General features: G+C 37.4%; 4 protein-coding genes, 1 long non-coding RNA gene and 1 other non-coding gene across 11 annotated transcripts; 1 reads left to right on the forward strand and 5 right to left on the reverse strand.

The window, feature by feature from the left end:
- The first annotated feature begins 9082 nt into the window (after nt 1–9082).
- LOC110872673 (sister chromatid cohesion 1 protein 1) lies at nt 9083–14050 on the forward strand. 2 transcript variants are annotated; one of them, XM_022121525.2, is made up of 20 exons: nt 9083–9285; nt 9613–9681; nt 9757–9815; nt 9925–9969; nt 10066–10085; nt 10167–10243; nt 10547–10667; nt 10770–10845; nt 10949–11027; nt 11271–11401; nt 11457–11518; nt 11603–11764; nt 11839–12004; nt 12072–12154; nt 12242–12434; nt 12542–12617; nt 13144–13280; nt 13372–13459; nt 13541–13653; nt 13735–14050. In XM_022121525.2, exons 1-20 carry the CDS (start codon nt 9233–9235, stop codon nt 13815–13817), a joined length of 1893 nt encoding a protein of 630 aa, XP_021977217.1. In that variant the 5' UTR covers nt 9083–9232; the 3' UTR covers nt 13818–14050. The 2 variants fall into 2 exon arrangements, with proteins under 2 accessions (XP_021977217.1, XP_021977218.1); XM_022121526.2 differs by having other exon boundaries at nt 12075–12154.
- A 1198-nt stretch (nt 14051–15248) lies between these two features.
- On the reverse strand, nt 15249–16657 carry LOC110872674 (nudC domain-containing protein 2). Its single transcript, XM_022121528.1, has 5 exons — nt 16517–16657; nt 16288–16436; nt 16148–16196; nt 15929–16071; nt 15249–15487 (listed from the first exon to the last, which is right to left on the reverse strand). The coding sequence occupies exons 1-5, from the start codon at nt 16563–16565 to the stop codon at nt 15401–15403; spliced, it is 477 nt and encodes a 158-aa protein (XP_021977220.1). The 5' UTR covers nt 16566–16657; the 3' UTR covers nt 15249–15400.
- Nucleotides 16658–19001: 2344 nt separating this feature from the next.
- On the reverse strand, nt 19002–21935 carry LOC110872675. 2 transcript variants are annotated; one of them, XM_022121529.2, is made up of 4 exons: nt 20789–21935; nt 20464–20691; nt 19652–19733; nt 19002–19184 (listed from the first exon to the last, which is right to left on the reverse strand). In XM_022121529.2, exons 1-4 carry the CDS (start codon nt 20855–20857, stop codon nt 19180–19182), a joined length of 384 nt encoding a protein of 127 aa, XP_021977221.1. In that variant the 5' UTR covers nt 20858–21935; the 3' UTR covers nt 19002–19179. The 2 variants fall into 2 exon arrangements, with proteins under 2 accessions (XP_021977221.1, XP_021977222.1); XM_022121530.2 differs by lacking the exon at nt 19652–19733.
- Nucleotides 21936–25153: 3218 nt separating this feature from the next.
- Nucleotides 25154–27529, reverse strand: LOC110872676. Of its 2 annotated transcripts, XM_022121531.2 has the most exons (4): nt 26942–27529; nt 26617–26844; nt 25804–25885; nt 25154–25336 (listed from the first exon to the last, which is right to left on the reverse strand). In XM_022121531.2, exons 1-4 carry the CDS (start codon nt 27008–27010, stop codon nt 25332–25334), a joined length of 384 nt encoding a protein of 127 aa, XP_021977223.1. In that variant the 5' UTR covers nt 27011–27529; the 3' UTR covers nt 25154–25331. The 2 variants fall into 2 exon arrangements, with proteins under 2 accessions (XP_021977223.1, XP_021977224.1); XM_022121532.2 differs by lacking the exon at nt 25804–25885.
- A 5564-nt stretch (nt 27530–33093) lies between these two features.
- Nucleotides 33094–35182, reverse strand: LOC110872678. 3 transcript variants are annotated; one of them, XR_002554617.2, is made up of 3 exons: nt 34505–35182; nt 33726–33930; nt 33094–33463 (listed from the first exon to the last, which is right to left on the reverse strand). It is a non-coding gene; the product is annotated as an uncharacterized LOC110872678 (long non-coding RNA). The 3 variants fall into 3 exon arrangements; XR_004864323.1 differs by having other exon boundaries at nt 33726–33855; nt 34505–35181; XR_004864324.1 differs by lacking the exon at nt 33094–33463 and having other exon boundaries at nt 33631–33855; nt 34505–35179.
- A 23554-nt stretch (nt 35183–58736) lies between these two features.
- On the reverse strand, nt 58737–58843 carry LOC118481518. Its single transcript, XR_004865726.1, has one exon. It is a non-coding gene; the product is annotated as a small nucleolar RNA R71 (small nucleolar RNA).
- Between the last annotated feature and the right edge of the window lie 12994 nt (nt 58844–71837).

Here is a 71837-nt window from a genome sequence, read left to right on the forward strand (position 1 = left end):
TGTGATAAAAAGTCCACCCCATATAATTCACATGTATCCATCTGCCAATATTCCCACATGTGAATGATGATGATGATTTGATATTAGTGATGATCAAGATTTGATGGCATCAATCCCTGCCTTTTAGAAGGCCTGCCGCCAATCTCATGTGCATGTGATGTTTCTCTTCTATTTCATATGGTGGCTACCCCTTGGATCCTTATTCACGTGACATAGGCTGCCAAAGTCCAAGACCCCTCAAAATTTGCGCAACAATTAATTGAGATGATGTTGTGTGTTGAGGATTTAAAATCAAAAGAAAATCATCCCCTAATTACTTCAATATGTGCGCCACCTATGTGTAGTGTTTTTTTTTTATTTAAAATCCTTTTTAAATCCTCAACACACAACATCACGCATGTACTTCCAACTAAAAGCCTCATATTCAACCCGCAACATATCCGCACACATCCCTAGTCACTCTAACTTCACCGAATTACGTGTTTTACCTGAAAAATCACAAACACACCTAGTTAACGTATTCAAGGTGCATTATCACTTAAACGATAATAATTCACACAAAATACGCACGGTATCACTCGGGTTTCACACCCTCCATCAAAAGGTGTAGGAATGCATAAAGATCAAGGAAGTACAAAATTTGAGGTAGAAACTTACAAGAATCGCGAGAAATCGAGAGATAAAGGGGTTGGAACTTCTGGTCGAGCAGCAACAGTGACAACAAGTGTGTTGGAGGTGAATGAGGGGTATTTATAGGCAAGGAGGAAGGAAAGGAGGGCAGGCTGGCCTGTCCTGTCCGATAGGCTGGCCTGTTCGATCGGCTGGCCTATCCTGTCGGCTGGCCTTTCGATCCTCGTTTTTGGTGCGTTGCGATAGTTTGGGCCACATTTCCATATATTTATATTATTATTTATTTATTATAAATAAATCACAAAAAAAAGGTCGTATATACGTATCTATATCTTCAATATTTAGTGCGATGATCGAGTTACGCGTGCCTTCGAGTGCGTTCTTCGATGTGATGTGCCACAGTGATTATCGGGGTACTACTTGCTCGTATTGCCATCATCATCTTGACGGTTGGAGGCATGGTACTCACCCGATAGTCCTTGTTAGCGTTGGTTGTTTACGTTTTGACACCTCACGACTATTGAGGAGGGTAGAATAGGTCCTCACTCAACGTCATCATGAGCGTTATTATTTGCGAAAATAGCTTTGTAATAGTGATAAGATATGCGAAATTATTCGATTACACTTTGATTTAGCGATATAACTGATATAGTCACATTATGATCCGAATCTCTGGTGCTATGCGTAACGAGTGTATCGAGTAGTAACAATGCACGAAAGTGCGGGTTGTTACATGGGTGTTGAGGTGGAATTGGGGGATTTAGGGTTGTTAAAGTCAATTGATTCGTGAGAAGAGTAGAATTGGGGATCTTCGAAGAAGCCCTGTTGTTTGTGAAGTGAATTGAGAAATTGGAGAGGATTGGAAGTGATATTGATGGAATTGATGAATTGGAGAAGATGATGGTTCTGTGCTTCTTTAATTAGGTAAAGGATTAATTAATTTAATTATTTTAATTAATAATTTGTTAAAATAATACTTGTAATGACCAAATTACCCCTAGGGAAAAGGACAAAACATCAGGATTTAATTTAAGGAATTTAAGCTAATTTCACTTTTGGACCAAAATGGCAACAAAACTGAAACCACAAGGACCCAGATGCAAAAGGTTTGCGATTTGGACTAAAGTGGCAAAACTACCCAAACCTCAGGGACCAAAATGGCAGTTTACTCTATCTATTTTTATGTATCAGCCTATTATTTCTTCTGGAATGTTCAACGATACGCTATAATACGATATTAAATTAAAAATGTGATACGATACGCCACGGTTAGAGATAAAGTATTCATGGTTGATAAGTTTATGCTGTCGGATTGGCGATTTGAGATAAAGTTTTGCCTCAGAACAATTATGTGAATTTTAACTTTAACAGTTTGTTACAGTAAAAAAAGTTTTAGTGATTATAATACGATACTAAGTTAAAAATGTGATACGATACGCCACGATACGCTATAATACGATACTTAACGATAAAAAAAATAAAGATTTTAAAACTAATTAAAACAAAAATAACTAATAATAAACACCAATAAGAAACCCAAAACACCAAAAACCAAACACAACACACCAAAAAATAAACTTCCAAAATTCAGTGCCTTAATACGCATCGTATAGGCCTATACGATGCGTATTAGGCCATCCACCATGCAACGCTTGCACCTGCCAGTCTGTCATATCTTTTACTTTATTCAATACGCATCGTATAGGCCTATACGATGCGTATTGAATTGGCAAAGTTTGCGGATAGAAAATCCCTATTTCTTATCAGCTTTGTATGTCAAACTCAAACGTCAACTTTCTAAAAATTTGTTATGATATCTTACCCTTAACCCCTAATATATTAATTAATTTATTTTATTTGATACATGTTTTAAAAGTTTTGCAATTACATCGGATAAACTGTAAATTAGCAACAAAATTTTGCTTTATGTAGTTGTACCCATGTATGGGGAGATTTTCAAAAAAAAAAAAAGAAAAAATCATTTCTAACCTAATGCTTTTGCAATTTAACCCAACCACTTTTTTATTTTCATCTTTGACCCCTCATAAGTTTCATCTTTCACAAATTATTCATTTTACGTTTTATTCTAAATTTTGCAAGTTAAACGCCGAAACATGTGTGTAGGGTTCACTGTTTTTGGGTCTATTTTTTCCCATTTAACAAGTTCGTTGCAACACGCTTATTTTTCCCTGTTCGACTTAGTTATTCTTTTCAACGTTTTACGTTCCGATCTAATTTCTTCGCATTAACACACAGCAACGGGTATGCGTGGTTCAACGATTTTGACGTTTGCTTTTTCGTTCGGTGTTATTTGTTTACTTTTTTATTTATTTTATTTTTATTAACTTTTCCGATGTTGGGATTGCTAGCAATGGTGTGGCATCAGTGCTACTTGACACGGTTTTATGAATCTTTTTAACCTATTAAGTTTTTTACCTATAATTTGTTTCGAGTTTACCCCTATACTTCCTTTACTTAAACAAACTATTTTTTACGTGCATATATTTATTTACGTGTCGGTATAAATATGATTTGCTTTATGTTTCGACGTAAACTTTTTTAGGAAAACGAGTTAGAACAAATATAATACTTTTTCATTCAAAAAACCATTTTTTACGTGCATATTTTTATGTACTATAAATTTGAGTTAGTTAACGTTTCGATTTGGGAGATGAGTCAACACAAATATAATATGTATTCTTGCGTATTTTATGTATGTTTCGTAAATTTTGTTTTGAACTGTGTGGAGTCAAGTTGTAATTTCTTTTCTATGTATGAGTCAGGTCACATATAAATTCGATTTACTTTACGTTTTGATCCAATCGCAATGTTTATAGAGGTTACTTCGGGTTCAATATGATACGTCAAAACGCATGTTTCCATACGGTTAACGTATCATACAACGTTTGGACTAATTCATTCGATGTTTGCGATGTTCTCACGTCGCAACGCGCGCGAGTCTTATTACTGATTTCATGATAGCAAATAAACACCGCATGTATAGCAATTATCAAGGTTACATGACATTAGATAAAAAAGATATTTTTATAATAATAATAATCTAAAACCTTATGTATGATGTGAAGATAAGGGTGAATGGGGTGCTCCTCACATGAGGGTAAACTCTCCACCTAGTCAATCATCTCATGTCATGTCAACTCACATCTCCACTCTTCATTTACACTCAAACACTAGGGGCGCTCCCTACATAGAGAGTAGTAAACAATATTTCTTAAAAAAATAAAAAATAAATGTGTGATTGGTTAGAAGAGAGTGGGGCTCACCGTTAATCCTGTCTCTCTTCTCTTCCTCACATTGGTGACTCTCAGGTTCAAACTTTTGTGACAGCTGGGGGATTAAGATGATAACATCAACACCAGTCCACCCACAAGCTAATGGCCAGGCAGAATCGTCCAACAAGATCATCATCAACAACTTGAAAAAGAAGCTTGGATCCATGAAAGGAAAGTGGGCAGAAGAGTTACCTTATGTATTATGGGCTGATAGGATAACTCCCAAAAATGTTACTGGTCAAACTAAAGGAAACAAAAGAGAGTGTCAATTATTTGACTATCTCTAAATATTTGATTAGCTTTTCACCTTTAACAGCATAGGATCTATTAAAGTGATTAGTAATTAACAGTGACTACTCCTCGAATCCCACTCAAGCACCCACTTAAACAAGGGGTGACGGTGGTGTGCCCGCGCGAGAACTACACACCCCGCCCCCTCTCACCGCTTACACTCCGTCCCCCTAATAGTAATACTGAATTCGTAGACAGGTAAATTTGAAGGGCATTAAGCCATTTAAGGTGGTACCAACGATGTCAAGGGTAATTATGAAGAAGATCACAAAGTTGAAGGGCTTTATTAAAGAAGTTAATTATTTAATTAACTTGTTGGTCAAGTTAGCTTAGTATTTGAATAGGATTTGTTTCCTTGTTTTCCTAGTATGCATTAAATTTCCGACTGTTAAACATATCATACTGGTGTTATTAATAGATACATAAGCTATCTTGAGACAAAATTGAAAGTATATTTATCCATTTTCATTTCACATGCATATATATTAGTGTATGGAAATAATCAAATAGGAAGTTTATTTTGGCTAGGAAGTATAGGAAGCAATAGGATTATGATATGTGGCAACATTTAAAATAAAGAAAAAAAGTATTTTAGTCAATCCAACTCTTTTCTTCTTCCTTTTCAAAACCCAGTAACTTCAAAACCCACAATTTTCAAAACCCACCATCTTCAACCATTTCTTCACTTTCTATCTCAATAATCACTACATTATAGTGCGATTTTCATCACCAATCAATGATTCAAACACCCGATCAACGTGTTCTCCAGCTTTTTTGAAGAAAACCCAGTTTAATTTCATACAAAATCTCGTTTTTTCCGGTGATTTTGAAGATAATCACTTGATCCGTTCGATTCGAGCGCTGATAAGTGTTTCAATCATTCAAAATTCGTCAATTGTTGAAGGAATCACTTTGATCCATGTAAGAAATTCTTTAATTTTATTTTTACGATCTGGGTTTTTGATTTAGTCATTGCGTTTTACGATCTTGGCGGGGGTCCGGGGGCAGCGCCCCTGGTAGCGGGGTCCCAGGGGCGGCAGCCCCTGGCGGGGTCCAAGGGGCAGAGCCCCTGGCTGGGGTTGAAAATGCATCAGAAAAATTAATTTTCTGTAAATTGCCTCTGGAAACTGCATTCGTAAATTGCATTAGTTCAGACAGTTTACAGCACAGACAATTCACAGCACAGGCAAAACTTTTGTCATGGTTCAATGCGTTTTAGAGAAAACACTTTCTTTGATGTTTTTAGGCAATTGCATTTTAGAACTAAAACATTTTTATGTGTTTTCTGGCCATTGCGTTTTAGAAAAACACATTCTTGAAGTGTTTTTGGTGCATTGCGTTTTAGGTAAAACACTCTTTTAAGTGTTTTCAGTCCATTGCGTTTTACAGAGAACACTTTCTTTTGTTTTTTAGGCAATTGCGTTTTAGAATGAGTTATTTTTAAGTGTTTTCTGGCCATTGCGTTTTACAAATAAGACATTTTTTTTGTGTTTTTGGTGCATTGTGTTTTAGGTAAAACACTTTTTTATGTGTCTTCAGTCCATTGCGTTTTAGAAAACAGACATTTTAAGTGTTTTCTGGCCATTGCGTTTTAGAAATAAGACATTTGTATGTGTTTTTGGTGCATTGCGTTTTAGGTAAAACACATTTTTATGTGTTTTTAGTCCATTGCGTTTTAGAAAGTACATTTTCTTTTGAGTTTTTAGGCTAATGCGTTTTAGAAATAAGACATTTCTTTGTGTTTTCTGGCCATTGCGTTTTACAAATAAGACATTTCTTTGTGTTTTTGGTGCATTGCATTTTATGTAAAACACATTTTTATGTGTTTTTAGTCCATTGCGTTTTAGAAAGTAAATTTTCTTTTGAGTTTTTAGGCTATTGCGTTTTAGAAATAAGACATTTCTTTGTGTTTTCTGGCCATTGCGTTTTACAAATAAGACATTTTTTTGTGTTTTTGGTGCATTATGTTTTAGAAAAATGTCATTTTTTAGGTTTTTTTTTCATTGCGTTTTACGTAACTGGGGGTTTTTCTATTGCGTTTTACGCAACTGGGTTTTTAATTTTTTTTTTTTGAAAATATAGCAATAGTATACTCGTTTTAAAGATAAAAAACGCTCGTTTTTTTGGTGCAGTTTTTATAAAAAAATAATGTCGTATGAAAGAGTTATTAACGTTTAAAAAATGGGGGGAATTGGAGGAGAGATAAACTATTGCCTTGCATTGACTATAATACCCCTAAACAAACTCACGCGCCTCTTTTCTTCCCTACAATTTCCATCATTTAATCTTAGCCCTTGATTAACTAAATGGATGATTAAGATCACTTCATAGCCTTCTTAGCCAAATAAACTTCCTATTGTATCTCCACCCATATTAGTGTAATTAGTTGATAATATATACGAATTGTACATCATCCGTAGTATATAATAAAAAAACCAATGAGAGGACACATGTCATTTATTGAAGTCATCTATTTTTATAGATAATTAATATCAATTAAAAGATAATTATAAAATTAAATTTAATATAAATTTAAACAATTCGTATAGAAGATAATATAATATTTTAAAATATTTATCAGATTTCAAAATTATTTATTCTGAAATTAACAAAAGATGTACGCTAAATATAAATTAATATAATGTAAATGATTTATTTATTTTATCAAACTAAAGTAGTTAAGGGTAGAACCTATTTCAAAATTGTTTATAAGGAGTAAACTTATTGGTTCTATACTTTTATTTTCATGTTCAACTCTAACTTAAATACGGTAATCACTATGTTTACGTGACATTTATAAGAACCATCACCGCAATCACCCCATCCATCGTATATTGAGTATATCCGTTAGTTTTTTTAAAGATATATAAATTTTTATTAGATTCATTCAATCCGTGTAATAAACGATGTTTTTTAAAGATATAAAATTTTATATTTTACTATACAAAATTACATTTATGCAACTCGTGTAATACATGTGGTTTTTAAAAGTATAACTTTCTTTATTATGTAGTATATAAAATTACATTTATTCAATCCAAATAATACATAGGTTTTATAAATATATAACTTTTTATTGTTTGGTATATAAAATTACATGTGCTCAACCCGTATAACATAAGAGGTTCTTAAAAATGTAACTTTTTCATTCTTTAATATATAAAATTAAATTTATTTAACCCGTACAATACACGGGGTTCTTAAAGATATAACTTTTTTTATTATTTAATATATAAAATTATATTTATTCAGCCCATATAATAAACAAGATTTTTAAATATATATTGTTTTATTATTTGGTATATAAAATACATTTATTCAACCCGTTTAATAAACGAGATTTTTAAAAATATATATATTTTTTTACTATTTGGTATATAAAATTACATGTATTCAACCCGTGTAATACACGGGGTTCTAACCTAGTAATAAATATTTAAAAGTGGAATTATAAAAATATATTTATTTACTTTTACAATTCTTGGCATCTTACTTTTTATTAAAATTAAACATCAATAGAACATCTAATCTAAATTCTAATAAAAGACTCCAAATAATGTCACGTGACACTCTCTCATTTAATTTAATAATAATGTTATTAATATTAGTATATTAGATTAATTATATCTAACTAATATTATTAATATATAATATTTATCTTTATCTCTATTATTGTGAATATTATTATTTATAGTTGAGTATTTATTTATTTATATTATTAATGATATTGTTATTTATATTATTTTCGATAAGCCGTATAATTTTTTTAGTATTGTTTACTTATTATTATTATTAAATGAAAAATCTTTAAGGACATATATTACATTCTAGTGTTTTCTCACATTTTTTTTTTATCTCTCTTCTACTTTTTTTTTTTTTGAACGGCTTCAGTGTAATTGCCTTGCAACATGGTAGGGTTATATATGCCGACACCTTACCCAAGTTCGAATCCTTGAATAGTGGTGTTCTCCCGGATTATTGAGATAGACTTGTTGGATTCGAACTTGAGACCCCCAGGAGGAAACCACTTTGTGGAAAAACCTTTGACCAACTGGGCTATACCATGGTGACGGATCTCTCTACTACTAAATAATAATTATCTCGTTTCTCTCTTCTATTAGTAACAATTATCCCGTTTCTCTCTCCTATGAAATATTATTGAATCATAATTTCTAGATTATCTCTTATTTTTTTAATATTTCTTTTTTTAACTATTTCCTTAATTTTTCCATTCATTAATAACCTTTTATTTTTCCGCTTATCTCTTATGTTTCCACCTTTGATCCAACCTCATGTAATACACAAGTTTATAACCTTATAATCTCGTGTAATACACAAGTTTCTAACTTTATAATAAATAAAAAAACAAAGTATAATGTTATAATAAGTAAATTGTACATCAAAGTTCATTTTCTAAAAACATATCAAGACGACTCTATGTGTTACGAGATTATATTATATTAAATTTATACAACTCGTGTAAGACACAAGTATTTTTTAGAGATTTTTTTTTTTTTTTGTATTTACTTTATAAAATTTCATTTATTCAACCCAGGGGCGGATATATATTAGACCAAGGGGTAGCCTCTGCTACCGCTTGGTCAGAAAATTTTTGACGTTTTTAGTGCAAATTTTGGAAAAATTTGACGTTTTTTCGATTTCGTTACCGCTTATTTATAAAACGTTCTCGCTTGGTCAGAATCCTAGATCCGCCACTGATTCAACCCATGTAAACACGGGTTCTAGCTACCCTAGTAAGATACAGAGAACATTAATAGTTCAATACTTGAATGTAATGTAATATTAAAAAGATTATTGAATAATTTGATGTCATAACAGAAACTACACAATAGTACGAGCATGGGATAGTAAGTGTGTGACGTCAGCAAATAACAGCATTCCTCTGACATGCTTCTCTCGTCCCGCCTCAATTCTGTTATTGCGAATCTCTCTCTCTCATATAAACACACACAGTCCGCCATTAACAACACACCTTTTCTCCAAATTTTACACACACAATGTTCTACTCTCACCAGCTACTTGCTCGCAAAGCTCCTCTCGGACAAATCTGGTACGTAACACTCCAATCAACGTCTTATTCGATCCAATTTAAACATAATCTCCAACTTATGTATGTTGATATTCATTCTACTATAATAGAAATCATGTCCGTACTACTGTGTGTTATCGATTAAACGAACGAAGTTTTAGTACAAGTATTTTAGTTTGTCAATTCGTGTATGTATTGATTAGGTTTTAATCTCTGTGTTATTGCGTCAGTTTTTGAGATCTGATTTTGGTTATTCGTAGATAATACAGATAGATACATGCATTCATAGTTGTTTCGTTCGAATATGTGTGGAATGATTTTGGTTTTGTTATGTACGCACTTAATTAGGAGAGCGGCGACACTGCATGCGAAAATCAACAGGAGGAATCTCAACAAGCTTAACATCATCAACATCTGGTTTCATTTTATAATTTTATTAGCGTTTATTCTGTTTTCTATTTCGATCATTTAACTTGTGCTCCTCCGTTGCAGTGAAGAAATTCTGAATCCCTCAGTTCCAATGGCTCTCCGACTATCTGGAATCCTCATGGGTAATTTCGTCATTCCGTATCAATATATATTTCATCGAATTTGTTATAATAGGAATAGTAATTGGAATTGGAATTTATTTTTTTCGATATTGCTGTATGCAAATCTCAGGTGGCGTTGTCATTGTATACGAGCGGAAAGTAAAGTTACTCTACGGTGATTGTTCTGTTTGCTTTGTTCATTATTTGTGTTATGTTTTGCAACATATTCAATTTACTCTCACTTACTAACTAGAATTGTTGTTATTCACAGAGGATGTCACTCGTCTTCTGGTGCGATCTCAAATCCCGTACACTCTATGTTATTGTGTAGTTTCTTCTGCATTGTGAAAATTGGGTAAATGTATTTTATAGGTGGAAATCAATGAAGCATGGAGGGTTAAAGCTAAGCGAGATCCTACCGTACTTCCTAAAGGCAAGTCTCAGGCGAAGTAAGTCTTCAAATACATTACATATGTTGAGTTTTTGTTTATGTTTTGTTTTGCTTTTGAAATTTGCTAAGAAGATCCCATTTAGGTAGAATTGTTACTATCAGAAAAGCAACTGATGACATAATTAAGACTATTATACCAAGTTAATTATGGCAAATTATTGTTAAATGTTCTGTTTATGCTTCATAGTTCTGTGCACCACATGCGTATTGATACATATTGGCTAAGGGTCATTTGTAGAGTCAATGGACTTTGAGTTCATGGTTTATCTAAGTTATTATATTGATTAATATGTTATGGTAGATATGAAGATGTTACACTCCCTGCTAACCAACCAGCAGACCTAGGAGACCTTGAGCAACATCTTCAATTTTCTAACTCGGACACGCTAATGGGGATGCACAAAAGTGCTTACATTGACATGGTAAGTTAGTGCAACAAACGGATAAAAGTCATTGTCACATTCAATGTTCTTTTCAGCAGTATAGGCTAAAAATTCAAAGCTATGCCTGTTTTTTGTTTACAGAATCTCGACAACATAGATGATTCTTACATCAGCCATAACCAGGGGGATGCTGATCTACCTCATGATCATCATCAAGGTACAAACTGCATCTAAAATAATTTATGGATATATCCACTTGCAGACACAGGTTTTAGGATTCTGTCAAATGTTCCTGATGGTGTATACTTTTTGTTTTTCAGCTGACATTGAAAATATCACCCTATTTGATCGATTTGATTCACACCAGACCGACGCAGGTCGCTTCAAACAGTTTGAGAGGTAGGTATTCTTAGCTGTGATGGCAAATACTTGCGCATGTCAATACTGCAGGTTAACTATATCATTGTATCACTTTAACAACTGCATTTTCTATATACATTAAAGCTGAGTTTATTTGTTCACAGTTTTACATGATAAACTATCCTTGCTTTTAACTGGTTTCATAAATTAACTTGTGATCATAAATCCACTTAACGTAATTACGAACCTTATTCATGTATAACTTAATGGTGAACATAACAGGTTTGACATTGAAGGGGATGACATCAACGGGGATGACGTGACGCTAGAGAAAGATCCTTCATATAACCATTCCCTAGACCTGCCAAACACCCTAATACCCTCTCCACCTTTACAAGACGAGCCTAAAAAACGTAAGTTTCAGTTAATCTTCTTATTGGATAGTTACTAACTGTTAGGTTCTTGCAGCTGATGAGATACACGAGCAGCATCCAGAATACAATACCAATCATCAATCTGATGAGGATAAGGTAACTTATTAGTCAAGCGGTTCCGCACTTCCATCACAAATTTTATAATTATATGTTTATTGAAATAAAAATCAAATAATGCAGGCCCAACATGTTCCAAACAGGCAAAAACCATCTAGAAAAAGAGCAAGAAGGGTCCCATCTGTTATCATGGATTACGAACAAACTATGATTCCTGGTAATATGTATCAGTCTTGGCTTCAGGACGCCTCTGATCTCGGCTCAAGAAGAGGAAGAAAGATAAAGGTAAATTTCTGAACAGGATTAAACTATAAAATTATTGTCGAACAACCTATATTGTTGAACGTTATACTTTTCAGCATTTGAGCAGCATTCGGTCCATGAAGACTGAAAGACTAATGGATCTACCGCCAGTTGCGCTAGTTGAAGGCTTGTTTACAAATGAAAATAGAGATATCTGTTATCCTCTTCCTCTGTTAAAACAATGGACCAAATTAACTCAACCTGCGCATGATTCACCTTCAGGTAGAATACCAATATTATTTTTAACAATTATAATAATATACTTACCAATGTCATTTGTTGCATTCAGTAGAAACCTCGCCACCACATCCACCAGCACCATCATCAACATCACCACCAGAAGCAACTAATTATCATGACCCGACAACATTTGTAAGAAAAGTCGTTTGCTGATTTGCATTCATCTACACAGTAAAGAATAAACACTTGCAATTTCTCATAAGGTATTTTAATCTTCAGCCTTTTGAAGATCACCATAGTGGAGTTGGTTCTGGATCATTGGGGGTATCCATAGAGAAGCAAATGCCATATGTGAATAACTATGAGATTCCTGAAATCATCAGCACCGTTATGAACAATGGACTCAACGTAAGCGGGGCCAATGGTGGGCCCGTAGCTGATGCTGACGTGGCAGTTACACCTGCAAATTCTGGTTTGATCCACTTTTGTTTCTATATGTATATAAATCATGGTTCAAAAGTCACACTTTTGATAAAAGGGGGCATATATGATATATCAATGCATATTTTTAACCAACAGATGGCGGAGTTAAATCTATGAGCTCAGGATCTGGACCCGGGTTTGTGCCTGACGTCTCAGATACCAACTCCGGAAGGTTAGTGAACAGTATTTAATGTGGCCCACCTAACCCGACCCGATTTGTTTTGACCCGAGTAAATTACAAAAGTCGCCCTTTATGTATGTCACCTATTGCAAACTGTGTCCTTTATCTTCAATAATTACAGAAAACGTACTCGATGTTTGCAAATCCTTGCAAGTTATGTCCTTTAGCCCTAACTCAGTTAATTTTTTGTGGTTAAATCTGACCAAATAGACCCCACATGAGGGTGTTTTGGTCATTTTACTCTCATGTGGGGTCCATTTGGTCAGATTTAACAACAAAAATACCCTCATGTGGGGTCCATTTGGTCAGAATTAACCACAAAAATTAACTGAGTTAGGGCTAAAGGACATAACTTGCAAAGGTTTGCAAACATCGAGTACGTTTTCTGTAATTATTGAAGACAAAGGACACAGTTTGCAATAAATGACATACATAAAGGACGATTTTTGTAATTTACTCTTTTGACCCATATTAAAAGTTATCTTATATTATGCTTATGTGGTTAATATTTGTTCAGGTCCAACAACAAGAGACTTTTCTCGTCGGGTAGAAAAAGTGGGAGTGGCCTTGAACCAGTGGCAGAGGAGTTGTTCAATCAGACCGATCCCAATTTCAAGTTGGCTCAACTTTCAGAAAATGAGTTGTCACCAGAAAGTAATGGTGCATTAATCAATTAGTTACCAATTGTCTTACTTTTACATAATTTGCTGCACTTAAAACCGGTCATTTATGTTTACGTGTTCAGAGTTGATTGTAGAAAGTGGACCAACACAGACCCAAAAAGTCCCACCACCTGATCAACCAATGGAGCAGTTAACTGATTCTATCCGAATGTAAGATTATTTGTAATGGAGATCAATCTTATACACATAGTTTTGATCAAAGTAACAACTAACAAAATGTTTGATGTACAGGCAACTGAAGGCGCATTTTGATACACCAGGATGTGCTCAAACCGAATCACTAAACCAACTTGCATTGGGATTGGACAGAAAAAAGGCTGCCTGTCTATTTTATCAGACTCTTGGTATGTTTCTTATGAACATGGTACTAGTGTTATGCATATTGGTTTTAATGTTAAAACAGACAAGTATTATTGAATGTGCAGTTTTGGCGACTCGTGATATCATAAAGGTATATCAGAAAGAACCTTACGGAAATATTGTTATTTCTCGAGGTGCAAAAATGTGACCACCAGGTAGAAAGAAAGAAATAGCGCACCATACATCAACTAATGAACTACTTTATGAGGAAGACATGCAAGGATATCCATCCGTTGCTTAATTTGTAGTTTATCTTAAGTAGTTTCCTGGTTAATATAATCACTAATGGCATTTGCAATATCCAAGTATGGATTAGTAGTTTGAATTTTATTCATAATACGGATACGGATTGGTAGTTTGAAGTTATACATATTTACATAATACGCGTGTGGATCAAGTAGTTTGAAATTATACATAATGTGACCGTTATTTGGAACCGCATCCTTCATGATGAATTTTTTTTAACTTGTCCCAAATGTGAAATGTGATTATTGAATAATATTTGGTGACAAGATGACAACTATAAAGTGCAAGGACTATATAGAATATAGTTTCAAAATTCAGATTATATGTTGAGTTCGTGTAAATTGTAAAATGTTAAGTGTTTTAACAAAGTTCAAGAAGGTCAACATCGACAAGTCAATAGTGTTGGTCAAAGGAACATCGTAATATTTTTTAAAAAATTTTAATGAAGGTAGTTACATGAATTTCACTTTGCGATTATCAAACATGACAACATACAAATGACAAGTCACTTGCTATCTTATGGAGGTTTGATTGTGAAAACCGGAAAAACACAAACCCAAAGTCCCTATATGGTGATACGGTACCTGATCAAACAATGGAGCAGTGTCACCGAGTCTTGAGTTATGTGACACGCGGTTGCAGGGTTTTGGAAGTCGAGTTTTGACGACCAAGGAAGATGAACATACACGGCATTCAGTTTGATCTTCTTTCATTGTTTTGGACCGAGAACATGATCATATCAATTGAGGGGATACCACTCATACTTGGAGTAACTGGATACCACTGAAAATCAATTGCTTTATACGGAGAGCGGTGCAACTCATTTCATGAGTTAACTGTTGCGGTGAATTACCATAATAGGTGGATCACTTGCCATTTAGGTTGCAAATCTGTATATTTGTGGCTTCGTGTCGAGGTTTTCAAAGTTTAATAGCCGCACATGTTAGGACTTCAATTATTATTTCATCAATATGAAGTGTTTGTTAACTAGGAAGCTCATTAGTCCTAACTGAAGGAATTAATCAGTTAGGTTGATTAGATTTAAAAAAAAATCTTATTTAAATTAGATACCTAATGCGATTCATACACACCAAGTGATCACAAGTCTATACATTAAATATAACTTAGTAACATATTTAATCTTACCTTGTTATCCCCAAAGACCTAAAATAGATAACTTTCGGTGATCTGTCGAGTCAATCACTAGATACCGTATTTAACTTTCAGGATACAAGTATCACACAATGTGAACACGTGTTTAACTTTTAGGGTACAAGTATAACACAATGTGAACACAAGTATTCAATATAAGGCATTATGTGCATACATGACATGGCTAAAATCAAGAACAATTTATAAGCAACTGGGCATAAGTAGAGCATCTCTAAAATATAAATATGTGAGCAAACACAATACTATTTAGTTAAGATACAAGGTTTGAGTGAATTAATGTACATGTTCACACGAGTAAGAAACCAATGATTGCTAATCAGATCTTATGCCACCCATGAATGTTCTTGGATCAGGGCAGTTCCCTGAAAACTGGGCCTGAGAGAAGTCGAAACCCGGATTCTGTGGAAATAGGAAAAGAAAGAAACATGTTAATCGGTTGTGTGATCCGCATATACATTGTTCAATCATAATCCTTATACATCTCATACATGATTAACTGACGTGTTTATTTAGCACAGACAATTTGGTATTAATTTGAAATAGAAAAATAAAGTATAAATGATAAAGTGCATAAAGGTACATAATTTAACACATTTACAGTATAGATGACTTCGATCATATATAGGGCTACTATTAATTAAGGTGACGACCATGAAGGGTGCGAACGAACACGAATGACGGCGTGTTTGTTTGTTTGTTTAACTTCAACTAAAAACGAACAAACACAAACAATGTAGTAAACAAACGAAGGCAGAAAGTTACTATGCAAATTTGAATCATCAATTATCCTCATTAAAACAAAAACTATAACTATGGAACCACCATGTTGCAACAGCTTACCTCCTCCTGAAACCTCTGAAGCATGAGACGTTTCTGTTCGAGATCTGCAGCATATGGATCAAGCTGACCCTGACCTTGAATAGGAGACGACCATGTTTGACCTTTATCCCTCTTTTGCAGAGTAATGTGCAATACATCATCCTCTGCCATACAGCAGCACAGTTCAAAATAACATCACAAACTGTGACTGAGCAGGAACAACATAATCAAATTGCATACCTATAGTCCAAAATGAAGAATCTGTCTTCACAGGCGAAGATAAATCATGCTGCAAAAGGTTCATATTGTTGCTCTAGCTAGCAGTTGTATAAAAAAATAATCTGAAATGAAAGAGGTTAAAGAAAGAAAGAAACAGATACATTCATATAGGGAGGATTGCCTTTGATTCCAACTTCAACATGTTTGGACTGAATTTTGCAGTAAAAGAGCTTGGTGGGGACTCCTCTGGGCAAATTGATGTACATATTGACCTCATCTAGGGTTTGATCCCATTCGAAAACTTTCTGACCTAGAAAACAAGTTTATTTGGATGAATAACCTAACTGATATTATTATTAAGCGATCAATTGCCAATGTTTGAAGACATACTTCCGTGGAAAAAGCTGTGCCGCTTTTCAGGTGCTAGTTTCTCCGCCATTTCACGGTTGTTGATTGTGGCCGTCCGGCCTACTTATAACTTCGGGGATCTAATTATGTATAGCGTATTTTCAAGCCGTATCCTTTTCAACAAATTTTAACACGTTTTGTACTTTATAGACAAAAATTTTGCACGTTACATCCTTTGTTTCTAACCCAGTTAGTTTTTCTTGTTAAATCTGATCATGCGAACCCTACATAAGGGTATTGTTGTCTTTTCGCATCTTAATATATAAATAAACCCTTTTTTAATAAAAAAATATAAAATCCACTCTTCCCTTCCCACCCACTCTATTCTCTCTCTCTCTCTCTCTCTCTCTAAAAACCCAGATACCCTCACTCTCGCTCTCTTTAAAATCCACGATCAACACCACCATCCACCATGTCCTCAACCACCATCCAGCAACACAACCACCATCCAGCACCGCAACAAAAAACTATTATTCAATTGACGGAAAATTTCAAGCCCCTTCTTTACTCACCAAATCACCACCGAACAAAACCCCCAATCAACCTCAATCACCACCCAAACAACCACCACCAATGGTGTCATAAAGCAGCGGCTTAACCTTCAAACTCCACCCACTCATCATTGTCAATATATCCGACCACCACACTCACGTCAAACCCGAGTCACAACCACCCACCGCCACAGTCTTCAAATTAAAATCCAGAGAGAGAGTGTGAGTGAGATAGAGAGATAAGCCAGACAGAGAGTGGGTTATGGTGGCCGATTTGGGGTTAGGTTTGGTCTGAAATAAAGGTTATGGTGGCCAATTTACGGTTAGGGTTCCGATTTGATGGTCGATTTGGGGATAAACCAAGGAGGGTGGGTTATGGTGGCTGATTTGGAGTTAGTTGTGGTCTGAAATAAGGGTTGTGGTTTCGATTTCCGTTTAAAATTGGGGGTAGGGTGGTTGTGGCGGTGAACTAAAAGAGGGGGATGGTCGGGGAGTAAGGTGGTTGTTGTGGTGGCGGAGAAGGCTGAGGTGGTGGTGGGTGGGGTGGCGGTGAAGGTTAAGGTGGAGTGGTGGCAGTGAAGGTGGGTGTTGTGGTGGTGATAAGGGTGAGATGTTTTAGAGAGAGATAGAGAGATGAGATAAATTGACAAAATTACCCTCATGTACGTATCACATGACTAAACTTAACAAACTTTTTTAACTGAGTTGGGTGTAAAGGACAAAACGTGCAACAAAATTCCATGTAAAATGTAAAACCTGTCAAAATTCGTTGAAAAGGACACCTGTATGGTATTAAGATAAATGACATTTTATGTATTTTTTCCTTTTTTAAGGTATAAGATTAAATTAAAGAAATGTGGTTTTGAGACGTGGTATGGTAGTAAGTAGGGCCGCAAACGAACTAAATGTTCAGCAAATAGTTCGTAAACTGTTTAGTTGAAATTCGTACGTGTTTGTTCGTCTATTAATCAAACGAACACGAACAAGAAATTTGTTCGTCTATTAATAAAAAATGTGGTTTTGAGACACCTAGTCTAGCCCTGTATGCGGCGTACATTTTTTTTGTTTTCTCTTTTTAATATCGATAACACTAATATTAATTAGAGTAAAATGCACGGATAGTCCCTGTGGTTTTGTAAAATAACACATATTAATATCAATAACACTAATATTAATTATAAAAAAACTCATATTAATATCAATAATACTAATATTAATTATAAAAACTCATATTAATTATAATAACATTATGTCACACCCCGATTTCCACACGTTTCACCGGTGGGCCCGGTGGGGGATTACCGTGACGTAATTGGCAACAATATAGTCAAACCACACAATATTTAAATGCACAACGGAAGCATAAAGATAGATATATTTCAACCATCGAATGTAATATCCAAGTATCACAAGTAGTCGAAATAAATCCACAGGGGATCAAAATAAAAATAGAATTATTGTTCAACAGATAGTGGCATCCCAAGCTTGCGAGACTCTAACGATGCTAAGGAGTGGCCAGCCTATTTCGTGTAGAACCTGCATTTAATCTTTTTTGGGAAAGTACGTCAGTTTATACTGGTAAATACATTCAACCGACACTTTTGTAAAAGGTTTAATAAAATTGATTTGAATGCACAAGGCACAAACTCTTTATAACTTGGGATAATTAATCAATTAAATCTTGTAAAAGAATTACATGTTCACTATGCGTTCAGTCGCCCGGGTCGTGCCGGGTTTAAGGTTGATTGACACACCACATAGCATAAAAACGTGGCGGGAAAACCAACGGTTATACCTTTATAAGTATGGACACATTGTCGGGTGTACGCCTACACCCGCGTGTCAAGGTCGTGGCCATTTCGTAAAATGCTGCCAAGGATATCCGGGACATGGTCATTATGTCACACCCCAACCGATGGCGGAAACATCGGGATGAGACGAAGTGTGTATAGATTGCTAGAGACTTCATAACACTATGTGACAATATTTAATTAAATTCAAATTTCTTTGCAATTGCTAGATTGTCATACAATAATCAAAACAAAAAAGACAACATTGTTTCAACAAATAACATAACATTAAAAGATAAATAGATTAAAGGTGTGTATCTAGTCCACCCTAAACTTGTTTCATCAATCATCCATACTTCATTAGTCAACCTGCAACATGTATTAAAATAGAGTTTCAATGCAAAGGCAATGAGCGAGTATACAAGTTTGTTTACATAGCATAATAGAATAAAAACTCATATCCAACATGAACATAATACAATAGTTTCAGCCGTGCTAGTTTACGCAGTCCAAGTGATAGCCCAAGTTTCCAATGCGTTAAAGTACCTAACCCAAAGTTTCACGGGAGGTTAATATGTCTCCTCCTAACAATACCCCTCGACTACAAATGGGGGAGGTGCATTACCCCTATAGCGCTATTATTGTTAAGGCGGAACTACACACAGGGATTAAACGTTCACATAGCACAAAATAGTCTCAAGTATCACAAGTTTCATGTTTCATGTTTAAATGGATAGAGCATGTTTCAAATAAGTTTCAAGTGTCACGTGTTTGAATATAGAATACATGTTGCATCCCAAAAGTGTTTAAAGCAAAAAGGGATCAAGTATACTCACATTGGTTGCGTATAGAGATTCCTTGAAATAATGCACGAGTAGAGATGGAGAAAAATCCAAGAGAACGTACAAAACGGTTATCCTAGACAAGGTTTGGAAAAGTACTAAATAAATGGAATTGATAATAGACTTGGTTATATTTTGTGTTTGTACATTTTATTTAGTTGTAACAAATCTAAAATATAATTGCTCTTGATCTATTGAAAATAACTAGAATAAGATGTTTTATTACTTGTTTCAATTTAATTATAAGCGTTCAAATAACTGTTGTAACCATTTAAGTGGTTTCAAAAAAAAAGTGATTCAGTTAACTAGTATTTCAATATGCTAGTGTATATATATAAAAAAAATATACTATAAAAATGTATCAGACCCGCAAGCAGGTCGGTTCGAACCCAGGTCTCCCGGTTTAAGATGTAGCATCACACCCGTACCAATATGGCAAATAATTTATCTAAATAACTTAAACAGAAAAAGAATATACATATATATATCGATTTATACTTAAACTGATTAATGTAATATTATAAATAGGTATTAAATTTTTTTTTGTTCTAATATTGCATTACAGAAACTATAACTACAAGTTTATTTAATTTAAACAAGACTTGATTTTGCCTCTTGAATATCCCGCCGAACAGTAACCATCACCTACCATTTATGTAAGGTTTTTATTTTCTTTGGAAGTCACCTTCTTCATTATAACAACAACGAACTTATCCAACTTCCAAATTTAAGATGATTATTAAGGTGATATTAAATAACATTTCGCAAGAGATTAAAGAGGAAACAAAGGATAAAAAGAATTATACCGAATGATGAAATAGATCGAACCAAACACCCGAATCTACACTGGACTGAACCGAGTAAATCCAAGACTCTCGAACTGAAGTTGCTGACCAAGTCTCCCGAGTGACGCGTGTTGACCAGTTGACTGGTCTGACCGAACTGAAAACTGCTGTTGACCATGTTTGACCCGATTGACCAGCTTGACTCGAACTTTGACTGAATCTAAAACGGACCGTGACCCGAGCCGTCATCTAAATCAATGAAATATGACCCGAACGATTAAGTCACTCGGACTTACAACGAAACTTAACCAAAACAAACTGAAACGAAACTCGAATCGAAACTGACCTGAGCTGACCCGGTTTGTCGACCCGAAAACATCGAACAGAACCTTAGATTTGAACCGTATCGAACCATCTTTGACCCGTATCCGAATCGTAACAAAACAGAACTGAAGGGTCCGAGCTGAATAACCACCACGTCGCCTGAGATGTCGGCGCCGGTAACCTGAACCGACCCGAATCGGAGCCGTCGTCGAGCCCCTCCTCTGCCGTCGCTGTTGTTGTGGTTCACCGTGAAGACCACCGCCGCACCACATCTTTCTCTCTCACGTTCTCTCTCTCCCAACCGATCAGAATGGGGTGTTTGTAAGGTATAGGAAGAAGAGGAGCTTGGAGGTGTTATCGAGGCCAGAGCATCACCGGAGTTCGGTTGGAATCCCGACTCCAGTCACCGGATTCTAGAGAGAAAGAGGAGAGATGTAAGCTAGGATGAGATGTAATTTCTGATTGTGGTGTTTTTCATATTTGTCTAAGGTGTGTAGCAGGGATTTCTTTTGGAGAACGTGAATTCAGACAAAGAGAGAGATGAGAGGGTTGAGGGTGAGCGGCTGTAACAAAATGAGGAAGATATAGGGTTTTGAGATTTTAACATGGGTATTTAGTTTGGTTTTAAGTAGGCTTGGGTTTAGGTCTTTTCTTTTAAAAGGGTTTTTACAAAAAGTTGTTAGGTGGGCTTGGGCCCCAGGCCCACAAGCCCGTTGTCGCATTTAAGTGGCCCGTACATCCTACGAATATATAAAAAAAACGGAAATACGAGACGTTACAGTCTCCCCTCCTTTAGGAAATTTCGTCCCGAAACTTATTTAAGATGAAGACTTGAAAGGATTTAGGCAAACAGGAGAGGTTTGTTTCAAATTGAGGCTTGTATGAAGGGCAACGGAGAATAACGAAGATATAAGGGTGGACGATTGGTCTAATAAACGATTATGAGTATAAGAATAGCATAAATATCGGATAGATGAAAGTATCGTGCTAAGAATGAAGTCTCGTCGGGGAAAATCGAATATAATGCGTTTGTGAGTTGCCTAGAGTTTGCGTATTAGGTCTAAGTAGGTCTGCAAAACACTGAATTTCTCATGGCACTTTTTACGAAAGTTTGGTAATCATGGTGAAAACACTTATATATAGGAAGTACCAGCGGCGTATCCACCATGTTTTGACCACGTTACGTATGTTTCGTATTCGGTGTCATGTTACATCCCGTGTCTTACCATACACAGTAGTACACTCTATGGTTTCTCATACGCCCATCACTATAATCCCGTGTGCACCCGCGATTATATTGACTGTCGCATGATCCGCATAGCTTGTACTAGTTACGTATGACTCAAGGTATACATAAATTTTGAAAACAAAAATTGCGTGAGTATAGAAATGTAGCATATAAGCATGTTTACGTTCCAAATAGTATAAGTCCAACGTAAGCGAATCCTTCGGGTTTCGCCCGTGTACATGTGCGAATGTATAAATTTTGAGTAAAAAGCATGAGCATAGTATAAGTTTAAATTTGAACACGCACGTGAGCATAAACACTAAACGCATGCCAGGAGTATGAGTAAAAGTATAAGCATAACGTGTATTAAAATGAGCATAAATGTGAGCACAATTTGAGCACAAACGAATGACGTGAGTATAGACACAATTCGTATAAATGAGAGTACAAACAAAAGTATGAGTATAACAGAAATCTTATAAACGTGAGTATAAATGCGAGTACGAATATAACGTAAATCGTATAAACGGGGGTATAAATGCGAGTACGAGTATAATATAAATAGTATAAATGAGAGTATAAACACGAGTACGAGTGTGAATACGAGTATAAATATGAGTATAAACACAAGATGCATGAGTATGGATGTAAATGTGAAAATTAAGTGTAAAACATGAATGTTTAAGTATGAATAAAATACATGTGTATGAATATAAGTGTAACAAAGTTGTAAAAGTGCAAATGAAAACATAACTCGTATGAATATGAATACGAATGTAGTATAGACATGAATGTAAGGACAACGTAAATGTATAATTGTGAGTGTGTGTATAAACGTAAAACGTATGAATTTTGAATCATGAGTATAACATAAATGTGTAAGTGTGAACATAAGTAAAGGCATAGGATGTATAAGCATGGATGTAGGAAATAATGATTTTATTTATAATATAACTCGAAATGCACGAGTTTATGCGCGTAAAAGATTAAAAGTTTTGAGTATGAAAGAAAAAGGGGACGAGTGACGCGCGTGAGATTGTTGGGAGATATTGACTAAAACGTGTAAAATGATATGCATATATAGTTGTTCGCGCAAAACGTGAAGTTAAAATAGATTGAGTTGTCATGGAATGTAAAAATCTAGATTGTGAATGTAAGGAGAATATAAAAGAAAACATCTTTTGATTATGCGAAATGATACTTTGTAAAAGAATGGAGATGCTATTATGGTTTTAAAAGAATTTACATAGTTGCGAATTTGTCGGTTCTTATGAAGTTTCCTTGCCCACGTGCTTTGAATTTAATTGGCGTATCGCGCGAGGTTTTGAAAAGTTCTTGGGATTAACAAGCTTGCATCGTTTTAAGTAACTTTTATATTAGAAAGTTTTGAAGTTTATAGATTCTTGAGGAAAAGTTGATCCTTAGAAAAAGGAATTTGGTATACGAGCCTAGTGATTGTTGAAAAATGTTTTATTGGTTTTGGAAAGGAGTTTTAGTAAATGCTTAAATAATACTGGTAATATTTTATAGATGTGTGCGAAAAAGTTGATTTGATTCTCAATTAAAAATAGAAAATCTCTAGTTTAATGATATGTGATGAGCTTGTTTTAATAGTTATGTTGAATACAAAATTCGTGGGCAATGGATTTGTTAGACCGACTAAGTTGAGGGGTAGTACTTCGTGAAATTTTGAATGTTGAGAAACAAGTGTCTACGGAAAAGTAAAAGAAAATTTCACGTGTGTAAGCTATATGAAAATATAGATTGTAGGATAAGTAGTTCATTCATATAAACAATGCATTTTGAAATAATTAGAGATTTGACTAACGATAATCGATTTAGATGTATAAATGATCGTGTTTACATGTCATAGTCTATTAAAAGAAAGTATCGGTAACGATCACCTAGGTAAGGGAATCACCCCTAACCCATTGGTGAGGTCGTTGTAAGATGAGAAAAAAAAGCGGAGTTAATCGTCAAGGTAAGGAAATCACTCCTATCTCGACGATATGTCTCCACTTGTTGTTACAAAAGAAAAATGTAAATAAAATTACGAGAAATTATGCATGCTAGTGATGTATAACCATATGAAAGTAATAGTATGATGTATGCGTAAAAGTGAAATCTCAAAACGGTTCAAAATTGACAAGAAAGAGTTTCATCATAAAAGATCGAGAATAATAAAGCGTAAGTTTGATAAAAAGGAAACTTGGATGGTTCCAAGATGGAATGTTGACTAACCAAAGTGGCCGAAAGGTCCTTTGAAATTGAAAACATGCTTTGGCCTAATAGGTGAAATACTCTCGCCGACAAGTCGGTTAACGGTATTCACCCTTCCGGTTACTACATGCCCCAATTCAATTGAAAATTCGAGACTTGGCGAGATTTATAAAAATCAAGGAGTGGGACTAGTCGACGAGGTGCGGGTTTCACCCCTAACTTGACGACTTCGTGCCCTAGGTGTGGTTGGTACTCGTCGGGTCAAATTAAATTTTGAGACGTTGACGAGGGTCCACTAGAATTTAAATTTGGAATTTCCATTAAGATGTGGATTTCACTCCTAACTTAATGGTGAATTTCATGTAAAAATAGAATCGAGCGAGATAAGAGTCGTTTACCAAATTGTGGGTTTTACGCCTACTTTGGTAAACTCGTCCCGTTTGTGTAATATGAGTGTTTTCGAGTTTAAGAAAAATCGACTAAAATGCTTTAGAAAAGGGGAGTATGTTAAAGGAATACGCAAACAAGTATAAACACATAAGAATGCACATCAAGAACGGTACATAAAGAATAGGATAATAAAACAAGTACCAACACATAGAGATATATGCACAGAATACGCATAAAGAATCGAACAATGGAACAAGTATTATGACATAATAAAACAAGTATAGCAGGTCAAGTGTTAACACATAAGTGACATATATGTTTGAATGATGAAAAAAGAGAACAAATAAAGGCAAATAAGATAGCATGCAAGTAGTTTCAAGCAAAACATGAGAATAAAGCTCTAAAACTATAGACTAGGTTAAAGCATTCCTACTTTTCCTAATTCCCTATAGTTATGGCTCTGATACCAATCTGTCACACCCCAACCGATGGCGGAAACATCGGGATGAGACGAAGTGTGTATAGATTGCTAGAGACTTCATAACACTATGTGACAATATTTAATTAAATTCAAATTTCTTTGCAATTGCTAGATTGTCATACAATAATCAAAACAAAAAAGACAACATTGTTTCAACAAATAACATAACATTAAAAGATAAATAGATTAAAGGTGTGTATCTAGTCCACCCTAAACTTGTTTCATCAATCATCCATACTTCATTAGTCAACCTGCAACATGTATTAAAATAGAGTTTCAATGCAAAGGCAGTGAGCGAGTATACAAGTTTGTTTACATAGCATAATAGAATAAAAACTCATATCCAACATGAACATAATACAATAGTTTCAGCCGTGCTAGTTTACGCAGTCCAAGTGATAGCCCAAGTTTCCAATGCGTTAAAGTACCTAACCCAAAGTTTCACGGGAGGTTAATATGTCTCCTTCTAACAATACCCCTCGACTACAAATGGGGGAGGTGCATTACCCCTATAGCGCTACTATTGTTAAGGCGGAACTACACACAGGGATTAAACGTTCACATAGCACAAAATAGTCTCAAGTATCACAAGTTTCATGTTTCATGTTTAAATGGATAGAGCATGTTTCAAATAAGTTTCAAGTGTCACGTGTTTGAATATAGAATACATGTTGCATCCCAAAAGTGTTTAAAGCAAAAAGGGATCAAGTATACTCACATTGGTTGCGTATAGAGATTCCTTGAAATAATGCACGAGTAGAGATGGAGAAAAATCCAAGAGAACGTACAAAACGGTTATCCTAGACAAGGTTTGGAAAAGTACTAAATAAATGGAATTGATAATAGACTTGGTTATATTTTGTGTTTGTACATTTTATTTAGTTGTAACAAATCTAAAATATAATTGCTCTTGATCTATTGAAAATAACTAGAATAAGATGTTTTATTACTTGTTTCAATTTAATTATAAGCGTTCAAATAACTGTTGTAACCATTTAAGTGGTTTCAAAAAAAAAGTGCTTCAGTTAACTAGTATTTCAATATGCTAGTGTATATATATAAAACAAAATATACTATAAAAATGTATCAGACCCGCAAACAGGTCGGTTCGAACCCAGGTCTCCCGGTTTAAGATGTAGCATCACACCCGTACCAATATGGCAAATAATTTATCTAAATAACTTAAACAGAAAAAGAATATACATATATATATCGATTTATACTTAAACTGATTAATGTAATATTATAAATAGGTATTAATTTTTTTTTGTTCTAATATTGCATTACAGAAACTATCAACTACAAGTTTATTTAATTTAAACAAGACTTGATTTTGCCTCTTGAATATCCCGCCGAACAGTAACCATCACCTACCATTTATGTAAGGTTTTTATTTTCTTTGGAAGTCACCTTCTTCATTATAACAACAACGAACTTATCCAACTTCCAAATTTAAGATGATTATTAAGGTGATATTAAATAACATTTCGCAAGAGATTAAAGAGGAAACAAAGGATAAAAAGAATTATACCGAATGATGAAATAGATCGAACCAAACACCCGAATCTACACTGGACTGAACCGAGTAAATCCAAGACTCTCGAACTGAAGTTGCTGACCAAGTCTCCCGAGTGACGCGTGTTGACCAGTTGACTGGTCTGACCGAACTGAAAACTGCTGTTGACCATGTTTGACCCGATTGACCAGCTTGACTCGAACTTTGACTGAATCTAAAACGGACCGTGACCCGAGCCGTCATCTAAATCAATGAAATATGACCCGAACGATTAAGTCACTCGGACTTACAACGAAACTTAACCAAAACAAACTGAAACGAAACTCGAATCGAAACTGACCTGAGCTGACCCGGTTTGTCGACCCGAAAACATCGAACAGAACCTTAGATTTGAACCGTATCGAACCATCTTTGACCCGTATCCGAACCGTAACAAAACAGAACTGAAGGGTCCGAGCTGAATCACCACCACGTCGCCTGAGATGTCGGCGCCGGTAACCTGAACCGACCCGAATCGGAGCCGTCGTCGAGCCCCTCCTCCGCCGTCGCTGTTGTTGTGGTTCACCGTGAAGACCACCGCCGCACCACATCTTTCTCTCTCACGTTCTCTCTCTCCCAACCGATCAGAATGGGGTGTTTGTAAGGTATAGGAAGAAGAGGAGCTTGGAGGTGTTATCGAGGCCAGAGCATCACCGGAGTTCGGCTGGAATCCCGACTCCAGTCACCGAATTCTAGAGAGAAAGAGGAGAGATGTAATCTAGGATGAGATGTAATTTCTGATTGTGGTGTTTTTCATATTTGTCTAAGGTGTGTAGCAGGGATTTCTTTTGGAGAACGTGAATTCAGACAAAGAGAGAGATGAGAGGGTTGAGGGTGAGCGGCTGTAACAAAATGGGGAAGATATAGGGTTTTAAGATTTTAACATGGGTATTTAGTTTGGTTTTAAGTAGGCTTGGGTTTAGGTCTTTTCTTTTAAAAGGGTTTTTACAAAAAGTTGTAAGGTGGGCTTGGGCCCCAGGCCCACAAGCCCGTTGTCGCATTTAAGTGGCCCGTACATCCTACGAATATATAAAAAAAAAACGGAAATACGAGACGTTACACATTAAGCTCCCAAAGGCGTAAATCCAACAAAACAAATTTTTAAACGGGTCATATTGATAATACCCAACTACTAACGAGTTAGGGTCAATTGCCCGACCAAGCGGTATTTTATATACCGTAACCCAAGCCCGTATAACGGAAAATAAGTTAAAAGTATTTACCTGAGCAAGTAATAACCTCAATAAACAAATGCAAGTATCTTTTACTGGTCTCCTATTCTGGAACGAAGGTTTAAAATAACTTATTAGAATCCTAACGGGTCTTTAATTTAGCCTTAGCTTAGACCGGTCAGTTTCAAAGGATAAATACGGTTTAATCGCATGAAAGGCGAAAACCATGAATGGAATGTGGTTTGGACCCAACAAGTTCGGAGACTTGTTTATTATGGGTAAACTAAACACATTCTGGATTTTGAGGTAAAAACGATAAGGTTTGGCCCGTCTCGGCTAGTTTATGTAAACTAGTTACATAAACCGAACCGTACGCGCAAATGGCGTAACGGGTAACCGTAAGAGTCCTACACAGGTTTCCTAAGTTAATATGCTCTAAGGAGGTTGTGGTATCAGTAGGATACCTTCCATTATGCCCATAACGAGTTTAATCCCAATGTACGCCCCGTAGGGGTATTTTGGTCCTTTTAAAGATTATAAAAGAGATTTCCGGGTTCTATAGGAAATCTGAGTTTTCCAAACAGGTTATAAAGTTCAAAATACTTTATTTATTATATGAAATCAGTAGCAAGTGGATTCGGGTCAAAATACCATGTAAAACTCATTTTATGTCCGAAAAGGGCATATTTGGTATTTACCGAATCATGGTCATAACCGTAGGTTATGAGCAGGTTAAAAATAATTAAAAATCTTTAAAATTCTCAAAATATTATTTTACATCAGTGTGTAAAAGGTTTGGTGTCGAAATTTGGGTTTAGATAGGTTTTATGCTAATTGCGCCGTTTAATTACTAAAGTTTCCGTAATTGCACTATTTAGCATAACTCCTATTCTAGACCTCGGATTGACATGAAATTTTAGGGACATGCTTAGAAATCAGTAACTAAGGTTATTATCCTTTCACAAGTCCAAAATTCTCGTTTTAAAGTAAAAAGGGCGTTATGGTCAACTTTTAAGCATATTACGGAATTGTGTAAAAGACTTGGACAAACAACGAACCAGCCACAGAGGGTTATACCATCATGTAACCTGGTCCTAAGAGAGTCCTAAGGCACATCTAAATCATACCATAACGGGTCAGAACTGAAGTCAAAGCAAAAGTCAAAGTTTTGCGACTTTCGGTTCCGAACCGGGTCAAAACAGTAAATGGTCGGATCAACCAAGCTTAGACCAGTTATAATACTTATTATCATGTTATATGAGTGTCAAAATAGGTTACACGCCATCTACATTACTGATTATGCATAAAATCGAAAGTTAGCATTCTGTGACTTTTTCTAAGCAACTTTGACCCGACATTTGGACTAGTTAGAGTGGGAATCAGAGGGTGCCCTTTTAGGGGTGTAATGCCCACATGATTACCAACATATAACTACCTTTTTTTCGATTAATCACTGGACCATTTGTGATTAACCGCTAAGTCAATCGTTAATTACGACGGATTGACTTTTAAGCTATATCTAAGCAAAAACTTAACTAAGAAGCATGGAGCACACTTACAAGAGTCCTATGCACGACCAGGGATGAGTAGTGAAGACACTTGAGCTCCAGAAATGATCAGAAGTGTTGTTTGAAGGTGTGAAGAACTTGTTGTTACAAAGTGGCCTTTTATAGTGTTCATTAGCCCTTAGATCTTTGACAACAAGTGCTACAAGTGTTCTTAGATCATCAACATGTGTCCCTGAGTACTAGGGGTCATTTAGGGGGCGCCCATGCTGCCCATAATGGCTCATATGTCGGTTAAAACACCAAATAGTGCTTCTGTCCGACTTTTCTGCATCTGGGAGGCTGACGCGGCCCGCGTAAATGATCACTTAACTTTTACGCGGCCCGCCTGAATCCTAATGTCAGAGCCCATATCTTTCCTGTCCGCGCGGCCCACGTAAAGCCCCTTGTTTCTTTTACGCGGCCCGCCTGAGACATGTTTTCAAGATTTTCAAATCTTTTTAATTATTGCAGCTGGCCTTTGGCGTTTCGAAGGGGTAACTTTGCACTTTGGGCCTCTTTTAATTACGTATAAGGGCCTCCTGACTTTTACCCGTGTCGTTAAGTCCTCGGTTAATTTTATTGCTACCCGAAAAGTCCTAACTTTCAATGTTAACGCTTTTAACCCCTCGCATACGAATTTGATCATAACTTTCTCATTTTAAAACGGAACCTTGCGAAATTTATATCGTACATTCTAGTGAGCGTAATTTACTGTTACAAAGTCTCGGGTTTGTTAAAGGGTCACTCAGAGGTATAACTTAAACATGTTGACACATTTAACCCCTGTAGTTTGTAATCTCTCACTTTCTTCCACATTTCGTTCCGTATGATCCATGATTCATCCGTTTGAAAGTACGAGCATCATTTAGGGTTACTGTAAAGTATATTTATCCCTTGCTGACATTTTGAACCCTCGAATTCACATACTTTCAATGTTTGTCAACTTTAGTCCCTATTTAGTATTTATTACCACGTGTAAACTTATGACACGTGTCAATACTTTATTGGACGCAAAATTTCGAGGTGTTACACATTAATATTAATTATACGATGCCTATACGAGACTTATACTACACTATACGATACAATACGATTAATATTGTATAAAATGTTTGTAAAAAAACTAATATTGTATAAAATGTTTGTAAAAAAACTAATATTTTTATAAAAGTTTGCTAAAACGATTGATATTGTATAAAATGTTTGTAAATAAACCCTTATATACGCTCCATATTGGCCTATACGTGGCATATATCGGGGATGAGTCATATATGAGACCTATACGAGGGGTCTTATACGCCACGTATAGGCCTGTACGCGGCGTATAGGAGCAGCCAAACCATAACTGACATGAGCCAGACACTGAGTTTGATGTAACCATATGCGCCCCGTATAGGCCTGTACGAGGCATATACGAGGCAGAGGGTGTGCAAATAGGCAGATAGGGTGTGCGGATAGTTTGAGCCTAAATAAAACTTCAATCACTTAGTTAGAACAAAACTTTTTATGAGTGATCTACTTAAAACACTATTAAAATTTGGTTACCATCCTACGAAATATTCCTTAAAATAAAACATACAAACAATATTGGGCGATGAAAGTGGTATGAAGTGCTTAAATACATGACAAGATCATAATTTAAACGATCGAATGGTGAGTTTATCTAGAAGGGTGTGCGCAATGCAATCCGACAAATAGAAAACGATAATCCTGTAACATGTTATTTTAAAAAGAAATAAAAAAACTATAGCAATGCATACTCAAATTGAAATGAATAGAATGCTTGTTTTTTTAGTGTAATTTAGAAAAAAAAAAATAACATATGAAAAAACAATGGCCGTTAAAAATCACAAAATAAGCTGTTTTAAAAGAAAGTAATATGATTTAAAGAATTCTACAATATGTTCTAAAAGTGTAAGTTGTTAAATTCTTAAAATTATATGCTATAGATTTAAAATACATATATGACAGTTTTGTTGAGTATAACACGATAGGGTAAAGCTAATTACAAGACAATAAATTACTACTAGAAGAAAACGAACAGCATTATATCATTTAACTTTCTAATTCAATGCTCATATTTTTAGATTTAGTGTTTCTTTGTATGTGTATATATTACACAAAAAAAACATCAAACTAATCTTTCATATATTTTTTATATTTCTATGGTTACCTATAGGTTATATCAAAAGTGTAATTTTCCATTTTTTATCCGAATTTGAAAACAATAAATATTACATTTAAAATGTTTGCTAATATTTTTTTTAAGTTTTAAGGTTGAAAATAAACAATTCATATTGTTAGGCATGTTCTCGCAATATAGATCGCTCCCCTAACACGGTATCATGAAACTTGTAGTGGATATTTGAAATTATCGCTATAAAAACCCATTCCACCCAAAAATCATTTTATCAAACCCCAAGTATGTAACTAGGTATGCTGATATTGCTTGTCTGGATATTGTAGAGGCGGAGTTGGATCTTATGAAATTTTGTAACTAGGTGTAGGACTGTATGGGTGGTAATTACTCACACGACAAGAAAATAATAAAGTTTTGGGTGGTGATATTTAATGTTTAATAAAGTGGTTATGTTTGGGTTTACCGCTTTAATTAAATGGATCATCTATGGGTCTCTTTGTATGACTTGTTTAATTTAAAGATCAACCTACGAACACGTTTTTAGCCCTTCCAGCCCATTTTTCTTTACACCATATTAACCCAATTATTACATTTACAATTTAATAATTATCCATTAACCTGCTTACACGTTTAGATAAATGAGTTATATGAGTCATGTTTAGGTTACATAATTTTAAGTGTGTGTAAATTAGGATTGAACATTTTAACCCATTAACCCAACACAATTGACACCATTACACGTTAGGACAAGCTATGTAACATAGGAACCTACTAGTAATAAGGTCCGCCCGCGTTGCGGTGCGGGTACATTGCAAACATTGAATGAATTAGTCCAATCCTTATATGATGCGTTAACCTTATGAAAACACGCGTTCTGGTATATCCGACTCAATATAACCTATATATGCATTGCGATTGGATCGAAACGTATAGTAAATCAAAATCATACCGTACAATCATAACGTTTTATATATTATATATGAAACAACTTATACATAGAAAATGTAACGGGTATAATGGAAAAACTGATTTGTATAATTAAAAGGGCTTTATTAATGCTTTTTAAAAAATACGCACTAAAAAGTTTTATATTTGACTTGACTCGATTTTTCAAAAAAAATTATGTCGAAACGTAGATCAACTCAAATTTATACCGACACATACAAATAAATATGTGCACGCAAAAATGTGTTTTTAAATGAAAACGTATTATATTTAATCGAAGTTGTTTTCGAAAAAAAAATTACGTCAAAACGTAGACCAACTCAAATTTATGCGAACACAGATGTAAAAATATACACATAAAAATAGTTTTTTTAAGTAAACATATGTAAATAATGTCTATCACGTTTGTTTACATATATTTAACAATAAATAAGTTACAAAATTAAATAATTTAGTTATAAAATATTAATTTATTGGATAAAATCTAAGAGTATCCAAAGGAAATAGTGATATTATAGAAAATGATAAGTCATAAATAAACATGATTAGAGTAATTGGTAGTAATGACAAATCTAACAAATAATAACGTAATATATATATATATATATATATATATATATATTAAATAAATAAATAAATAATACAAAGTGAAAAAAATTAGAATTGATGAAGTAAAAAAAGAAAGAAATAATTATTTGATATATATTTTTCTGCATGCCTTGGGGCTTGGGCTCCTTACCATTCAACAACCGAATTCCTTCTCAATTGAATTGACCTTGTGTAAAAGTAGGAAAAAAGGAAGGATTATAATAGTAAAATACACCGACATTTCATTTTAAGGTTATACTAGGAATTTACCTTGCCGCGCGTTGCGGCGGCAAAACCGTATGTACATACACATACAGAAAGTAGTAAGTCGATGATATTAAATGCGCACAAAGAAGGAAAATCCAAAAAACGAACCGAAAAATAATGATAAATAAACGGAACCTAATACCAACATCAAGCAACCCGTTCAACTGCAAATCACAAATGCAAAGACTTCAGATCATAACTAATCAACCAAACAACCCAAAAACATTATATAGTGATGCCAAAATAGCAATTTGCTGCTGCTATGATATGAAGAACGGGTAACATGTAGCTTAGTTATTGGAATGCATATTACTTATAACCAAGCACGTAGTGAAAAAGAACACATTTTTGGTATATAAATCGTATAAATTATAACAAAAGCAAAGCATATACACAAATGCTTGAAATAAAAATAGTTGGCTTTACCTGAAATTTTTTTGCTTGTAAGGATCATACTTTAGGCACCCCAAACACCTTTCATTTTCTCTAGCTAGAACTCCTTTTTTCCTCGAGATGTGATGAACTGATGAACGCCACCGACAACCATCATTATCAACTGTTGCAATCGGTTTGTTGTAAATGACATCGACGTCTCTTAACGGTGACAGCGTTACTTACTGTAGCTAAGGTGCTACGTCAAATGTTATATATAGATAATGAGATTATATAACTAATTTTATTCGCTTACATCATAGCAATGTTTGATCTAATCATATAAAACTTTCAGTCTTTATAGAATCATAGTATGGATTTGGATTTCCCACCTATAATTAATTCACTAATTAACTATTCCCTATTAAAATCAAAGTCTTCGTGTATACAGATTAAATGAATGTTGCATATAGTACAAAAAGAATATATATTATTTCCTGCAATAATTTGAGTTTGTTATGTGACACCAAACCGAAGTCAATTTAATATACATTTCAACAAAACTCACCATCTCAAAAGACATAAAAATACTCTTGCATCAACTTGTCCAATATAATTCAAATAGTTAATATTTAAAACATATTTCTGTACAATATAGAAAAATACTTTTATCATCACAGTCATCACCAACATACATATGACTCAAGTTTGATAAATCAGTCAATCAGAACAGATTATCACAATTTATATTCACAGAGCTACATATGTTCTATTTAATTTTCACCATTAGATTGACATATTTAAACAAAACAACCACATAGAGTGAAACGTACCTTGGCAAGGAAAGGATAAGTATGGGGTCTTCATAATTTAGTTTTTTGCCACGTTCAATTTTCTGCAACGTATTCCTCTCTCTTCCTAAACTGCTGCGGTACAACTGATGAGGCTGGTGGTACCACCCCGTCTTCATGCCAGCTTGTAAGAAGAAATCCGGCCACCTTCAACTTTCCGGCCACACACAAAAAACCACAGAGCAGGGATCTTGGGTTTTAGGCACATAGTTGTTTATAAAATGGATCGAATTTCCTGCCATTGATCATCTTCATGCACCAGGTGTGAGCAAACCACCACCATTTCTGCAATATTATGGCGTAACAGTAGTTAATCAACCCTCATGTCAATATACAGAATAAGAAACCCTAGCCTCCGCTACTAATTACTCCATTAAAACCACCGACGTCACTCGTCTGACCGTACGAACACCACCGTTAGGTTCACCAATCTCCCTTATGTAGTCGCGGGTTGTGTACGCGCTGGATTAGGCCGTCGCGGGTTGTCGGAGGGGACACCGGAGTTCCCATCTCTTTTCCCTTTCAAAGAAAACAAAAGCAATAGGAACACGTGGAAAGCTTTACTTCATAAGCTTTGAGGGTGGGAATTGTAAATATAGAAAGTATAAGGGCCAGTCTAGGGCAGAGGATTCTACACCGACCTTCAATTTTAAGATTATATAAATAAATGTTGTTTACGGTTAGGACAAGCTATGTTGTTTACAAATTTTGTTATGGGCTTTTGTAGTTGTGGGCTTACAAGGCTAGATTTTTAGGGGTTGGGCCGTTTGACAAGCTTGAGAGACAGTGATGGATGATATGACATGAGACATTATATAATATAAGGGGGGCCACAACTATCTTGATGATTTGATATTAGAATCTAAATGGGTGGCGCGTGGTGATAAAACAGTAGCCAAATATAGGGGAGCTTAACATCCCACAGGCCCCCGGACCCAACCCAAAGCCCATTATCTTTTTCTTTCTTACTTTCTGTTCCACCATCCCCACTCTCACCCCCACTTCCCCTTTGAAATGACCATTTTTATTTTCCTTTTTATTTCTTTTTCTTGGTTTAATAACACAAGTACACAACCCAAGTTCTAGATTACATCTTTTAATTATTTAATAATCTTATTTAGTGTAATCTTTGCTAGGGGCGTGAATTTCTGACACGACACAAGAACACGACACGAACTTAACACGAAATTCGTGAGTTGAGGTTTAGACTAAACGAGTTGAGGTTTCAAGTTGAACCCGTGAACCCGTTTAGCTAAATGGGTCGGTCGGGTTCGGGTCAACCCAGTCAGGTTGACCCGTTTAACCCCTTTATATTATATTATATTTTTTATAATTTTTTATGTTATAAATTAAATTGAGTGTGTATTTTATGCTATAAATATAACTTAAAAAGAGAAATTCACATAAGATTTTATAATTTAAATGTAATTATATTATATACATTTGTGTTTTTTTTAAGTAAAATTTAAATTTAATATATTAATTTGTGGAAATAATTAAAAAAATAAAAAAAATCGGGTTGAACGGGTCGTGTTCGGGTCAACCCACGAATATTCGGGTCGGGTTCGGGTTCATATAAAAATTTTGGGTTCGGGTCGGGTTGAACCTGTCAGCCCGCGAACACGACCCGTTTAGCCAGTGGCGGATCCAGGATTATTTTTCACTGGGTTCACTTTTGTAGGTGCTCGAATTTCGGTCAACTCAACGTTAGAATTTTCGGATCGGTAGGACTTTATCATCACTAAAGTCACTTTTTTTCCTGTGATGCTTCAAAGCATTTCTTATCCCACTATCTATCTCATAGAAAATTAGTATGGAAAAAAAAATAAGAACTAGCATGGGTGTTATTTTTTTATTATATTTTATTTTTTGAACGACAAACAACAACTTTTATTCAAACACCCAAAGATTCAAAAATACAAATGGTTAGTAAGTTACTAAGCCAACCCCCTATTACATAATCACCCTATAAGGTCGAAAATTCAAACCATAAAAAACAAAACAATAAACACTGTATCATACTCCATTATAAAACTCGAAATTCACCCACTTCCTCTAGTCCAAATCCGTTCTCTTTGTTCTGCATTTAATCCACATGAACGTATTTATCTGCATTTCTCCAAATATCTCATCTATATTTGCTCTCTTCTCATTAAAATTTCCTTTATTTCTTACTTTCCATATGCTCAAACAAGTCACTAGTATGATGGTTTGAACATACTTCCTCTCCGGTTCTTCAATAGGTTGTGTTATATAAAATTCCAGCAAATCTTTCATAGAGAAGGCAAAGATCGGCTGGATTTTGCACCCACCTTATGCCACAATAGTTTTGCGACATAACACCCCGTAAACAGATGATCTGCATCTTCTTCTTGATCTCCGCATAGCTTACAAATTGGCGCACCTGAGAGCATGCCCCTTTTCTTTAACCCGATCATTGTTGCCAATCGATCTTGTACTCCACGCCACCCAAAAATATTAATCTTTTTTGGCACCTACTTGACCCATTCATAAGGATGGTAAGGGACCGCAAACCTGTTTAGAACTACCCGGGCTGGCAAAACCAAGAACGGCCCATCACTAGAAGGAACCCACGACCATTTATCAGCTCGGTTCTCAAAACTTATCCTTTGTCTCAAGGTTAATAATTGTTGCAGCTGATTAATTTGTTCAGTTTGTACTCGGGACCGCCCTCCACTCCAAATCAATCAACCGCTCCTTGACTGTTGCTCGCATGGGTGTTATTATCATAGAAAATTATTATGAAAAAAATAAGAACTAGCATGGGTGTTATAATTTAAACAACCAAATGATTGGAAAAGTTATTATGGAAAAAAATGAAGCAGCATGGAAAAATTGAAACATAGGCAACAAGTTTCAAGATCTTCAGGAGGAAAATTAAACCACATACCACACTTCTTGTTTGATAATTATTACCTAGTCCATAACTTCCTTCATTTAATAATTTAATAAAAATAATTGTAAAGTTGGTGATAAGCGGGGCTTGAACACCCAACTTGTGGTTTAAAATTAGACTTTTTGTCCACTTTCTTTATGGGTTCACCTTAAGTTTTATTAGAATATGCGTAGTGGTAATGGTGAATAATGCCTCCATCCTTGAGCGTTTTTTATTATGTAACAGTCCAGTCAGCAAAGTGCATTATTGGGCGTTTTTTCTAAAATGAGTGTAGTGGGGATGTGGGTATTATGTTAAAAAGGGGTGTAAAAATTAAATAAAAAAACTAACCAAAAAAGGGGATTGACCAAGAAAAAGAGGGATAAATCTGATTGGCCAACAATTTTCCTTTTAAGCGTGATTTAAACCACGCCGGAGGGGGTTTTTGCGAAAAAAACATCCAAACACGCCCACGGGGGCGGGGTGTTTGACGTGATGGGGCGTGATTGGCTCTAAAAAATTGCTGGATCTTGCTCACTACGCATGGTCTTAATGGGTTCACTTTTAATCAATTTATATTGTCATACTACTAAAATTTCTAAACCTAATGGGTGGGAACCCGGAACTTCCTAGCTCCGTCCCTACTAAAAACAATTTGTTCATTTTTACATTAACCGTTCTAAAAACAATTTGTTCATTAAAAATGTTTAAGCGATTTGAGGGTTCTTAGTGTAATCGTGTGTGGAGGGAATTCGTGGTCATTTTATGCAAAATCACAATCAAAAGGCTATTTTTCGTGATTTACTCATCAATCCGTGATTTAACCAACAATAAAATTCCTCTTGTATTGTGTTCTTAAATTAGCTTTGTGTGCAAAGAACATCTTTCTTGTTTCATATGGAGATAGAACCGTACCTAGTTTTATAATATATATTTTTAGCATATAATAAGATATTTTAATAATTAAGACAATAAAAGGTTGTTAAATATTTTATTAAATTTTTTTTGAAAGGTAAATATTTTATTAAATAGAACACAACCTATAAAACATGATTAAAACTTGCACGATTTAAATGGATAATGTTGGACGTAATTCCAATACTCGAACGTATGAGGCGGGTTGGACCGAACTAAACCGAGTTATGGATTAGAACGGTTATTTGGTTAAGTTAATTAGTGATAAATTAAATGAGTTATATTTAATTTATAATAGATAGGATAGATAAACACGTGGGTTTATTCTATTATTATCTAGTTAGCAAGTTGAGTGATATTCTAATTGTAACCAAGTTATGTCTTATCTAACCTGATCAAAGTTGTGATTAAGGTTAATAGTAGGGATGTCTGACGCAAGATTTTGTGATTTTGACCTAAAATCGTGTATCGCCCCATTCATTCAGCATCTATCATGCAATTACGAATCCAGAGTAGACGAAAAGTGATGTTAGGCATCCTTTCACGAGAATCATCCATGTTCTTCATGGTTGTTCAATCCGAATTGAGATCTGAAGCTGTAATGACGAGCATGCGCGGCTAAAACCCTTGCGACTTCCCCTGGATGAATGATTATTAGGTTTTGCACAATTACTCCGTTTTTCTGATTATTGTAACTCATACATCTTGATCACTCGTGTTGGATCTGATAAACACTATTTATATTTGAATTAATTATTTTTTATCAAACGTATTGACAGTTTTCTTGCATTGTTAGCGGGTTGGTAATTTGGTGGGTAGGTGGCATATCTTAACGGATCATTAGGTTGTACGGCTATTGTTAAAAACTGTCCATAATCATTATTCAAGTTCATTAATTCCGAGGCCATATCTATGTAATGTTTTTTGGGTTAAACTTGCAATCAGGATTCTGGGTGAGGGTTACTTTTCTTAATCTGATAACACTTTCGTAACCAATTTTTGAGTTCTTTCAATCAATCAAACAGACCCCCAATCTTAGTTCATAGTGATCAAATAGTTGAATTGTTAAACACTGACCACAATTCCTTGTGGATACGACCTTACTATTCAAGGTATTTAAATAAAAAGTACTTGTTTTTATTAGCTCACGACAACGACATTAATTAATAAGATTGAGAGTTATTTAATTTTACTTCTTTTCTTTAACGTTTCTGTTTGTTTGATTATTGATTAGGACTTAATATAAAACGTGAGTCATAATTTTTGAAGAAGAGAGTTAACATTCACACATTTCTCCTCTCTATCTCTCTCTACACATACATAGATATATATAGAGAGAGATAGAGTCAAAAAGGGTATGGGAATAAGATGTAGGCATATGGGGATAGTGGAAGCCTAAGTTATACTACTATCAAATATATACAAATTTATTATGAAAATTAATAAAGAGTAAATTGCCATTTTAGTCCCTGAGGTTTGACCAAAATTGTCATTTTAGTCTAAATAGTTTTTTTTCTTTCCATTTTAGTCCAAATAGTTTTGTTTTCTATTATTTTTGTCCCTAACTTTTGTCATTTTCATCGACCACCACCACCTCCCACCACCCACCCCATCACAACCTTCTATCATCGCCACCACCTGCCTGCACCGTCACCACCCATCCACCCACCCCACCACCATCACCACCCACCATTTCCACCACCACCGGCCACTTTTCCGTCACCCACTGTCACACCCAGTCTTTTGCGGAAGCGTATGATGTGTGACTGGTTTAATATCATTGCATTCAATCGTAATAAATAACTACATGATTCAAAACGATGTTCATCCATTCATGAAATTCAAGTATTACAAATATTGTTTATTCAAGTTTTTAAAACACAACCTTCGACTAAGTTACAACCAACAAAAAGTGGATGACATCTAAACTTCTAGTTACGACACCTGCGTCCCAGATCCATCCTGTTACCTGAAATACATGTAATTTTGGAAAACATCAACAAAAAGTTGAGCGAGTTCATGCGTCCAGTTTGTGTACTATAATTCTTGTAAATCTTTGAGAGACTCTTTTGTAAACAGGTATGAAAAACGTGTATGAACATGAATGTTTTACAAGAACTTTAAGGCATGTGAGGACATGGGGAGTACTTGTTATGACTCCTTGTCGGAATACTCGTTCTGATTCCTTGTCTGTGTCGATTACCCTCGACTGTGTCGATTTCCCTCGACTGTGTCGATTAACCTCGACTGTGTCGATTAACCTCGACTGGGACTCCGAAGCACTACTAGGTACTAGTTTTGACTATGAGTGGGTTTCGGCCGTACCCGTTAGATCTAAACCTCGTCCCTAATTAATGAATGTTTTTAATGGCTTGGTACTAGTTTTCACCAAGACTTTATGGCATTTCTAGTATTAAGTCTATGCTCACATGATCTAGTATTTCATAGGCATCTCATACCGTTTAAGTATTTGTAACATGTATTTCACCCCCGAGAGTTATAAAACCAAAAACAGTTAAAGAAAAGGGGGAACATGAACTCACTGTTTTGCATCTTCAGTACTCGTAACTCAAATCTCGTCAGCAAATATGACTACCTACAATGTGCTAGGGTCTATTAGACGAGCGGGCCGTGCCTGGCCTTAGTATTCATGTTTTGAGTTACGTTTTCTTTATGTCTTTACATCATCCAGAGTTATAATACTTTTCAAGTATTTGTTTTCGTGTTTCCTTCCCAAGGATGGGAGTATTTCATACATGTATTCTTGTATTCTTGTATATGTAGTTTACAAAATAATATATTTTCCCTTAGAAAATATACGTAGACTTGTTTTGTCCAAATATAATGTATCGTCAAGAAAATATATATTTTTCTTCAAAAATCATATATCTTCTAAATATTTTAAGAAAATATATTTTTACTTCCAAAAGTAATATATTTCCTCTTTGTCGAAAATATGATATACTTTGTAATAATAAAAATCATACTTTCGTTTCTTTTGTGCCCAGAATAATATTTACCAAAAATATATTGTAACGGTACTCCTCGGAAAATTTCGTAAGTTACGTTATTGCGTTCGGCTTCTCAATATCAAGTGTGTAGCTTATACATTTCTTTCCATGAAATTTTTTGTGTTATTTTGGATTTGTAAGTTCTTGGTATTTGTAAGTTATATTATTTTCCCAAAATAATATAACTATTTCACATAATCACACCCAATGTCTTTAATGTAAATATATATTCTAAATACATATTTACCCATTTTTATTTGTAAAAACCAACCTCCAACGCTTGTATTTTTGTTACAAAAATCTATGGCAAAGTTTATATGGAAAATCATAGTTAAAAATACACATGTAAACACTTGTTTAGAAAATATTTTCTAAGTGTTGGTATTTTTAGAAAATTTTGCCATAGTTTCCTTTGTAAATGGAGGTGTCCATGTTATTTAGCATATCATTTTCTTTTGTAAAATCATCACCAATCATCAACAAAGCATTCAACACTTACCATATGTCAAAAATATGAAATTTACACTATGTCATGAACTTGAAACCTTGTAAAAATTTGTAGTAACTTACTAGTGTACTTAGTAAGTTTAGTTACCCTTTAAAGTGGGGTTATTTATTTAAAAATATCATTCTTGAAGAATTTAGATCTTTACAACTTGTATGAAGATTTTCTAAAAATATTTCTTCTTGTATTTTTCTTGTTAACAATATGTTTCTAGATTTTATTTAACACTTAAAACATGTTTATTTCAAGTTATGTTTAACATAAAGGATGATCATTACAAATTTCTCAAGATCTATCCTTACACTTGCTAGATCATGTGTTTAATCATCATCTAGCAAGCTTCATATGGTGATCTACACCACAAACACAAGAAATCATCAAACAAACTCAATACATACACTAGAACAACTTGATCTTCATGTTTTAGAGCTTTATGTTCATGTTTATGCTTATGTTTTCTTGAGATTCCTTAGATTAACATGGTACACAACACTTTAACCACTAAGATCATGAGTAAAATAGGATCAATGGAGCTTACTACTAGCTCTAAGGCTAGGGAAGACCAAGGTAGAAGATGAAGAAGAAATGTAGTGGATAAAAGCTCCTTGTGATGGTCCTTCCAATTTCTATGCTTGCAACCTTCTTAGTTAGGCTTAATACACCTTGAGAACACCTTAGAATGTATGAAGATGAAGTGAAAATAAAGATGTAGAGATGGAGAAGTGTGGCCATGAGTTTTGAGGGTGAAGGAGGAAGCTTGTGAGTTTTCAAGTGTGAGAAATGTGAAGTGTTTAGGACTTATGGATTCTTATAATTTCCTTCCAACTTTTTTTTACACATAGGATATTATGTCCAATATCTTCAAGGCATATCCATTAATTTAATCAAAGAAATCACAAGTGGGACCCACTTGTGAACCGTCCACATTATGGGGGGGGGGGTTAGTTTGTTTTCAATGCTAGTTACTTGATCTAGTTACTTGTTTAAGTGTTATGGTTAGTGTTTAATATGGTTAGTTTTTTTTATTTAAGATGTATCATGATGTTTGGTAAACATAACTAGCTTGGTAACACTAAAACAATGCTTCTAGTGATATTTTAGTGTTCCGGGTAATGTCCGGTTGTTCGGTTAGATACCGATTCGTTAAAACCTTTATGTAACTTTTTATGTCACTTTTAATTCCCGCCACTTAGGAAAGCATACAGGACTATTTTGCCATATTTTTGCATGTAATAATCTTGTTAATTGCTGAATTTTTGCTGATTTGTGCAGGATTCTGCACTTTATGTCAGTTTTAGGCACTTTCCGACACTTTGTCTATCACTTAAGCATGCAGTTTTGTGGTCCTCACTTCCCTACACACTATACTAGTGTAAGACTTCATCTCTAGCTCATACACGGCCTCAAAATATTGTATGTCTATGTACTGAACGTCGTCAGCATTTTTAGTTTGTCTGGTAATGGTGCCAATTCTGTTCTGTGTATCATCTGAACTATCTCGTGTTGCATGTAGCAACGAATAAAGTCTTGTATCATGAAATGCCATTGTATGTATATAACAGTAATCAAAAATTTATTTGTCTTGTAAACTAGACCATGCACAATTATTTAAGCGCATATTACTGTTCAATTAGTGTACGGAATGTACGGAAAAGTGACGGTTGTCACAGTCTCCCCCCGTTAAAAGAATTTCGTCCCGAAATTCAAGCGATGCCATCGGTCGCAGGGGAGTTGTGAATTGAATGTGGTCACTTATGTTTTAAAATTTGTCTTCATGTTCCCATGTATCTCTGGGTCATGTTATGAATTCTATTATACTCAAGTAAATCAATCATGTCTTTTCTGTATCTTGTGGACTCTTGGTCCGTAACCTTAACAGGTTTCTATAGTATTGTGGACTCTTGGTCCGAAACCTTAACAGGTTTCTATAGTAATTCTTGTCGTTTGTCATTGACGTGAATCTTATTTGTGGGAACAACGACTGTTCCTTTAGTCAGACTCCTTTAAGGACTAGACATATGAATGTGTCGCGATCACTACTGATTTTTTTTTCTGGAAGTTTCATCTTGCGAGCAATGGTTCCGATCCCTACATCGGGGATTCAACCTTTTTCGTTTTCCAAATCACACTACGCCTTCTCTAGGCGAGGCTCTCATTTAAGCCATAATTCTCGTCTCAAATTCTTACGATTTCTGCCGCTCATCGGCGCAATCTTTCTGTATTCTTCGGGCTGTCTTGATATGATCACGTATCTGAACGGATCTTGCCTCTAGTTTTTCCTGGACCAACTTGGGCCAGTAGATTGTTTATCTTTGGTCTCCGTTCAACATGGCGGGGATCGACTTGTTATGTTCCATCTGAAGCTTCACACGAAGCAGTCTGAACGACGGTGTGATAAGTACTGTTGTAGGAAGACTCAACTAAGGGCAAGTGAGTGTTCCAACTTTTATCAGAGTTTATCACACAAGCACGTATCGTGTTCATACAGTCTGCATCGTTCAGTAGCTTAGTCCATTTATGTCAATATTCAAGTTTTTATGATCAATGGTATGCTGAAACCCTTTGGGATCAGTAAAGATCGTGCAGCGTTCTCCTTCAGGTAATGACGTCAAATTTGCGGCGCACAATTACTGTATCTAGCTCAAGGTTTCTTCTTATGATTCCTTAATCAATGTGTCGCGTATGCAATGTGGTGGTCTCGTTGTATCGACGTACAATTGAGACTTTGTCGAGAGGCGTCACATAATTGCAACTCTAGCTCCTTAGTTCTTGGTTGCATGTTTGACATGAATTTCGTTCTTATCCACCATGTATCTTAAAGTTCTCACTTCGCGAATTCGAAATCCGCTTTTCGTCATCATAGCACATAACTGTTCTTTTCTCTAAGAGTTGCAAGGTAAATTGCAGCTGTTTGCTCACGACCTTCCTTGGTTGTTGGCCATATAAGAATGTAGTCAATAAATGTAATCATGATCTATCCAGGTATGGCTTACATGTTCGATTCATGAAGTCCATGAATATTGTCGATGCATGTGTTAAGCCAAATGGTACAACAAGGAACTCGTAATGCTCAAAGCGAGTCCTAAAGGTCGTTTTAGGGATATTTCCTTCTTGTATTCACAGTGAAGGACATCTTGTCCTCAAGCCGATCTTTGGGTGGTAACTATAACCTGACGATTTGTCTGTTCATGTCATCAATCCTTGGCAAAGGATTCTGATTCTCAATTCTCTGGATTTTATGTAAAATGGAACTGTCAACTTTCCCTATGGGTCCTTAACTAAGGATGTCATGTCTCTAATTTCCTTTGTCTAGTAGCTCTTGTCGTCATGCCGGAGGCCCATGCTTCGCGGACGAAGCTAGTTGGTAAGGCGTCATCTTATCACTGGTGCCGCTTCTGGCACGAGGCTCATCTTAATCCTCTCTTGCCACTGCGGAGGGGCGTTCCTGGCAAGTCTTCAGAAAAGGTTTCTGGAACTACTTCCATCCCGGGGATGTTCTCAGGCTCTATACTTGGATATCCAATCCATGCTGACTATCATATTATGACTTCGCAAGTTAATGGTAACAGAAGGTTCCGGCCTTCTGAGTCCCTAAATACAATCCTTAATTGCTTCGTCTACTTAAACTAGCCTTCTGTATGCCCATTTCTAAAGAATACGGGACGTCTATTTTACTCGAAACTAGACCAAGCAGTTTCTTAAGTTCTTAAGCATACAAAGTTAAAGTTGATGCCAGTATTAATCAAAAATAGATGCATAAGGTTGGTTAATAGGGAACGTACTCGTAACCGCATCTGGATCCTGGCGTGCTTCACAAGTTTCGGTCGTGACAACCCTTCCTTGCTTGTTTCTTCCCAGGACAATCTTTCCTAAAGTGCCCTGCTTCACCACATCTGTAGCAACCTGGTATTTTCTTATTTCTTCCGTCTGGGTCCTTCGCCCAATAGGCGTCCTTGCTGTGCCCTTCTTTTGCACACTTCCCATACTTAGGCCTCAGACATCGACCTTCATGGTGAAAATTGCATTCCCCGCACCTCGGCTTAGTCCCCGTGTACATTTTACCACTGGCCTTATTTGTGGCTCCATCAGTTTTCCTGCCATGCAGCGGTTTCACTTTCTTTCTTTTGTTTGCTTTAGAGCTTCCATAGCCGACTTGTGTGCCCACCTTTAGGTTCGAAGACTTCCTTTTCTTATTGCCTGATGACTCCACATGAGTCTCTTTCTTGTTATCCTCAGATTCCGAAAATTCTCCCACACGTAGAGCTTCCTCAGTAAGCGTGATGCTTAAATCGATAGCCTCTGCGATGGTTGGAGGCCTTGAGGTAGTAACCAAGCTCCTAATTTGAGGTGCAAGTCCCCAAATGAATCGTTCAATCCTTTTGAATTCCGGTTTGACTAAGTAGGGGACGACCCTAGACAAGTCGTGAAATCGCTGGACATATTCAGGAATCTTCGGTCCGTCCATTTTCAAATTCCAGAACTCCACCTCAAGCTTCTGGATTTCAGCCCTAGAACAGTATTTCTTTTCCATCATTTCCTTGAGCTCGTCCCAGCTCAGTGCGTAAGCAGCATCTGCACCAAAGGTCTGAACCTGAAGGTTCCACCAGGAGAGTGCGCCATCTAAAAATAACCCTGAGATAAAGGTAACCCTCTGCTGGGGTGAACAGTTACTCATTCTTAGTACGGAGTCAGTCTTTTCAGCCCAACGGACAAATGCTACGGCACCTCCTGTGCCATCAAAATTCAGTGGCTTGCAGTCCAGGAATTGTTTATAGGTGCAGCCAGTTGAAGGGTTATTTTCGGTAGTGCCACCGCTGTGTTGAGAGCGGAGGGCTTCTTGTCGTGCAATTGCCTGAGAGATGCGTTCTTGAAGTTCAGCTTCTGTTCTTGGTAACGTACTGGTGTTTGTATCTCGTCTGGGCGGCATTCCTTTTCTGTCAAAAGTTATGAAGTAGGTTAGACAATCATTCCATAATTGTCTATGAGGTATATAGTACCATAAGCCATCATGTAATCACCCAATATCACATGTATATATATAATTATCATTGTATGAGCGAGGAAACAATTACTGAGCCTTCACATAGGTTTGGTGACTTGGATTATTGTTTGTAACAATGTATTCGAGGATACATCACCTTGGGTCGTACAAGTTTCATGATGTGGTAGGGTGAAACGTCACTGAATCTTTCTGAATGTTATTCCTCCTCTCTTGCTTAAATATCGTTCCTCAAACGTCTCGTACACGGGTAGTCACGAAGTAGGCAAGACAGGTTTCCTACTTTATAAAGTGCTAAAGCACTGCTCTTGGTATTGTCCTACCATTTAAAGGTTTGAACACCTAGAGTTTATTTTTGTGATCGTTAGCTTGGCCCGCAGAGTCCACCAGGATTTTCATGCACTACAAGTCGTTATTGCGTGGGCCCCCGTAATAATAAATTGTCTTGCACAGTTACCCCAGTTTTCTCTCTTCCAAGCAGATGATCTATCAAGGAGGGGACACTACTGTCCTTATACCTTTGTCATGGAAAAGGACCATTGCAGTGGTCCACACGCTAACACTCGTTATTGTTACGCGCGTGTAGGCACGATGATAGGAATAAAGAGAATTCCTAGTAGTTGGAGGGGCACCTTTGAGATGAATCCTTCATCTTCCTTTTCTGGCCAAGTATGTCGTCAATCTTGCTTCACATAAGCCGCAGGGATCTCGTCCCGTTGATTAAGAATTGGTCCAAGGTTGCCACCTCTGCCTTGTCATCATCACCGTAGTTAGGCACCTTCACGATCGAGAGGGAAGAGCAGCCATCTCTTACGGAAGCAAGCTCAGAATCTTGTTTGCTAATCACTCCAGCCAAGAGCTTTGTAATGAACGCGAGGTCGACAGCTTCATCGTGCGAGTCAAGTATAGTAATAGGAGTCGGAGTCAAATGTATCTTGTTCACGTCAATAATCATTCCGTACACTTATTCGTATGTATTCATGTCAATATTTATTCTGTACACTTATTCATATGTATGTATCGATAAACAAATATGTTACTTAGCATATACAGGCATTTCGATGCATCATGTTTCATATAACTCTCGTTTTTTTAGGGGGGGGGGTCATTTTTCTAGTTGTCGATTCACGACAAAAACACTACTTGGTACTCGTTCTCACCAAGAGTGTATTTAAATTTTGGCAAGTCTAACTCGTGTAGACTACGCCTTAGTTGGCACCTTATCTTGAGGGTATTCCCTACTAATGTCCTTGCCTTGTCTCTTTTTGAAAAATGTTTGACTCGTGGATCTTGACGCTTACGTGAATGCAATGAAAACCTTTTTGTAGAATATTTTCGTGAGAGAACTCTAGTGATTGTAGTCTAGACTCGAGAAGGAATCCTAGTTCACTACAATCGAAGCTCTGATACCAAACTATCACACCCTGTCTTTTGCGGAAGCGTATGATGTGTGACTGGTTTAATATCATTGCACTCAATCGTAATAAACAACTACATGATTCAAAACGATGTTCATCCATTCATGAAATTTAAGTATTACAAACATTGTTTATTCAAGTTTTTAAAACACAACCTTCGACTAAGTTACAACCAACAAAAAGTGGATGACATCAAAACTTCTAGTTACGACACCTGCGTCCCAGATCCATCCTGTTACCTGAAATACATGTAATTTTGGAAAACATCAACAAAAAGTTGAGCGAGTTCATGTGTCTAGTTTGTGTACTGTAATTCTTGTAAATCTTTGGGAGACTCTTTTGTAAACAGGTATAAAAATATGTATGAACATGAATGTTTTACAAGAACTTTAAGGCATGTGAGGACATGGGGAGTACTTGTTATGACTCCTTGTCGGAATACTCGTTCTGATTCCTTGTTTGTGTCGATTACCTTCGACTGTGTCGATTTCCCTCGACTGTGTCGATTAACCTCGACTGGGACTCCGAAGCACTACTAGGTACTAGTTTTGACCATGAGTGGGGTTCGGCCGTACCCGTTAGATCTAACCCTCGTCCCTAATTAATGAATCTTTTTAATGGCTTGGTACTAGTTTTCACCAAGACTTTATGGCATTTCTAGTATTAAGTCTATGCTCACATGATCTAGTATTTCATAGGCATTTCATACCGTTTAAGTATTTGTAACATGCATTTCACCCCCGAGAGTTATAAAACCAAAAACAGTTAAAGAAAAGGGGAGCATGAACTCACTGTTTTGCGTCTTCAATACTCGTAACTCAAATCTCGTCAGCAAATACGACTACCAACAATGTGCTAGGGTCTATTAGACGAGCGGGCCGTGCCTTGCCTTAGTATTCATGTTTTGAGTTACGTTTTCTTTATGTCTTTACATCATCAAGAGTTATAATACTTTTCAAGTATTTGTTTTCGTGTTTCCTTCCCAAGGATGGGAGTATTTCATACATGTATTCTTGTATTCTTGTATTTGTAGTTTACAAAATAATATATTTTCCCTTAGAAAATATACGTAGACTTGTTTTGTCCAAAAATAATGTATCGTTAAGAAAATATATATTTTTCTTCAAAAATCATATATCTTCTAAATATTTTAAGAAAATATATTTTTACTTCCAAAAGTAATATATTTCCTCTTTGTCGAAAATATGATATGCTTTGTAATAATAAAAATCATACTTTCGTTTCTTTTGTGCCCAAAATAATATTTGCCAAAAATATATTGTAACGGTACTTCTCAGAAAATTTCGTAAGTTATGTTATTGCGTTGGGCTTCTCAATATCAAGTGTGTAGCTTATACATTTCTTTCCATGAAATTTTTGGTGTTGATGACGGGGGTAGCCCAAGACCAAATAAAATGACCAAGTATGTAAACGCCCGAAAGGTTAAAAGGTTCAATGGTTGAAAAAGCTGAGAAGATAGAGTAAAGTAATACGGGAACAGTAAACAAGTCACATCCCCAAACAGTCTCACCAACCACAGCCGTAAAAGCAATGCAGGTCCACAGAGCACATGCTATTATCCAGGGGTCAAAAGGCTTCAACCCCCGAAAGGGTAAGCCCCTCACTGCAAGCTAGTTCACTAGTCAAATGAATACTTCTTTGGGAGATGTCTTCTCCTATATAAGTGACACTTCATTTATCAAAGGAGGACATTCCGATCAGATTTGCTTCCTCAAACTCTGGTCCTTCACATCGTACACTTGCTTCACGCAAGTGTCTCTCACTCACATTCAAACTTCACTTATTCTTTTTGTTCCTCAATCCTTTTCTGAACAACACTTCAGAATTGAATCTTCAAACGAGAAAAATTAACTAGTGAACCTCCTTCCACGTCTTGCAAACGTGGGGGGACCCCACGACCTGCGTTAGGCAAGGTTAAACCCTTTAACCCTTCTGCCTAACCACCCCTGCTACTACATTTGGTCTATTATTTGTTGCTTCAACAAGTTGGCGCCCACCATGGGGCCACGCCGCTATTTCTCCTCAAAAAGACCTAGTAGTGTAGCTCTTCTCTCTTAAAGTTACCATGTCTGAAAGTGGATCCCCGGGTGAAGTGAACCAGGTACCAAACACTTCAACACCGGGTAGCAGTCAAGCTCATGTGGCTATTCCCACCTCTTTTTCAACTCCGAGGAGCACACCCGAGTTTCTCACCTTTAACACTCCAACTCCTTCTAGACCCGGAGTTCCTTCCCCTAATGTTGGTGTCACTGACACCCCCACACGTATTGAACTTACCCCCGAGGGAGTTGCCAATAATTTTCTTGAGTTGAGAACTCTCCTCAACCAGTATGTGAACAAAGAGAAGGATAAGGGAGTGAGGATTCGTCTAGACTATGATGAACCTGAACCAACGTTGTCTCCCGGACCTCCCATTCCACCTTTTACAACCAGGAACGAAGCTGGCCCCAGTAATCCTCCAAACCCTGTTCCATATTTGTCTACAATGGCAAACCCCACAACATATCCCCTCTTTTTATCTCAGCCAGTTACGAGTGGTGCCCCTCTGGGCCATGAGCTGACTTTGGATCAGCTCCTACATTCCCCAGTATCAAGCTTTCCAGCTTCTACAGCCAATTCGTGGGAACAAGCCCTGTCTGTGCTTCCATTGGCACGAAGTGCGGTAATGAGCACCCCTCTTGGAGTCAGTTGCCCAGTCACCTCCGGAAGCCTCCAAGGCTTCAACCCTATGACCCAGTTGATGACCCAGATGATGACCAGCTTCCCGTGGTAACACTTCATCAATCAAGTGTTAACCACTCAAGGGAACAACAATGGTAATAATAATATGGGTACAAGGGTCGAAGAAGACTTGGCCAAACCCTACAAGCCAAGTAACCTTTCATGCTTCTCACAGCAAATAGCCGATTATGATTTTCAAACAAAGATCAAGATGCCATCCCACATCCGAACGTATGATGGGTCTGAGGACCCAGAGGACCATCTTCAGATCTTTACCGGTGCAGCAAGGATAGAGAAATGGTCAAATGCTGAATGTTGTCTAATGTTCATGCAAACCCTCATCGGATCCGCCAGGATCTGGTTCAACGATTTACCTGCTCGAAGCATTCGAAGCTTCGACGACCTCAGCAAACAGTCATTTTTCAAATAAAACAACGAGACAATGAAAGTCTTCGTGAGTTTATTGAACGATACAAAAAGGAAGGTCTAACCTACGTAGGGGCAGATGAAAAAATGAGGGTAGCCAGTTTCATGAACGCTATCACCTCGAAATACCTCACAAGAGATTTCAACAAGTCCCTGCCCAAGACCTTGGAAGAAGCCCTTGAAAGGGCAGAAGCCCACATCCGGGGAGAGGAGGCGGTCGACATCAAAGAACAAAGGAAAAGAGGGTCTAGTTAGCGAAGTAATAGCCCAGTCAGAAAAAGAGGGAATTACAACTCCTATGACAGACTGTTGGATCTGAGTTTGTTTTTTATTGTATTTTATGTTTGTAAATAAGATGAAGATGGATGAGTGTGCAGCGGAAATTAAGATGAAAACAAACTTTGCATATAATCAAACGAGAGTAATACTTTTATCAAACATCTTTACACAATGAACCAAAAGATTGAATTTATTTTAAACACGATTACAATGATTGATGAATGAATGCAAACTCCCCCTCAGCCAGAGCTTAGTAGTTTGTTCGTGCAAAGAAGACAAATGATGCAAAGAGCTAATAGAACAGTACAAAGTACTGAACTATTTATAGGCACTTGCAAACTACTGAGCATCTTAGCTGACGTCACCATGAAAGTGACATCTAACCTCCTAACAAACTCTAACCTCTGATCTATACAGACACTGCTTGTGTTAACTACTGCTAATACATTCTATTACAAAACAGACTTTAGAACAGCTGCTGCAACCTTCTACTGCTGTGAACCCAACAGCACTTGTCCGGACCAGCAGTGCTTGACTCAAGGAAGTAGATTGAATCAGCAGGACTTTAGTCTTCCATCAGATCTTTAGTTGAGCAGCAGTTATGGGTCAGCAGTTTAGCAAGATCAGCAGATAGGAGGTCATCAGTAGTTGTAATCACTTTCAAGGGGAGAGATTTGTATATTAACATCTGCTTATTCAGGATCCACTGCTCTGATCTAGTTTTGGTTTTAATTATCTGTTCCTCTGATAGGGTTCAATCCCAACAATCTCCCCCTGGAACAGATAATGCCAAAACCCTTCATTATCTGTGGACATTTTATTGCCTCATTAACAGCTCCCTCATCTGACCTTTAAATTGTAAGTCAAAGTCAAGGGCATCTGTATCTTCATCATCCCTGCTAAGTGGAAGATCAAGGAGATCCTGTAAATCTTCAAGACTCAGGCCAAGAGCTTGTTCCCTTGATATTTTCTCCACTTCTCCACCAGACCTGAGCAAAGTCAATACGCAGGTCTGTTTGTCAGTTTCCCACTTTTGTATTTTTGAGCCTGGTGGGTTTCTTGGGAGATGCTTATTTGCAGAAGTATTTGGTGAGGCTGGCCTGTTCATCACTGGCTGAGCAGTGGTAGCAGAGTTTTCCTGTTCAAGTTCTTCTTTTAACTTTCTTAACACGCCTTCTTTTACAACAACATTTCCAGTAAGAATTTCTTGAACTGTTTCAGCTCCTAACTGGCTTTGTTTCCTTCTTTTGTAAAAGGCAGTACCAGTAGGAGCAGTGGCTTTCCTGGTGTGCAGCTTTGTTGGCCTTTTTGAAACCTCTGCTTCAGGATAGTCAGGTTTTTGAGGAATTTTTGGATCTTTCTTTCTTAATTCCTCCAACCTTTTGTAGGTTGACCTGACCATATCTTCTTTCCATCTAGCAATTTGTCTTTTTGTACCAAAATCAGCAGCAACCAGTTCTTCTTTCATTCTCTTTAGTTCCAACTGTTTGTCAGGTACATTCTTTTTGAACTTTGGCCAATCAGGAGGAGTGTGAGTGACTTTCCTTTTTATCATGTCTTGAATTCTTGTTGCTTCAACTTCAAGCTCAGGAACAGTCCACTCTTTGTACATGTGTCTCTCTCCTTTGTATCTCTTGTGAAACATAATGCTTTCAATGTAGTCTTTCTTCAAAGTTTCAGCTGCTCTTTCTGAAATTTGTTGACTGACATTCTTTGCAAAACGTTCTAGGGAACTGACTTGTGTGAGCAGATATTGATAGTATCTTGAAACTTCTTTGTCAGATTTCCTTTGTGTGTTTCTTTTCGAGATATCTTCTGCTTGCTTGGCCTTTATCTTCAAATATTCATCAATATTTTTGGGCCAGGGATATCCTTTGATTGAAGGCAAACTCCTTTTGGCAGGGTCATCCTCAATATAAAAAGATTTTATTTCTTCTCTAACAGCTTCTAGTTCAAGAGGAAATTGAACACCTGCAGGAGGTAAGGGTTTGTGCATTGGAACTGAAGAAAGTGGAACTGGTTTTGGTATATTGACAAGAGCTAAAGATTTTGAAGATGTTTGTGATGGTGAAGAGACATCATCTTTAGGAATTAGCCTTCTCCTCTTTATTTGAGGAGGGACTGATGATGTTTTGGATGGAAAGGTGGTTGTAGTGGCAGTGGTGGGTGATAGACTAACAGCTGTTGAAACAACTGGTGTTTCAACCACTGTTGTCTTTACAGCAGAAGTTATAACAACTGCTGTCTTCTGCCTTTTGACAGGAGGTGATTTTGATTTTGGTGGTGATGGTGGTAAAGCAGTGGATGTAGTGTGTGTTGAGATGGTGTGTGTTGAAATGGGAGCAGATGTTGAAACTACTGAAGTACCAACAGCAGCTGATACAACAGGAGTTACAACAGCTGTTTTAGGTGGTGGTTTTTGAGCAGACTTTGAACGTCTGACTGGAATGGATTTAGGTAGCCTTACTCTTCTTGTAGGCTTCTTCTTTTCATCAATAAGATTTTCATCATCTCTTGATCCTGAAGTACCCTGATCCGGATAGTCAACCCTGGCTTTCTTTTTGGCCTCTCTATCCCTTTTCACACATGCAAGTGCTTCTGCAAGTGCATTTGTGGTCACATCAATTTTCTTACTCCCATCTGGCAAAGGAATCTGTTTGGTCATATTTGAATTTTCTGGTGCAAAGTAGAGACCATCTGTTAGTCCTTTCCTTCTCCACTCCTGAATTTTCTCCCCCTTTTTGGCATTATCTTCAGGGAGGTGATCAATGAAGAACACAGTTGGAGGAGCAGTGTCAGAGTTGTGCAGGATCTGAGTTTTGAGAGCCTTTAGATCAGCCTGAGTGTCTTTGAACCTAGACCCCATAGCATTTCTCAGCTCTTGAACATGTTTTTCATGTTGCTGATCTGCTACTTGTGCTTGATGATGGAGAAAAGGTTGAAAGAGATTCCAGAGCTCATTTGTAGCAGGTGCCTGTTGGAGAGCAGGTGCTTGAGGTGGAACAACAGTGGATTGTACCTTTTGTACCTGTAACAACTGTTGGAGCATATCTTTGAGCTCTGCAACAGAGTTATCAAGTTTTTCAACACGAGCCGTCAATTTCTGGTACGTTAAATCATCACCCAATTTAATGGGATCATCTGATTTCCCACTAACAATGGTTTTATCAGTGGTTGAAGTAGGGAGTTTACTCCAAACATTAACCACTGATGCCCCTTTTTCTTGGTATTGGGGTCTTCTTCCTTCAACACTTGACAACCTTTTGATGTTGCCAGTAGGATAAATAAATCCACTGGTGGTTGACAGAGGTGCTATAAAAGGAATTGCCTCCAAGGAAGTCTTATTGATGTAACTACTGTCCAACTGTAAACCAATGGGTTCAACAGTTGTAGTGGCTGCTTCTCTTGGATTACCACAAAGAGTTACTTGTAACTCAATGGGTGTAACCTCCTTAGGTTGTGTTGGTGGGTTAGCAATGAATGATACAGCAGGCTCAGTCATTTGTTGAGGCATATTCTCATTGACAGGTGAGTGAGAAGGACTGGGTAATGCGTGGTTCAAATCAATTGCATCCAACAGTAGTTGTGTTTTTGGTGGAATTGTGGATGTGATGGTTGGTGTAGAAAGCGGACTTGCTCCGGGCATTGAGCTGTGGATGATGGAAACGAGTGTATCCAGAGCATCATAATGTGGTGGCCCTTTGTGTATAACCTGTTCTTTTTGTGAAGAAGCAGGAGGAGTTATGGTTATGGGTTGAGATATTTGTACCAACTGCTGTGAGGAAGAAGAAGCAGCAGTGGTTTCTTGTGACATTTGTGTTGTCACAGGCATTAACTCTGGTATCTCATCCTCCAGAGTTGCCGTTTTGATTGGTTTGGGGGGGTTTTTGATTTTTCTTTTTATAAAGCCTTTTGGGTTTTGTAGGTGTGGGTTTCAAAACAGTTGATTTGCTGCTTTGATCACCTAGAGCAGTAGGCTCAGCAGCAGATACCTGAGGAGCAGTGGTAGCTGCTAAATTCTGCTCAGGCACCCCTGCTTGTGTTTTGCAAGGTGCTAACATACGTGAAAAAGTTTCAGATGTTAGGCAGTTTATTACAGTTATCTCACCTTGGTTTATTAAAGCTAAATCATCCTTACTGAATTTCTTTTCAAAATAGTAACTTAAAAACCTTGGAAATAGTAAGAATGATTTGGTTTCAATATTATTAACCAAATCTTTAAAGATTTCCCGAGAATAGTTAAAATTTTCTTCTTGAAGAATTGCATATCCCAGATTTTGAATCTTTATAGGGATCTCATTAAAAGAAGTGGTTTTGTTTGAAACACATAGTAGGAGGGTATGAAATAGGAATCTGGGTGCAGGAGGAAAATAACCTTTTTCTAAGGTTAGTTTCTTCATCATTGTGGCTTCATACCCTCGTTCAATGAAGTCGATGTTGATGTGTGTAAAATGCAACATATAAATCACATCAATTAAGGCATAAAACTAACCCTTTTTAAGTACTAATGTTGGAAAAAGAGTGTTTTTGTCTTCCTTTTGTATTTTCAGGACGAAATGAGCTCAAAATCACAAAAGAAGCAAAAAGACAACTAATTCTAGCATAAATACAAGAAAAGGAACAAAAGTAGACTGCCCGGACCCTCAACGGCACCTCCCAAGGCAAAGAAGAGAAAACACAGACTGAACACGCCCCGTGTCCAGCGAACACGGGGGCGTGCCCAGGAAGCAGCAGAAAAGACAAACCAGTAGAAGCTTCCATTGCCCACCACGGGGCCGTGTCCAGCGGGCACGGGGGCGTGGTGAAAGTACAGCAGGCGCATTAATTGTAATTGCGAATTACAATTAATGAAGAGAGAGAATGTCAGACGGGCACGGGGGCGTGTCCAGCGGACACGGGGCCGTGCCCAGCCTTCTGTTCAGCCTATAAATAGGGGTGCTTGGCTTCATTCCATTTCATCCCTTGGCACACCACCTCTCTCACACTTCATCCACCACCCACCACCACCATAACACCATCATCCACCACCATCATCCATTGTCCATCGTAGAGTGTGTGAGTCGTCTCGGGATCCAAGATTGATCGTAAGAGTTCTTGACAATCAAGGCCATGTTTGCCTAAGTCTCTTACATCACTTGGTGAAGACAAGTGTTTAGTATAATACTTTTTATTTTTAATCTTTTGCACTTTTTATTTGGTTTTGTATTAATGACTTTAATAACTAGTTACTTATGTTGAAGGTGATCTTTCCTTATCGTTTGTCTGTGGTGTCTTGGCATTATTTTACTGTCTATATAAAATAAAAGATTTTCACCATTCATATCTCCACGGTCTATATGGAGGTATGTTGGCTACCTGGTCGGGGGTTAAGGGAACGGTTTGGTAAGGGTCTTGCCCTTGTTCAGCGTTTAGAGGTCCTGCTTGGGACCTGGGTCAAATTTAGTAGGATCTCCTTCAATGCCCATAGGTATTGGATGGCGGGGATCCAAACTCTTTGACCCCCTCATAAGTTAACTACTATTAATACTATAACCCGGCTATTTAGGACTGTATCCCTGCTGACTCAGACTACTTAGCCGAGGGTAACGTCACCGCCAAAAGCGGGGCCTACCACAATTTGCATTAATAACTTAATTCATTATCTTTCAATAATCCGACCCTTTAGGATTGTATCCTTGCTGACTCAAACTACTGGGTTGAGGGTAACGTCGCCTTCAAAAGAGGGGCCTACTACAATAACTAAGATAATCTCTTAAACAAGTGCAAAAGTGCGAAAATAATCAAAGGTTATACTAACACACGTGTCGGATCCAAGTGATTCATCTTGTCTATCTGTTTTTATTTTATTTTATTTTTCAGCATTTAGTTAGTTTTTATTTTTCTTAGTTTAAAACATTTTTCTCACTTTTTGATTTGATTAGACGTTGAGGATAAACCGGTATTAAAAGCTCTTGTGTCCTTGGACGACCTCGGTATCTTACCAACACTATACTACGTCCACGATGGGTGCACTTGCCCATATGTGTGTTTAGTGTTAGTAAATATCGTGTTTTATAAATTTAAAACTTGGCTAAAAGTGTAAAAAGGGGCTTAAATATATATCAAAATTATATACACACTAACACGCATCAAGTTTTTGGCGCCGTTGCCGGGGACACAAGGATTTTAAGAAAGTTAGGAATCAACGGCCTAATAATATTTTTATTTTTCTTTAATTTTTTAGGATTTTTTCTTAGATTTTCAGCTTCTGCAGAGCTCAACACGGGGCCGTGCCTGGTCGGACACGGGCCGTGTTCAGCATCGTCACTGGCAGTTTTTGTTTTCCAAGTTACAGAAGGCTGACCACGGGGCCGTGCCGGTGCAACACGGGGCCGTGTCCAACTTCCAGTAACTGGGATCTGGAAAACAATCACTGAAATTCCGACCATGGGCCGTGTTCGCTCAACACGGGGCCGTGGTGAACCTTCTGACCAACATTCTTTTTTGTTTTTATTGCAGGACTTGGAACCCGACGCCACCCTCACGTAGTGTATGAGCTCCAGTTCCAATAAAGACATAAAAGAACCACTAGAAGAACCCGAACGCTTTCTCAGAAAAAGGTTAAAAGCCAAAAACCAAGAGAAGGTTTCGGGTAATCCACCTCCAATGGCGGACCAACGTACCCTTATGGATTATCTACGACCCACCGTAGGTAATCTAGGCGCCGCTATCAATGCTCCGAATGTCGAAGCCAATAACTTCGAACTTCGGCCACATTTGATACAAATGCTCCAAAACTCCGCAACCTTCCATGGGCTTGCGGACGAGGATCCCCATCTACATATAACTAATTTCTTGGAGATATGTGATACCTTTCGGATCAATGGAGCATCAAACGACGCCATCCGCCTCCGTATGTTTCCCTTCTCACTAAAAGACCGAGCGAAAGCTTGGCTCAACACCCTCCCAGCTGGATCGGTAAACACCTGGGATGAACTAGCCCAAAAATTTCTATATAAGTATTTCCCTCCTTCTAAAACTGCTAAGTTAATGGCTGAAATTAATACATATTCACAAGAGGACGGGGAATCCTTATATGAAACTTGGGAAAGGTTCAAGGAGCTATTACGCAAGTGTCCCCATCACGGCCTCGCAATATGGCAACAAGTATCCACCTTCTATAATGGATTGTTGCCACACACTAGGCAGACACTTGATTCTAGCTCCGGGGGACTTTTAGGTAATCGACACCCACACGAAATATATAATCAAATTGAGGAAATTGCTCAAACCAATTTTCAATGGCACACCCCCCGGGGAAATAAGTCTATCACCCCGGGCGCCCATAAGGTCGATGAAAGCACTTCTTTACAAGCCCAAATCGAGGCTCTTTCTTCAAAGATAAAAAAATTGGAAATGACAAAAACAGTCTCGGTTATGGCTTGTGAAGGGTGTGGTGGGTCACATGAAAATTGGAGTTGCATGAAAGAAACAGACGATCAACAAGAAATGGTAAACTACATTGATAATAGACCTAGGCCGTCGGGTCCTCCAACGGGAACTTACAACCAAGGATGGCGAAACCACCCAAACCTTGGTTGGAGGGAACCCGGCAATAGTAGTAACCAACAAACCCAACGAACAAACTTTCAGCAACCAAGGAATGAGTCACAAAATTTCACTCAACAACCAGGTGGACGAGAAAGGCTCGAAGATACTATATCTCGCCTCGTCTCGGACACTGATAAGAAAAACTCGGAAAGATTTCTACAATTAGAATCTAATTTTAGAAATCAACAAGCTAGCATTCAAAACATAGAAAAACAATTAAATCAAATAGCTCAAAATTTTTCCGAGAGACCGCAAGGCGCATTACCTAGCAATACCGAAACAAACCCAAAGGCGCAAGTTCACCTCATCACACTACGAAACCGCACTGTAGGGCCTGCAGAAGTGCCACCGCCAACGGAAGAAACAGCACCGACACCTCTGCAAGAGAAGAACTCTCCTCCATCACCAGAGCCGACCAAGGCTCCTCGAGTTCCGTACCCCGGTAGGTTAATTCGTCATAAGACAAATGAGCAATTCGCAAAATTCGAAAGTCTGTTAAAACAATTGCACGTCAATATTCCGTTTATCGAAGTCCTAACCCAAATGCCCAAATACTCTAAATTCATGAGGGACTTCCTTACGCATAAGAGAAAAATTGAAAATTTGCAATTAGTTAATTTAGGCGAAGAATGCTCTGCCCTCGTGCTCAATAAACTTCCCCAAAAGAAAATCGATCCCGGAAGCTTCACGATTCCATGCTCAATAGGGGAATCGCCCGTTCGCAATGCCTTACCCGACCTAGGAGCTAGCATTAACCTCATGCCCTCATCAATGTTCAAAAGGCTCGGCTTGGGAACCACGAGCCCTACAAAAATGAGCATACAACTCGCTGATCGATCCGTCAAATTCCCACAAGGTGTCATCGAGAATGTCTTGGTAAAGGTAAGCAGATTTGTTTATCCAGCTGACTTTGTCATACTCGATATGGAGGAAGACACCGAGGTCCCCCTTATATTAGGGAGACCCTTCCTTGCCACAGCCCAAGCAGTGGTGGATATGAATGACGGGACACTCACCTTGAGGTATGGGGATGATGAAGTGAAATTCGGAGTTGGGAAGAGAATAGAAGATGACGACCCGGTCAATTACATGAAGGTTATTGATTCGAGCTTGGATGCTGCTCTCTGACGGTGTAACATGGGACGCCAAGCATCCCACTCAGAAAATATATAACCTCGAATCGGGTCTAGCCAAGGACCCTTATAAACGTGGCGCACCACGGAGGCATTCCGCGGAACTATCCTTAGTTTAGTTTAATCTTTTAGTCTTATTTTGCAGAATAAAACACACTCATGGTGGTAATGGATGAAAAAGGGAACGAGAAAAATGGAACCATGCACAAAGAACAGAGCAACCCGACACAAATCTCCATCACAGAATGCTCAACACGGGCCGTGCCCAACCAACACGGCCCCGTGCTGAGCCCCCTGCAGGAAAACACCCAGTTCAGGTAACTGGACACGGGCCGTGTTCAGCGGACACGCCCCCGTGTCCATGCTTCTGTTTCAATTCTCTAATTTTTGTTACTGGCACTTGACCACGAGGCCGTGCCCGGTCACCACGGGGCCGTTTCCAGGATGCCAGTAACATAAATCTTTGCTTTTTAACTTACTTTTACACATTCTAATCGACCAAAAACCTTATTTTTGGACACATTGAGGACAATGTGTAATTTAAGTGTGGGGGGATGCTAAAACCTTGAATTTTGCAAATCCTAAATACAAGCCTTACACAAAACTCTATTGGAACCGCTAAACACCCCAAATTTTTTCAAAAACTTTTTCATTTTTTTTACTTTTATTTACTTGTCTTAGTTTAAGTTGGGAATAACAAGTTCTAAAAAGGTTATATTTTTACAAGTTTACAACCGATAGCGTCATGATAACAAAGAACCAACATAAGAAAATTATGAAACGACATAACAAGTCTAGTTAAAAATTCGATTATATATACTTGATCACATTAAAAACCCATTCCCATAAAAGTGACTTTTGAGCCTTTATTGAGCATAAAAATATACATATTTAGACTAAATGCTCATTTTTCGTTTCTTGTGTGAATAGCCGCTTGGTTCTTACAACTCTAGAACTTGCCACAACAATACATTCCCGGTCCTTACCAACTTAAACCCAAGTAAGTAAATGATGGAGGCATTAGGACTAACCATTTTTTTTCAAAACCATTATTTTTCATTTTTTTATCACCTACCCAAAATCCCCCTAGATAGCCCCTTTGAGCCTAAACCTTTCATTTCATTACCCCAAAACCCTTTTTACCCACCAAAAAACCCTTTTTATTTTTCACCTTTTATTTTAGTAACAAGCTCGGTTTTTCGTAAACTCACCTTTTTATATGTTGAAAAAAAAAATGATGATGAAGTCAAAAACAAACAAAAGCTATATAAAAGCTTGTTTGGAGAAATACTTCAAAATAAGAAGTCGCTAAAGACAAGGTATTTTACGAAAACCGACGCTTTTTACGATTTTTCGCCCTTTTTACTAACCACTAACCCAACCACCCACCTTTAACCCAAGCCTAACCCTTCACCCCAAAAGTCCTCTTGATATTTACAAAGGTAAAAAGTTAAAAAGGAGGAGGATTGATTGCTTGGCAAGCCTATGGAAGGCGTAAGTTCCATGCCGCTCTCGAGTGATTCACTAAAAATATACACCTTCGGCCGAGTGTTGAGTGATCCCCCGTGAGGTATGTGAACTTGTATATAAATGGAATTTTAATAAGGCATGCTATGCCCAAATAAGTAATTTATCTTATGAAACGTTCAAAATAAATCATAACGAATAGGATTGTAAATAAATAAAAATAAAACTTACAAAGACCTTGGATTCCCGACACTCTAGGACAAGCTAAAAACTTTCTCTTCTACCTATTCCATTTGGGAGTGTAAGCCACATTTAAAGGGTTTTGCTTGAGGACAAGCAAAAGTTCAAGTGTGGGGGTATTTGATGTGTGTAAAATGCAACATATAAATCACATCAATTAAGGCATAAAACTAACCCTTTTTAAGTACTAATGTTGGAAAAAGAGTGTTTTTGTCTTCCTTTTGTATTTTCAGGACGAAATGAGCTCAAAATCACAAAAGAAGCAAAAAGACAACTAATTCTAGCATAAATACAAGAAAAGGAACAAAAGTAGACTGCCCGGACCCTCAACGGCACCTCCCAAGGCAAAGAAGAGAAAACACAGACTGAACACGCCCCGTGTCCAGCGAACACGGGGGCGTGCCCAGGAAGCAGCAGAAAAGACAAACCAGTAGAAGCTTCCATTGCCCACCACGGGGCCGTGTCCAGCGGGCACAGGGGCGTGGTGAAAGTACAGCAGGCGCATTAATTGTAATTGCGAATTACAATTAATGAAGAGAGAGAATGTCAGAGGGGCACGGGGGCGTGTCCAGCGGACACGGGGCCGTGCCCAGCCTTCTGTTCAGCCTATAAATAGGGGTGCTTGGCTTCATTCCATTTCATCCCTTGGCACACCACCTCTCTCACACTTCATCCACCACCCACCACCACCATAACACCATCATCCACCACCATCATCCATTGTCCATCGTAGAGTGTGTGAGTCGTCTCGGGATCCAAGATTGATCGTAAGAGTTCTTGACAATCAAGGCCATGTTTGCCTAAGTCTCTTACATCACTTGGTGAAGACAAGTGTTTAGTATAATACTTTTTATTTTTAATCTTTTGCACTTTTTATTTGGTTTTGTATTAATGACTTTAATAACTAGTTACTTATGTTGAAGGTGATCTTTCCTTATCGTTTGTCCGTGGTGTCTTGGCATTATTTTACTGTCTATATAAAATAAAAGATTTTCACCATTCATATCTCCACGGTCTATATGGAGGTATGTTGGCTACCTGGTCGGGGGTTAAGCGAACGGTTTGTTAAGGGTCTTGCCCTTGTTCAGCGTTTAGAGGTCCTGCTTGGGACCTGGGTCAAATTTAGTAGGATCTCCTTCAATGCCCATAGGTATTGGATGGCGGGGACCCAAACTCTTTGACCCCCTCATAAGTTAACTACTATTAATACTATAACCCGGCTATTTAGGACTGTATCCCTGCTGACTCAGACTACTTAGCCGAGGGTAACGTCACCGCCAAAAGCGGGGCCTACCACAATTTGCATTAATAACTTAATTCATTATCTTTCAATAATCCGACCCTTTAGGATTGTATCCTTGCTGACTCAAACTACTGGGTTGAGGGTAACGTCTCCTTCAAAAGAGGGGCCTACTACAATAACTAAGATAATCTCTTAAACAAGTGCAAAAGTGCGAAAATAATCAAAGGTTATACTAACACACGTGTCGGATCCAAGTGATTCATCTTGTCTATCTGTTTTTATTTTATTTTATTTTTCAGCATTTAGTTAGTTTTTATTTTTCTTAGTTTAAAACATTTTTCTCACTTTTTGATTTGATTAGACGTTGAGGATAAACCGGTATTAAAAGCTCTTGTGTCCTTGGACGACCTCGGTATCTTACCAACACTATACTACGTCCACGATGGGTGCACTTGCCCATATGTGTGTTTAGTGTTAGTAAATATCGTGTTTTATAAATTTAAAACTTGGCTAAAAGTGTAAAAAGGGGCTTAAATATATATCAAAATTATATACACACTAACACGCATCAATGTGCAACTCGTTTTTAGTGAAGGAAGTTTTACCTGCCTGATCATCGAGTTGAAAGACTTCGGAGATGGATTGTGGCGTGATTTGGACCTTTTTACCCTTTATAGAAGAGTGTATGGTGGTTGCAATGTCTCCTTGTTTGTCAAGGGTTGCATTCTTCCAAAACTCCCTTTGGGTCGCCAAATAGATTGGTGCATCGGCGGTGAACAAAGTTTTGTACTTTGATTTTGCCATGATGTTGATGATGGAATCGAAAACATCGGTGGTTCCTGGTTTTGTTAGAAGACCCAGGAGATTGTGAGATGATTTGTATGGAATTTCAGTGGAAGTTGCCTTTTGAGAGGCTGTTTTCGATGATTTTGATGTGGGTTTTGGAGATGACTTCGATTTTGTCATTTTTGAAGCGAATGATCGAAGGAATTTGTGAGAGATGAGAAGAAAAACTGCTTTGAGAAGAGAATTTTTAAGAATTCAATTCGACAGTAAAACCCTGTTTTGGTGGTGAGTGGGGAATTTTATAGGAAAGAGAATGAATGCTGACGTGGCAGCCGTTACAAAAGGTCTGACTGCTATGTACTGCCCACGTGACAACCACTTGTGAAAATGAAGGACAGTACTTTTGATGAAAGCAACTGATGAAAGCAGTGGAAAGGGGGCAGTGGATGATTTTCACTATCAGTGGATAAGACACTGCTTTTGAACAACAGAGGTTATCAAGAAATGAGAGAACAGAGGTTGCCTTTCAGCAGTGGGCAGGCTTTTTGAAGTGGAGCAGACTTTTGAACGATCAGTGGTTATGGCAGACTTTTAAGGATTTTAATGAAATTTTCATTTTTAGCTATTTTTAAGGATGGATTTTTGATTTTCTGAAAACATTTTGTTGCTTTTATTCATAGAAAAACAAGATGTTGCTTGTTATTCCATGTTTAGCATCCCAATCCTAGAGACCAAGCTTTCAAAAGTGGCTGTATCAAGTGCTTTTGTGTGCACATCTGCCAGCTGGTCTTTAGTTAGGACACGATGCAGAGAAATCAAACCTTTTTCATAGCAATCCCTCACAAAGTGATGTCTGATGTCGATGTGCTTTGTGGTAGAGTGGGAAACTGGATTCTTTATGATATTTTCTGCTGCCTGGCTGTCCAACATGAGTGGTGTCTTTAAGGCAGTGATACCAAAATCCAGTAACTGATTTTGAAGCCACAGGAGTTGGGCTGTACAGCTTGCAGCAGCAATGTATTCAGCCTCAGCAGTGGATGTTGAAACTGTTGCTTGCTTTTTGCTTTGCCAAGAAACTAAGCAATCACCTAGAAACTTGCACCCTCCTGAAGTGGACTTCCTTGTGGTATGACATCCAGCAAAGTCACTGTCTGAAAAACCTGAAAGCTTGATATTCCCATTAGCTGGATACCAGATACCAAGTGTGGGAGCACCTTTTATGTATCTGAGAATCCTTTTTACAGCAATGAGATTTGATTTTCTGGGAGCTGATTGACTTCTTGCACAGACACATGTTGCAAACATGATGTCTGGTCTAGATGCAGTTAGGTACAATAAAGACCCAATCATGCTTCTATAAAGTGTTTGGTCAATCAGCTCATCCTTTTCATCAGACATGACCAGCTTATTTGTGGCCATGGGTGTGCTGCATGGTTTACAATCATTCATATCAAATTTGGTTAAAAGTTCTTTAGCATATTTGCTTTGATGAATGAAGGTTCCATTTTGCAATTGCTGTACTTGGAGACCAAGAAAGCATTGCAGCTCACCCATTGCACTCATTTCAAACTCAGCTGTCATGAGTTCTCTAAACTCTTCACACATTTTGGTACATGTGCTTCCAAAAATAATGTCATCCACATAAATTTGGACAATCATTAAATCTTTCCCTCTCCGTTTAAGAAACAGTGTTTTATCAATGGTACCTCTTTTGAAACCATTTGAGAGTAGAAAGTTGGAAAGAGTTTCATACCAGGCCCTTGGTGCTTGTTTCAGGCCATACAAGGCTTTGTTTAGCCTGTAGACATGATCGGGATAAAATGGATCCTCAAAGCATGGAGGTTGACATACATACACCTCTTCTTGCAATGTACCATAGAGGAAAGCACTTTTGATATCCATCTGAAACACCTTCATGTTGTGGTTGACAGCAAAGGCCAGGAACAGTCTGATAGCTTCCAATCTTGCAACAGGGGCGAATGTTTCATCATAATCAATCCCCTCTTCCTGTCTGTAACCTTGAACCACAAGCCTGGCTTTGTTCTTGACAACAATGCCCCTTTCATCTGTTTTGTTCTTAAAGACCCACTTCGTGCCAATGGGACTAACCTCTTTTGGCAGTGGTACAAGCTCCCATACTTGTTGTCTTTTAAACTGTTGGAGCTCCTCTTGCATGGCTTCTACCCAGCTGTTGTCTTTTAGTGCCTCTTGGTACTTGACTGGCTGATGGAGTGATAGAAAGCCAGCAAAAAGACAAATGTTTTGGGTTTGGCTTCTTGTGAGCACCCCTTCATTGATGTTGCCAATGATTTGATCAGGTGGATGAGATCTCAAGAAGATTAAATCTCCTTGGTATGGTATGATGGCATTTGTTGGTGAAGGCTGCAAATGTGTATCATCTGAGCTAACCACTGCTGGTGACTTTGATGACCCAGCAGTGGCTTCAAAAGGTGGTGGAATGGGTGGTAATGAAGTGGACCACTGCTGACTTTTATCTACTGTTTGAGGACTTTTGTCAGCAGTGTTTGAGGATGTGGAAGTAGTGGTAGAAGGGCTACTTTGGTCAACAACTGTTGAGGTAGCAGTGGTTGAGCTTTGACAGCTGTTTTGAACAACTGATGCTTTTCCATTTGTGGCAGACCTTTGAGGGATGATGATTTCATACCCATAGTCTGGTGTTGTATCCTCTGTTGGACCTGCACTGTTAGTCTTGACAGCAGTATTTTCAAAAGTAAACTTTTCAAGATCAAACAGATCAGCAGGATTTGCTGGGATTTTCATTGAGGAAAGTTCATTGAACTTTACATTCAAAGTCTCCTCCACTGCCTTGGTCCGTGTATTGAACACTTTGTAGGCCTTGGTAGTGGCTGAGTATCCCAGATGATAACCACAATCAATTTTGGCTGCAAATTTTGAAATGGAATCTTTTAAGTTCAAAATAAAGCATGGGCAGCCAAACACCTTGAAGTATGAGATCAGTGGTTTAATTTTATACAGAATTTCATAAGCAGTCTTTTTGTGTCTGGGGTTTATTAAAACTCTGTTCTGGACATAGCAAGCAGTGTTTACTGCCTCTGCCCAGAAAGTTAATGGCAAACCTGAATCTGCAAGCATAGTTCTGGCAGCCTCAATCAAAGTTCTGTTCTTTCTTTCAACAACCCCATTTTGCTCTGGTGTTCTAGGGATGCTGTACTGCCTTACAATCCCTTTCTTCACACAGAAGGCATCCAACTCCTTATTTTTAAATTCTGTGCCATTGTCACTCCTAAAGCTTTTCACTGGAAGATCAAATTGCTTTTCAACATGTGTCACAAAGTCTTGCAAAATGCCTGCAGTTTCATCTTTAGAGTGCAAAAAGAAAGTCCATGTAAACCTAGAAAAGTCATCAACTATAACCAAACAATATCTTTTCCTTTTGAGGCTCATGACTTGAACTGGGCCAAACAAACCATGTGTAGCATTTGCAAACACTGGGTTGTTTTGGACTCTTCAATGGACTTGTAAGAACTTTTATGTTGTTTTCCTTTTAAACAGGAAATGCAATGTTCAGAACATGAAAACAATTTTTGTGGTAGGCCTCTCACCAAACCATTTTTTGAGATTTCACTAATTGTCTTAAGATTTGTGTGCCCCAGCCTTCTGTGCCAAAGTTCTGTCTCTTTGTTAGAGGCAGCTGAGAACAGACAGGCATCAGCTCTGGGACACTCTTTCGACATGTCAACAACATAAACATTGCCACTTCTTTGAGCAACAAGTTTAGTTTGACCATTTTTGATTATTGCTTCAATCTTTTTGACCATTTCTGGTCCAACAATCCTACAACAATCTTTTGTGAAGAATGACCCAAACCCTTTGTCACTCATTTGAGACACACTCAGAAGGTTGAATTTCAGATTGTCTATTAGATTGACATTTTCAAATTTTACATTTCCAGATTGCACTGTACCAGACCCCAGAACTTTCCCTTTTCTATTATTCCCAAAGGATATATCACCCCTCCATGGATTTTAAAGTCTTTGAGGAGGGCTTTACATCCTGTCATGTGCCTGGAGCCTCCACTATCTACATACCAAAGACTATCAAAGCATGCAGAAGCTCCCTGCACATGAAGTAAAAGGATTAGTTCATTAAGGACTCCAAAGCCAACAAGGCTTTGGATGGAGTCTCAACAGTGTCTGGTATGGATGCAGTGTGATGGACAGTGGTTAAGTCAGAGGTTTAGACAGTTTTAGTACTGTTTCTAGCTAACCACTGTTGGGGGTCTTGACCAATCACCTGCTGATAACCAAAAGGATGCCTGTTCACTCTGGGTTTAGAGGGCTTTTTGTAGACCTCATAAACGTGTGGAATCCTTTGGTAAGACTGTTTTTCCTTGCCTTTTCTGAACTGATTGGCAGGGGGTGTATCAGTAACCTGAACATCTCTTTTGACAGATGTTTGGTTCAGCTGTTTTGTGACAGCTGTTTGAACTGGTACAAACAGTGGTTGCTTTTTGGTGAATTTGACCGATGATGATGCTGATGGACTCAAGGATGTTTTAGCAAGGTACTCATTCTTTTTGATATCAAAGTTTTTGAGATACACACATGCTTGAGTTTTGTGGTTTGTTTTGCCACAAACAATGCAACTTTCAGCTGAAACTATGACACTTGTTTTGTTTATATCATAAGCTTTTAAGTGGAAACAATCTTTTGTTAGATGGTTCCTTTTCTCACAGAATTCACAAAACAAGTTATCAATTTTTTCTTTCTTCTTTCTCTTTTCAGACTCCTTTGTAGCAGAGGTTTTAACCACTGCTGGGATGTCCTTGAGAGGTATGACTTTAGCTTTTGGAGCTTTAACACCATCAGTTGATGTAAAGTCCATTGGCTTGAAATTTTCAAGAATATCACACTCATCAGACCATTTTGGTTTAAATTGATGATTTTCAATCTCCTCAAAAGCAGAGGGGCCCATTAGTCTGTCAAGTGTGATTTTGTTACCAAGTTTTTCAGTGATTTTCACTTCTTGGCCATTCTTGTTTGTGGGGATGAACTCAGCAGTTACATCAGTGGTTGAAACAGATTTTCCAAAAGCAGTGTTTTCATCATCATGTTTTCTATAACCAACCCCAAATTTCACATTGCTTTTTATCTGTTTCTCAAGCATAACCTCATACCCTTTGCATGATTCCACCCATTTCTCACATGTGATCTGGGTGGATTCTAACTCCTTTTTGCAACCTTGGTATTTTTCTACCAAGGTTTGGAGTTGGGTTTTGGTTATGCTTTGCTCTTCTTTCATGCTGCTAATCTCTTTCTCTTTTTCAGCCAATTTGTTTTTAAGTTCTTTTAGAGATCTTTCAAATTTGACTTCATCAGATAAGATTTTATCACGAAGGTTTTCATTCACCTCTTTGATGTTAGCAAAAGCAATAATGCAATTGTCAGAACACAGTTTTTCAAGAACTTGGGGTGATACCTTGGCAGCAGCCATCATTGCACAATCACATTGAGGATTTTCCTCATCTTCAGCTCTCTCTTCTTTCTCACCTGCCTTTTCTTCTTTGTTCTCTTCTGACCATGGATCTGTCAGTGGTTCAATCAGGGTGCCTGAACTTTCTCCCAACAGTACTTCATTTGCCACAGCAGTAACCACTGCTTCAGTCACCACATCCACTGTTTCAGAAACCGGCTGTTCCTCTTCAGATTCAACATCCTCCTGTATTGACTCTAATGCCATCAAAGAAAATTCATCATGAGAAGAAACATTGGAAGCATAGAGTGCAAAATTTTCATCACTAAGGTCTTCAGGCATACTGCTCCAGTCAACAAACCCTTGAGTGAAAAAGCTTTGTTGATCTGGTTGTACTGCTGCTGGAGCAGTGGTTTGAGGTGCAGGTTGCACTTGTGCCTAAGGGACAGGGGTTTGAACATATTGGATCTATGGAGCAGCTGTTTGGACATAATGTACTAGCACAGGGGCAACAGCATAGTGAGCAGTGTTCACTTGAGCTGTTGGGGCATATTGGGCATAGTGCACAGTGTTTTGATTTTGAGGTCTAGGGTTTGAACTAGGATAAGTGATTATGGGGCCATCAGTTTGACTCCTACATTCCCTAGCAAAGTGTCCTAACCTATTACACTTGTAGCACTTGATTTTCGATTTATCCAACCCAACCCTTAGATTCCCATGCAACCCTGGGAATTTTCGCCCTGTTCTTTTATAAAACTTGCTAGTTCTAACACTTAGCAAGGCCAGTTGATGCAGGATGTCCATTTCCTCTAAATCAGTGGGGTCAAAATGCTATAGATCATTGAGTTCAAAGCTTAGATTGTCTGACATCTGGTTTTCGTTTGCAGTGAATGCATAACTTGTAGAGTGAGGATCAGGGTTGTTAAAATTTGCACCAGCAGTTATGTCAATGAAGTGATCATAACCCTGATCCTTACCACTACTCCCAGATTCTTCTTGACCCAAAAGAGCAGTGTTACCGAATGTATAATCATCAACGGTTTTTCCTGACTCTTGTAACTTCCTTTTCTGGTTCAACTCCCTTTCGTAGGTCAGGAGTCGACCATGGAGTTGGGTCAAGGTCAGATCCTTGAACTCAGGTGAATTTCGGGTGACAAAAGCTATGGTGTCCCATTTTTCTGGCAGTGACCTGAGGAACCTGCTATTTTGAGTTGAGTTTGTAAAAGTGGTTTTAACAAGCCTCAGTTCACTGATGAGACAACTGAAACGCTCAAATTGTTGCGTCAGTGATTCACCTTTAACATGACAAAATGTTTCATACTGTTGGTTCAGGATTTCCCTATTGTTTTCTATGACTTCTTCAGTACCCCCAAACTGTTCCTTAAGCGCGTCCCACAATTCTTTGGCACTGTTACAGTGTAACAGTCCAGCATATATTTCATTGGGCAGCGCTGAAGCTATGATGCTAAACGCTTTAGCATCTAGTTCGATCTTTTGAAAGTCGGTTCCGGTATAGTTTTCAACTGGTTTTGGAACGAACTTTTTAGTATCTTCAGCGCTTGGCACTGTAGGAACATGGGGACCAAAGACGACAGACCTCCAATAACCTGTGCTTTGTTGAGCGAGGATGTGACCCATCCTCCTCTGCCAGATGTTGTACTCATTTCTTTTTAGCATAGGTGGTTTAAAAAGAGAACCAATGTTGTTTTTATCGTCCTGAAATTGTGACGTCATTCTTGTTGTTTTACAGGTACTGAGAAATCAACTTTAACGGTGATTAATCCTTACTCTGTTTTTCAACGACGAACAAACGATCAGTATCAACTGTTTTGAGCTGAACTATTTACGTCAAAATGATTGTTAAATCAAATTTGACTGTTCTAGCTCTGATACCAATTGTTGGATCTGAGTTTGTTTTTGATTGTATTTTATGTTTGTAAATAAGATGAAGATGGATGAGTGTGCAGCGGAAATTAAGATGAAAACAAACTTTGCACACAATCAAACGAGAGTAATACTTTTATCAAACATCTTTACACAATGAACCGAAAGATTGAATTTATTTCAAACACGATTACAATGATTGATGAATGAATGCAAACTCCCCCTCAGCCAGAGCTCAGTAGTTTGTTCGTGCAAAGAAGATGAATGATGCAAAGAGCTAATAGAACAGTACAAAGTACTGAACTATTTATAGGCACTTGCAAACTA

Source organism: Helianthus annuus, chromosome 8 (assembly GCF_002127325.2).
Source record: "Helianthus annuus cultivar XRQ/B chromosome 8, HanXRQr2.0-SUNRISE, whole genome shotgun sequence".
NCBI classification, from domain to species: domain Eukaryota; kingdom Viridiplantae; phylum Streptophyta; class Magnoliopsida; order Asterales; family Asteraceae; genus Helianthus; species Helianthus annuus.

Coding starts and splice junctions, on each gene's coding strand:
- LOC110872676 (XM_022121531.2), bottom strand. CDS start 27,010: ATGGTTCGATACGGTTCAAATCTAAGGTTCTGTTCGATGTTTTCGGGT. Junction 26,845..26,941: donor GACAAACCGGGTCAGCTCAG/GTCAGTTTCGAT, acceptor TCATTGATTTAG/ATGACGGCTCGGGTCACGGT. Junction 25,886..26,616: donor TCGATCTATTTCATCATTCG/GTATAATTCTTT, acceptor AACCTTGTCTAG/GATAACCGTTTTGTACGTTC.
- LOC110872673 (XM_022121525.2), top strand. CDS start 9,233: ATGTTCTACTCTCACCAGCTACTTGCTCGCAAAGCTCCTCTCGGACAA. Junction 11,028..11,270: donor CGCTTCAAACAGTTTGAGAG/GTAGGTATTCTT, acceptor TGAACATAACAG/GTTTGACATTGAAGGGGATG. Junction 13,460..13,540: donor TTAACTGATTCTATCCGAAT/GTAAGATTATTT, acceptor TTTGATGTACAG/GCAACTGAAGGCGCATTTTG.
- LOC110872674 (XM_022121528.1), bottom strand. CDS start 16,565: ATGGCGGAGAAACTAGCACCTGAAAAGCGGCACAGCTTTTTCCACGGA. Junction 16,437..16,516: donor GCACAGCTTTTTCCACGGAA/GTATGTCTTCAA, acceptor CTTGTTTTCTAG/GTCAGAAAGTTTTCGAATGG. Junction 16,197..16,287: donor GCAATCCTCCCTATATGAAT/GTATCTGTTTCT, acceptor AACCTTTTGCAG/CATGATTTATCTTCGCCTGT.
- LOC110872675 (XM_022121529.2), bottom strand. CDS start 20,857: ATGGTTCGATACGGTTCAAATCTAAGGTTCTGTTCGATGTTTTCGGGT. Junction 20,692..20,788: donor GACAAACCGGGTCAGCTCAG/GTCAGTTTCGAT, acceptor TCATTGATTTAG/ATGACGGCTCGGGTCACGGT. Junction 19,734..20,463: donor TCGATCTATTTCATCATTCG/GTATAATTCTTT, acceptor AACCTTGTCTAG/GATAACCGTTTTGTACGTTC.